The sequence below is a fragment of the Silene latifolia genome, chromosome Y (assembly GCF_048544455.1).
Source record: "Silene latifolia isolate original U9 population chromosome Y, ASM4854445v1, whole genome shotgun sequence".
Classification (NCBI taxonomy): Eukaryota; Viridiplantae; Streptophyta; class Magnoliopsida; order Caryophyllales; family Caryophyllaceae; genus Silene; species Silene latifolia.
This window is the reverse complement of record NC_133538.1, coordinates 32,749,193-32,821,281: the sequence shown is the minus strand read 5'-3', so window position 1 is coordinate 32,821,281 and position 72,089 is coordinate 32,749,193. Positions and strand designations below refer to the sequence as shown.

The following is a 72,089-nucleotide window of genomic DNA, read 5'->3' as shown; positions in this document are numbered from 1 at the left end:
ATCCATATAGCTTCCTTAGCTGCTTCCGAAGCAGCATAGTACTCGAATTCAGTGGTAGAATCTGCTACAACACTCTGTTTGGAACTCTTCTAGCTGACCGCAGCACCATTAAGAGTGAAGACGAAGAAGACGAACCCGGACTGAGATTTTGAATCATCTCGATCCGTTTGGAACCTAGCATCTGCGTAACCGATTGCGCATAGCTTAGTATCGCCTCCATAAGTCAATACCCTATCCTTAGTCCTCCGTAGATACTTGAGGATGTTTTAACAGCTATCCAGTGTGTTTCACCTGGATTCTTTTGGTACCGACTCGTCATACTCAATGCATATGTCACGTCTAGACGTGTGCATATCATGGCATACATAATTGATCCTATTGCAGATGCATAAGGAACACGACTCATGCGCTCAATCCCTTTAGGCATCGTGGGTGCGTCGTGGGTGACTGAGACTTGCTCAACTGCATCCCAGACGTCATTGGAAGGTTCCCCTTCTTGGAGTTGGTCATGCTGAACCTCTCAAGAATCTTATCCAAATAAGACTCCTGACTAAGTGATAACGTCCGTCGTGATCTATCTCGGTAGATACGGATTCCCAATATGCGTTGTGCCTCACCCAGATCTTTCATCTGGAAATGGTTCTTCAACCATCCTTTAACCGAAGATAAGAGAGGAATGTCATTCCCAATCAAGAGTATGTCATCGACATACAATATCAAGAATACAATCTTGCTCCCACTCGACTTGATATATAAGCATGGTTCCTCGACCGGTCGAGTGAAACCGTACTCTTTTATCACCTGGTCGAAACGATGATTCCAACTCCGAGAAGCTTGCTTAAGTCCATAAATGGAACGCTTAAGCTTGCATACTTTCTTAGCATGTTCAGGATCTATGAAACCTTCGGGTTGCACCATGTACAACTCTTCCTCCAAATAACCGTTTAAGAAGGCGGTTTTCACATCCATTTGCCAAATTTCATAATCATGAAAAGCGGCAATCGCTAAGATTATCCGAATGGAACGTAGCATGACTACAGGTGCAAAAATTTCATCATAATGCAATCCGTGCACTTGAGTGAAACCTTTTGCCACTAGTCGTTCCTTATAGGTATCTGGTTGCGCGTCTACAGAATGTTTTATTTTGTAAAGCCATTTGCACTGTAGAGGTTTTGCCTTATTAGGTAAATCAATAAGATCTCATACGTCATTCTCATACATGGAGTCCATCTCGGATTGCATGGCTTCGAGCCATAGCTTTGAGTCGGAACAGGCCATAGCACATTTATAGGTAGCGGGTTCATTACTCTCTAGGAGCAAAACGTCATTCTCCTCGACCATACCAATGTATCTGTCCGGAGGATTAGAGACTCTACCCGACCTCCTAGGTTCCTCAGGAATATTAACCGTATCATCAGTTGGAGGAACAACTTCCTCCATCTGTTCCTCGGTTGTTGGTTCTGGAATCTCCGACAGCTCGAAGGTTCTATTACTTGTCTTGTTCTCGAGAAATTCTTTCTCTAAGAACGTCGCACTAGTCGTAACAAAAACTCGATGTTCGGTAGGCGAATAGAAGTAATGACCAAACGTTCCTTTAGGATAACCAATAAAGTATGTCTTGACCGATCGCGGGCCGAGCTTATCCTCGTGTCTCCACTTGACATAAGCCTCGCAGCCCCAAACCCGAATAAAGGACAAGTTAGGGACCGTTCTGTGGACAGCGGGCCGCCCACGGGGGCGCTTGGTGAAGGTCGAAAAACAAGCGTTTGCATTTTGTAAGGAGTCGCCACCAATTTTTATGGGAAATTGGAACCGTTCGAATACCTCGTGTCATGTCAAGACACAAAGTAGTGACATGAACACTAAGCAATCCTTACCCTTAGCATTCTATGTCTAGAATGACTCTCGTGGATGCCAATGAACACGGGTGCTCACGGAGATCTGGAGTAAGGGGTGAGGGTACGTATTAGGAAGCTCTTTTGATCGAACACCTAATCCCGCCCGCCTCGATAGCGGCCTCTACTAATGATTAGGGAAGTTATTCGTACTTGATATATCGTCGGTTATATGCATGCAATGCAACATCCAAGTTTTAATCCTAGCATGTGAGAATTAACTAAGTCGGTTGACACGTAATTAGCAAACAATTGGGTCGAAGTTGGAATTTAATGTTGATTTACATGTGGAAACATACAAATGATAAAAGAAATACAATAATCATAAATTACAATAATGAAAATTACATTAATTACATCGGATAGGCGATTTATGTCGAAAATACCTTTAAAACGGATAATTTGAGAAAACGAATAAAAGAATAAAAAGAAATAAATTAACGAACAGGAATTAGCGATATTACGGATATTAGTTAGTTAATACGTGGACTAATTAAACTAGGTCAAGGCGAAACGGAGTTGGGACGAAATCATCTGGAACAGCGCAGCAGAGATCGCCCTCGGAAGAGGCGCGGCGATTCTTTGCGTCTGTTCCAAGGGTGAGTTCTGGCCGTGAAGCCGGAACTGCAAATCGTTAATGTTAATTGGAAATTTTATGGATCGATTAAAATATTTACTCGGATGAAAGTGATTAATACTTTTATTACATGTCAATGATGGTCATGAAAGCGATAAACATGGATGAGACGGATGCAAACGGATTATTTACATGAAATTATGATGGAAACATTAATGAGTCCTCTGTTGAAATAAGTCAATTAGGCTAAATATGACGGATATACAACGAATATGCGAATAAGGAGATGAAAATTATATCAATGACGAATTCCAGAAACTCAATATGAACAAATTGAACCTCTAAAACCCGGGTTTGAATTTAATGACGAAAACCCGTAAATATGAATTATAAGGGATTTAAGTCGGATTTGTGATAATTAAAACATACTAATGAATGATGAATTATGATACGATATACATGTGAATATTAAACTATTGTGATGAAGAATTAAAGAAAATAAACGAAACAAATAACAAACACAAGAATTACAGAGATTTTAAGAAGAAGAAAAGAAGCAGAAGCTCATGCGGCCTCACGAAGAGGCGCAGCAGAATCGCGCTCCTTCGAAGAGGCGCAGCGATTCTTTGCGTCTTTTCTTGACGTCTGTCTCATCGGAAATCCGCAAAAACGAGTCTTAAAGCACGATTTTGGAAATCAGTTTTAATGGTGTTTTCGACATAAATCTTACAACGATGATACGATAAATAAAATACAATAAATAAAAGAGGATTATACACCCTCAGACTTACATGTTGACGAAACGAGATGAACTAAGATATCGACTAGTGAATGCTCGATGCAAATGCAAAGAGAGTGCCCTCGTAAGAGGAAAACGATTGATTAATTTAAGTTGATTGAGTGTAGTTGGTCAAATTGGTCGGTCATGCAACGGAGAGGCTGGTACCCGGAAGGATCCGAGCTTACGTGGTCGGAAGTCCAAGCACGTAGGCGCCAATTAGTAAGAACAAAGTCTAGAATGCAAAGGGAGAAGAGAAGGGCGGACACTCGCGTGAGAAATATGAGGAACGAAGGCTCCTATTTATACTAATCACGCGGAGGAATAGGGTTTCGGAGACTCTTTGGAAGTGAATCTCGGAAAGATATGAAAAAAAGATACGTAAGACATGCAAAGAAGGGCCTGGGAAGAGGCGCAGCAGCCCATGCGTCTCTGGAAGAGGCGCAAAGACTGCTGCGTCTATTCCCGGGGAGGTTTCCTCTCAAGAAAGATTTCGCGTTTGAGTTATGGTAGGACGGAAATAATTCGATTATCTTATGAATATTACAGGATATTATTTGCCAAAAGATAGAATTTATGAAATATGGAATAGAAATATCCGGAACATTCCAGAACATTCCGACTCGGGATTTAACAGTTATCAGAAAATGGAGACGGTTTTTGACCCGGACTCCGAATGTACTCTAATTACTGCCAAAACGACCGTATCGGGACGTACATGACAACTAAGAGGTTGACATTTAATATTTGAGCAATCACTTGACGACAATCTTACGAACTGTCACAAATCGTTCCGCGAATCAAACATGCGGCCCAATCATCACCTGGTGGTTTGCGGGAGGTGCAGAAACGAGGTGTCTACACGTTCCCTTCCACATTTCATATGGAGTCTTGTCGACAACTTTAGTCGGACTTCGGTTAAGTATAAGAGCAGCTGACAAAAGAGCAAAACCCCATAATGAATCAGGTACTACCGTGTGACTCATCATGGATCGAACCATATCAAGTAAGGTTCGATTTCTCCGTTCGGACACACCATTTAATTGAGGTGTTCCAGGTGGAGTTAACTACAAAACGATTCCACAGTCTTTAAGGTGTTGATCAAACTCATTTGAAAGATATTCGCCACCCCTAACTGAACGGAGTGCTTTAACCTTTCTACTCAGTTGGTTCTCAACCTTGTTCTGGTATTCCTTGAATTTCTCAAAGGACTCACTTTTATGCTTCATTAAGTAGACATATCCGTATCTACTCAAATTGTCCGTGACAGTGATAAAATATCTATAGCCATCTCTAGCGGTAATTGACATAGGTCCACAAACATCCGTATGGTGAGTCCTAATAGGTCACTAGCGCGCATTCCAACACCTTTGAATGAAATTCGAGTCATTTTGCCAATGAGACATGATTCACACGTGCCATATGTAGAAAAATCGAATGCGGGAATAGTCCCATTATCGATGAGTTTCTTCACGCGTTTTTCATTTATGTGTCCCATTCGACAATGCCATAGATAGGTTTGATCTTTGTCACCAACCTTTAATTTCTTATTATTCACGTGTAATACTTCCGTGGTTTGATCTAAGATGTAAATTCCATTCATGAAAACTGCTTTGTCATAGATCATTTCATTGAAAGAGAAAATACAGCTATTATCCTTTATTAAAAATGAAAAATCGTTTTTATCAAGTACGGAAACTGAAATAATGTTCTTAGACAAACTGGGTACATAATAACAGTTATTTAAAAATAACTCAAAACCACTAGGGAGTTGGATTACGTATGTTCCCTTCGAGACTGCAGCAACTCTAGCTCCATTCCCGACTCGCAGGTCCACATCACCCTTTCCGAGAGGTGTGATGTTTTTTAGGCCCTGCAAATGATTACACAGATGAGAACCACAACCAGTATCAAGTACCCAAGTTCCGAAACTTGCATGGTTAATCTCAATCATATGAATATAAGATGACATACCAACAGGAACGACGCGGCCTGCTTTTATGTCCTCACGGTACACGGGACAGTTCCTCCTCCAATGTCCAGTCTTGTGACAATGGTGGCACTCAATGTCACCGCCCTTGCTCTTTGCCTTGCCTTGTGAGCCACTAGTCTCACCAAGCCCACTCTTACCGTTTCCTGGCTTCTTGAACTTCGGCTTACCTATAGTTAGGTCGCCTGGAGCTTTGCCCTTACCTTTATTCTTGTTGGAAATCGTGAGAACATCCTGCTTCATGCTCCCACTCAATTTCATATCCTTCTCGGTCTGTACGAGAAGTGAGTGTAGCTCATGAGAACTTTTCTTCAAGTCATTCATGTAGTAGTTCGCCCTGAAAAGGGCAAAACCATCATGAAGAGAATGAAGCATTCGGTCAATGACTATGCTCTCACTGATTTTGCAATCAAGTGCCTCCAATTTCTCGACATTCTCAATCATGTTAAGAATGTGTGGGCTGACCGGTTGGCCCTTTTGGAGTTTCGCATCAAAGAAGCGACAGGTATGCTCATAAGTAACGATTCTCGGTGCTTTTGAGAACTCGTTAGTGAGCGTGGTGAAAATCTTGTTTGCACCTTGGGCAATGAAGCGTCTCTGCAAATTAGTTTCCATTGCAAAGATGAGTACGTTCTTTATCGCACCCGCTTCCATGACGAAATCACTATAAGCAAGGGACTCGTTAACTCCTGCATTGGTGCATTGGGGCCTGGGTTTACCGGTATTGGCTCAGTTAAGTACTTGAGCTTACCGTCAGCAATGACAGCATTCCGTAGTGCTGCCTCCCAGTCCGCAAAGTTGGATTCATCATTCTTCAGTCGAGTGAACTGATTCATGTTGTTCATAAAAACTTTAAGCCAGGACTCGCGTCCAAGTGTGGCACTCGGCATTGGGATTTCGTTATTTTCAGCCATTTGTTGTAACAGTATTATCAAAATAAACGTATTCTACACTTTGAAAAGAAGAATAAAAATAATAAGCATATGTATCGTTATGATTTTAAGTCTTAATGCAAAACTGTTATAAGCGAAGACTCAAGCATTTATATAATTGACCTCCCTCAAGAATTATATAAATGATCCCAAGACTCAATTATCTGTAAATTGATAAGCCAACTTTTTGGCTAATTCTACTGTTAGAATTCTTGGTCGATAAATTTCTGTAAATTCTATCTTTAGTCCATCATAATCACGAGAAACTCTTCGGACTATAATGTTGAGATAAACTAAGTCAACACAAACTACTTACCCAACGTAGAAGGGGTCATATTATGCCAACCGACGAAGAAGGGATTCATAGTTGTTTGCCCTTATAAATACTAATCTCAATTTCCGTTTTAGAGGAAAATCCCATTAACTTTATTTTAATTCATTTTAAGTGAACTAATATCTAGCATGCGTGAATGAATAAACTAAGGTGATGGCTTAAACTGAGTGACATCTGTATGTCTATGAAAACTAACATACAATCTATATGAGTCAATTTTCATGCATTTTAGTAGTAGGTGGTTTGATTTAGGCGGAATATGATGCATTAACTATCATGTGAATGAAAAGCAATAGGAATGGAAAACGTAAAAGCAATAAAAAGTCCTAGTGTGGCCTATCTACCAAAATGAACATTAAATACAATTTTGGAATCCATCCTTGGACCCGATAAGTTTGTCTTGATGTTCCATCTTGGTCCATGTAGCGGGAGTGAGCTCCAATCTCCATCTTTAGTCTTCTCAAAAATTACAATTTAAAATTACACGATAAACCTATTTACATTCTAATTTCAAAACCGTAATAAATAAAGAAAACCAAACGGAGATACGAGATCTCAAATTACATTAAAAATTATGTTTCCATCATTACGAAAACATAATTTAACTAAGGCCACACTAGGTATTACAAATTACAACCGATTGTAAAAAAAAAATACGTAAATAAATCCATTCAACGATTCATTCAACAAAAAAAATACATCAACTAAATAAATTAAACATGCAAGACATAATTCCTTAATTATGTAGATTAATTTTACCCAAACCACCTATTTAAATGATCGAATTAAGTGACAATTCCTTAATTACTCACATTAATTTCAATCTTAATTCATATTAAACTTGTAATATGAATTTAATCCATCAATATTTTAAACTTCTTTAAAATAATTAGGTATCTTAAATTGTGAACTTCTTCATAACAATTAATCATACATTATTGATTTAATGTATAATCAATATTGGCCATAACAAAAACAAAAGAAACCTCTTTTTTTAAATTGTCTCGGCAAAAGCAAAAAAAACAAAACAATTTTTTTTTTTAAACTCTCGGTAATTCCTCAATAACCGAAACAAAACAAAAAAGCAGATTTTTTTTTCCAGCCCTCGACATTAGCCAAAGAAAAACCCTAAAACCTTTTTTTTTTCTTTCGGCAAAATGCCCTAACAACAACAAAAAAAAACAGTTTTCTTTTTATTGTACTCGGTTGAATCAAAAACAAAACAGCCCAAAAATTTTTAAGATGAACAAAATCGTTTATAGTTGCTATTAGAACAAGATTAGCATATTAATTAATGAAACATGATTAACCGTATATGCCAAAAACTATATAGCAAAAACAATTTTAACATCATCAACAAGACGATTTCCATTTACATTTTAACTTAATCTTTCATTAAATCAAACATCTACCAATTCTTCATATAATCATTTTAACTGATTAAAACAACAATAAGAAATATCTAAATGGAAATAAATCTGATAAGTGCATATTTTATACATTTTAACCTCTCATATTAGTTTGATTTTATATATCATTTAGCACTTATCAAAGTGTTTTTAAGCTAATATTGTGTTTCTAGTGCAATTGTGTGTTCAAATGTGTTTTGTAGGAAAATGAGCTAAATGAGCTAAAGTACTATAAAATATGCTAGCACTAGAAGCAAGGCTAAGTATGAGAGCAAGATTGGACTAAGTGTTGGAAGTGCATGGATTTTGCATGAAGAAAGTGTTGGATCAAAATGAAAATGAAAGCAAAGTCAATATGCAAGTCAAGCCCAAATTCAAAGTCCAAATTATGGTGGAAAATATTGGATGCTAAGAAAAGCTTTGGATGCTAATATCACATTTAACCATGTGATTAAAGAGGCATTAAGAATTTGCATGGGATTCCTTTTGGCAATTACTCAAGAATTGAAGGAAAATTAAGAGTGTGTTTAGGATGACATTTTGGGATTCCTCTACAAAGTTTACTCCCTTATTTCCTATATAAGAGATGCTGATCTCACACACTACACACCATTCACATATATTTTTTATTCCAAAATTCTCTCTAAATATTAGTAGTTTAGTTTAGTTTAGTTTAGCTTGTATTAGTTTGTTACAACATTTCTATTATCAAGTTCAAGATTTATTCCAAGTTATTTCCATTTGCAATTGTTCTTCTATTTTTATTCAAGGTAATTTTATTTTTATTTTAATTATATTATTTATCATTTCATTTAGCATTAGTTTAGTTTATATTTTCACAATGTTAGAATAATTTACCTTTGTCTAGGGAATAAAGGAAGTCATGCATGATTAAGTAATTTGTAAATGTCAAAATAAGGATAAGTTAATATTGTATAATTGTTTCTATCACATGTTTGCACCATAATGTTTAATCTATGTTTAAAGGCCTTATTCATTGATTAAGTTTGTTCATTCATTCTAAAAGTCGAGAGGCACGGAATTGAATTAGACTAAGCATGTGTAGTAGGACGACCTAGTCATGGACGAGAGTTTCTCTAGGACCCGGTCTATGGTTGACACTAATATCGTAAGGTGGGTGTCTTTAAGCCTAAACATTTATCGTAAAATCAACTTCCTAACTTGACATGAGCATTTACATAATTAGCATGTGTGACCCGACCTCCCTAGACATTTTCTTTATTATTGTTTTATCATCACATCAAACCAAACCAATCAATCAACCGTTAACCTACCGAGGTAAAATTCACTCCATAACAACTAATTAACAACTCTCGTCTCTCTGTGGTTCGACCCCTACGTACTACATTCATTTGTTTTGCTAGGGTATAAATATTATCTTTGCATAGGTGTGCGATAGCCTATCAAATTTTGGCGCCGTTGCCGGGGAGACGGTTTTGTTTGCTAATTAGTTGTTGAATTTTATCTTATTTTATTTTGTCTCGAGGAACACTTGTTCCTTGAGATTCATCTCACCGTTTTCTTGTAGTTTTAGTGCCTATTTTTGTAGGTAATAAAGCTATTGGCCTTTCATAATGAATTATGAATTTGTCCCACAACTCAAAGACGAGCCCTTTCATGACTATCTTGCCCGATTCAATCATTTTTGCGATAGTCTCCTCTCTCTTGGACATGTCCTTGATGGGGATTACATGGTTCAATTCGCACTTAATGGCATGAATTTGGAGACCCGAGAAATAGCTCTAAACTTGAGTAATGGGAGTGTCTACTATATGACGGGGCTAGAACTTTGGGATTTCTTTGATTTCATGGCTAGCCAAAGTCATTTGCGGGAGGTATCACGCCAATTCCATTATTGGCGCATCGAAGAGGAGCTTAAAGTGTTACAGGCTCGTTTGGAAAAAAATTCTCAAGAGAAACCGAGACCACGTGAGCCTATCTTTTCTCATTTTGCCTTTTTACCTCCCCAATGTGAGTCTTTTAAATCTAATGATTTTGACTTATTAGATGACGATGATGATAGTCCGACTTTTTCTTCTAAAAGTCCCCCTAATGTCATTCCAATTGGTAATTTAGAGACTCATGTTGATGACATTGACCTTGTAATCGATAACACACTCACAATGGACGATGCCGGGCTCGAATATAATGAAAAGGATGAGGTTTTACACGAGACCTTAGACCCCTTTGACAATCCTTTCGTGGAGGATGTTAAGGTTGAAGAAGGACTTAGTGATGCTAAAATAGAGGTTAAGTGGGATGAACCCCCCATTTTTGACGAGTCCTACCACTTAGAGTTTTCATACCACCAATTTGAGACCGATTATAATTATAATTTGTGCACTAACGATTATTTTTATGGTCTTAAGCATGATGCTCCTTTTCTTGCTGACGAGTGGAGTACGGTGGTTCTATTTGAAATCTCTCATGAGCAATTTGATAAGATTCATCCTTTTTTGCCTTTGATCTTTCATACTTATATCTTATCAATTGCGTACATATGCTTACATGTTGCTCATGCGCAGATATATGATAGACTTCTAAGGGCATTGACGTGCTTTTTAGAGGACGATGGAGGATCCATTAGCAAAAAAACTAGTTTGTTTTTATTTCACTTTTTACGCAATTTCATGTTTTATTAAAATTAGGAATAAATATTAGACTAATTAGTTATTTTGAGTTGTGATTTGTAGGTGTTTGAAGAGGAGAAGAGGCGTTTTGAAGGATAGCATACTACCCCATGTTGTAACCCCGTTCGGGGTCGTAACATTACGTTTTTTTTCAAAAAAAAAAAAAATTAAAAAAAAAAAGTCAACGGTCAACCCCGATCGGGGTTGACCACCCCGATCGGGGTCGTGACTTTCTTCCTTTTTGCGCGTTTTAATAAAATACGGGATATGCTAAATCTTTTCTATATGCTTCAAAAGCAGAGGACGGTACTCCTTCTCTCCATTTTTCTTCATTTCCCAATCAAATCACCTCCGAAAACCTCTATTAGCATCAAGGACAAAGTACCCACCGGAAATTTGACCCATTTTTTTTTATGAGATGCTAAATGGAGAAATCTCCCAATGTTTATGCTAGCTTGGGGGAGGCTCGTTAGTCTAGTAAGTTTTCTTTGTTTTGCACTTTAGTTTATTTCTCGCAACCCATTAAATATGACCTCTTATCGTTCTTGTTTATGTGCTTTGAACCATTTTTGTGGTTTAGTTGAGTAATTTAATTGTTGGCACATTGAGGACAATGTTATGTTTAGCTTGGGGGGAGATTGCATTTGCACATTAGTTAGTTTGCATTTAGTTAGTATAGATTTAGTGAGAATTTTTGAAAAATTTGTGTGAATTTTTCCTTCTAATTCTTTACTTGTCCTACTTATGCTCTCTTGTTTGTCCCATTTTTGGCTTGATAACTCTTGATTCGCTACTTTTGACGGGATATAGCATGCATGAGGATGTCTTGACATAGTAGGTGGAAGATGGATTTTGGACTAAGTAAGCTTGATCTTGACTTTTGGCAAGCCACAAAATGGTAAGGTAGAGCCTTCTTTAGACCAATGCATCCATATCTGGTCTCTCTTAGGTGAGTGTAGGTCTCCTTATGTTGTGTGTTACATCAAAACGCACAAGTATGGTCTTTATTTCATCTCTTGTTAAGCATGCATTCATTTGTTATAGCATTTTGGAGCCATTCACATGACTATATTCGCCTTTTTGACCCCTTCACAAACATTTATCTTTAGCTACATTATAATTTGCCTACCTTGTTGAGCTAGTAGCTTTGTTTGGTTTTGTTTGGGTGCTCAATTGGGATTTGGTTCAAAGTTTGGAATATCATGTGAGCTTGGTCTTAATGCTCAAGAAAGAAAAGAAGAAAAAGTGATGATGAATTGAAATGGAAAAAATCAAGAAGGAAAAAAAAAAGTTGAGAAAAAGAAATGAAAAAAAAAAGCATGAAAGAAAATGAAAAAAAGAAGAAGTATGAATTAAAAAGGAAAAAAGAGAAGAAGAAGTTGATGTGAGAAATTCTCATACATTATTCATATATTTTGGAGAGTTTACTTATGATTAAATTGCAAATTGGGTTGTAATTGGGATTGAGCACCTTTACATTTTGGTAGTTGCTAGCTTGACTTAGCTCCACATTACCATAACTCATTTGTTCCCCTTTCTTGCCCATGTTTATTTACCTTCTTCTTACCCTTGGCTTCTTTACATGCTTGCATTTGATTGTTTTGTCTTAGAGTTTTGAATTGATTACCATATTAGATTGCGGGCACACTCTCATGAGTCGAGGATTGTTGAGTGATTAATCACAAAATGTCCTTTTACACAAAATTGAGTTATGAGTGGATCGTGAGAGTCCGAAAGTCAAAAGATCATGCAAGAGCCGAAAAGTTTACTTGAAGTCATCCACGCTACGCCGCCATGTAAATCTCATCCATGATTTTGCTTATCCTTATACCCATGTGTTTTCGGGATTTGAATCAATTGCTTGTTAGCTGCTTGGGATTTGCAATGTTGGGATGATCTTGCTTGAGGACAAGCAAGGACTTAGCTTGGGGGAGTTTGATAAGTACATATTTTATACATTTTAACCTCTCATATTAGTTTGATTTTATATATCATTTAGCACTTATCAAAGTGTTTTTAAGCTAATATTGTGTTTCTAGTGCAATTGTGTGTTCAAATGTGTTTTGTAGGAAAATGAGCTAAATGAGCTAAAGTACTATAAAATATGCTAGCACTAGAAGCAAGGCTAAGTATGAGAGCAAGATTGGACTAAGTGTTGGAAGTGCATGGATTTTGCATGAAGAAAGTGTTGGATCAAAATGAAAATGAAAGCAAAGTCAATATGCAAGTCAAGCCCAAATTCAAAGTCCAAATTATGGTGGAAAATATTGAATGCTAAGAAAAGCTTTGGATGCTAATATCACATTTAACCATGTGATTAAAGAGGCATTAAGAATTTGCATGGGATTCCTTTTGGCAATTACTCAAGAATTGAAGGAAAATTAAGAGTGTGTTTAGGATGACATTTTGGGATTCCTCTACAAAGTTTACTCCCTTATTTCCTATATAAGAGATGCTGATCTCACACACTACACACCATTCACATATATTTTTTATTCCAAAATTCTCTCTAAATATTAGTAGTTTAGTTTAGTTTAGTTTAGCTTGTATTAGTTTGTTACAACATTTCTATTATCAAGTTCAAGATTTATTCCAAGTTATTTCCATTTGCAATTGTTCTTCTATTTTTATTCAAGGTAATTTTATTTTTATTTTAATTATATTATTTATCATTTCATTTAGCATTAGTTTAGTTTATATTTTCACAATGTTAGAATAATTTACCTTTGTCTAGGGAATAAAGGAAGTCATGCATGATTAAGTAATTTGTAAATGTCAAAATAAGGATAAGTTAATATTGTATAATTGTTTCTATCACATGTTTGCACCATAATGTTTAATCTATGTTTAAAGGCCTTATTCATTGATTAAGTTTGTTCATTCATTCTAAAAGTCGAGAGGCACGGAATTAAATTAGACTAAGCATGTGTAGTAGGACGACCTAGTCATGGACGAGAGTTTCTCTAGGACCCGGTCTATGGTTGACACTAATATCGTAAGGTGGGTGTCTTTAAGCCTAAACATTTATCGTAAAATCAACTTCCTAACTTGACATGAGCATTTACATAATTAGCATGTGTGACCCGACCTCCCTAGACATTTTCTTTATTATTGTTTTATCATCACATCAAACCAAACCAATCAATCAACCGTTAACCTACCGAGGTAAAATTCACTCCATAACAACTAATTAACAACTCTCGTCTCTCTGTGGTTCGACCCCTACGTACTACATTCATTTGTTTTGCTAGGGTATAAATATTATCTTTGCATAGGTGTGCGATAGCCTATCAAAATCACCAAAAAAAACAAAAGCAAACGGCAAAAAAATGAACCCTACGGCCCAAAAAAATTTTGACAGCCGAAACCTCCCTTTTTTTTTCTCGAAAATTTGTTTAAATCAATTATGATAATCATCAAAATAATTTTGTGGCCTTGGCTCTGATACCACTTGTGGGAAATATCGGTATACTTCCATTAACATAATAAGGATTATAACGAAATTATTAAAATGAAAACTAGTCATAAAAGAAATTTGCATAAACAAAATAGAGAGATTATAAAATCAACCTTCGGTCCTAGCGAAATCGGCCTAAGAATAATATCGCAATGATATTCACCTATCAGTTGCCCCCAAAATGATATGAGATATGCCCTTTTCTTCTTGCTAGAATCGATCCCCTTTTACTTGAAGAGGAACCCTAATTTCTAAAATAAAATTTAGGGTTTTTGTTTTGATGAGAGTTTTGTGAAAAGAAAAACAAGTAAAAAAATAATCCTCCTTTCACTCTTATTATAACCGAAAATATGGAGTGAAAATAGGGAAGATTTTTTTTCTTTTTTTCCTTCTCTAATTCGGCCAAAATGGGAGTGAAATGGGAAGATTTATTTCTTCCTTTTTTATTTCCCTTTGACCGAAAATTCACCAACAATAAGGAGAAAAATATCTTCTTATTTTTGGTTGGTTTTTTAAATGTACAAATGTGTATTAATTATAAATTGTCATTAATGTCCTCCTGTATTAATAAGTCCACACACTTAACACCGGTACGGAATCATTTATTATGACAATATCGTATAATATATACATTAACTATAAATATCGCATATTTATAATTTGCTAATTAAATATAATTGATTACATTTAATTACGAATTAACATCTTAATTCGTTTAAGCTAACATTATATACATTTATTAAATATAACCTATTATATTTAATTTACGAATTGACAATTAATTCGTCTCAGCTAATATTATTTAATCGGCATTAAATAATCGTCTCATCAACACGTTGACTAACTGTTTAGTCAAATACTTGAACTAACCTTTTAGTCATATAAGGCATCAATGTGATTACATTTCCATAATCACATTTCTCAAACACATCCTTTAGGTGTGACTTTTAGGGACCAGTTGATTACCGCCATCAGTATGATGATAACGTCAAACTTTCTAGCAAGCCAAGCGTTATTAGGTAATCGTTAATCAACTGATAAAATACGAAGTATACCCTTGTGAACCTATAAGAGATTTATAAATGTTATCACACTAATTTGTGGAGGACACAAGCTCCAACAGCTTGTATATTGCTCTCCACCAATACATGTTCATGCTTTCATCTGCTTAATATTTTCGCTTTTTGTGAACTGTTGCATTCATTTTGCTTTTGTTTGTCCACAAATACAGAAACTTCTGACTTTATATCTCTGTAGTTTCTAGGGTACAGAAGGCTCTGGCAATATGAAATCGGGGAACTTACTTTTTTCTGGCAGAAATAGACAGGGAAATGGAAAGGCTCCATCTTTGGTTGATCTGTGTGTTCAAACCGCAATTGATAATGTTAAATACATTGGTGATGTTGGCGACACAGATTCACATCTTCTTGAGCGCATTTTACCCCATTGTACAGTGGAGGAGTTGATGCATATTGAAAATGCTAACATTGTAAGATGCATCATTCCTGTATGGCCCGTGTAATTGATTGTCCTTGAAATTTCAGTTAGTTTTAATCTTGTTATATGTTCCACGTGTAGGAGAGGGATCTAAGTCCAATTACTGATAGACTCTGGAAGAAATACTACGAGGTAAAATTTGGTGCAAAGAATGTAGAAATAGTTGTGGACAGGATGGCAAAGGAAAGAGTGTCATATAAATGGAGGCAACTGTATCAGGTAATCCTCACTTGTGTAAATGTTCACATATCTTTCACATTTTTGCTTTCTTCTTTTGGAATGGAGTAAAGCTTGTGCCCTTTAATCCATGTTTGAATAAACGTACAATGCCATTAACTTGATTACCATTCAAGATCTGAAGTCATGCTATTATTTTGCAGGCAAAGTTAAAGGAGCAGAATGAGATCCAGAAGCAATCATTAGAGCGACTGGCACAATCATTCAAGAATGAAAATGCCCGTAATTCCATTTTGCACCGAGTTTGTGTCTCCTCCTTAATGTAATTGCCATTTAGACAGGACTTCTTAGATACTGAATTTTTGTACACGTCAATTGTAGGAAAGCAAAGTCGGCAAATCCAGTTTATTGCAAAGGCTCCACCCTCTTCTAAGAAACGGAGTTTTTGTGGACGTAGTTTTGTTGTTATTCAGTGGTTTTAATGAAATATCTTTTCAAAATAATGGTAAAGAAATTGCCGTTTTGGTTCGGAATCATAAGTATGTCAAAATGGCGTGTTTGCATGTGAAATTACAAAAAAAAAAAAAAAAAAAAAAAAATAATACTGCGGATGGCTTGTCTTTGACAATTGTTTATTTATTAAACACGCTATTGTGAATGGCGTGTCTTTTTCCAATTCTACGTGGACACCATTTTGACCATTGTTGTTAAACTCCCGATCCGGATCGTAGGATCTTACGATTCTACGATCCAAAAAGTGGTGACCGATCCCGATCCTAGGTAGGATCTTACGATTCAACTTGTGTAAAATTTTATCAAAATAGAATCTTAACCCGATTTTACGATCCTACGATTATACACCGATCCTACACTATTAACATTTCAATTTTTTCAGTTACTAAAATTTTATATATGACTTTTAAGATAAAAATTTACAATAAATCAGAATAATTAGTAGGCACATGCTAAGATAATAGCGTTTTGCGATTTATACACGATATTTTAACATATTTTGATAACATAAATATATTATTTAGTTAATTTGTAGGATCGTACGATTCTACAATCCGATCCTACCTATTCGATCTTAGGAAGCTCATAGATCCAAAGTAGGATCTTGATCCTAACAACATTGATTTTGACAAATACTTTCAATTCCGAACCAAAACAACAATTTTTTAGTTTTAAGCATTATTTCCAAAATAAGATTCGGTTTTAATCACATCACCTTTCCATGCTTATATTTTCACTATTTGAAATGATGTTACTTTCAGCGTTTGGAGCCTCAAGCACTTCCTCCAATTTGAAGAGCAACATAATGAGAAAGGCAAAAGTTGAATACAGGTATTCATTACATTTTTCATATATGGCTGCTACTTGACAGTAAAGTTGATTGAAATTGTGCATATGGGATAATGGATTTGTTCCTATCAAGATATGCAGGAGTTTACTGCTTCCTATTGCAGCCATAGCTAGGATTAGTGTTTCTTCTCCTGTTACTCTGTTAGTACTCCTTGGCTGCTTGAACTTGCAGTGGAGCAAGGAAAAAAAAAAAACAATCCCGTGGTTTCTAAATATCATGTAGTGAAGAAAAAAGGTTCTCTGAGGTGTTGTGAAGCACCACTTGGTCAATTTGTGCACAATTTTCAGTATGGGTCAGTTGGAAACAACTTCTCTATGTTTTGAGGGGTATGGATACGTATATATAATTATATAGCCTTCCCTACCTCGCGATGGATGGGAGCCTTATAAGGCTTCGGGATAATGTTGTTGGTTAAGCTTGAGTAAATACTTTGTATGGACAATATTGAGCATTAGGATTTGACATATTTTTCCGCCTTCGAAAGGATGATTCATGTCAGCCGACCCCAAATCATTTTGGGATTAAGGCTCTGATGTTGTTGTTGTTGTTGTTGTTATGCCTAACTGGTAGCGCGGAGATGAGAAATAGAGCCGCTGTAAAGAAACCTACTGTACACATTCAGCGAACTGTCATGAGGCCCCAAATATCACGAGACAAGGGAGCTGTTCCATATTTAAGGCGTACCAAGTAAGCGTACAGATGTTGGAACTTCTCCTATTTGTTTACTGATGGAGTTGCTTAGTTGAATGCTCTCTGGCAACCAAGCAAGTTCGCTGAAGTGATGTCTTCAATCCATATGGCGAACTGCCATATTTGCGTTGCTTAATTGAGTTTGTATTTTTAGCCTCTCTTTTGTGATTTCTTCTTTTTCCCTCTTTATGTTTTTGTACATCCATATAACATATTCAACTTCAAGGCACTATATTTGTTGTATGTGCAATATAATCCAACCTTCTTTAGTTCTTTACCCATCTGAATGATGATTATTTGAATTGTTTTCTCATGTGTTCTTTCAGTAGTAGCATTCCTACGAGGATGGATCCTCTCCATTACCCCTTCTCTCCATTTCCTTCCATTTCCTCTAATACAACAATATAAAATTATTATTCCCTCTACGCCTCTTCAAAACAGCGAACCGTTAGATTGTTCCAAAATAAAATCTGGACCTTTAAAAGGCACTGGAAGGTACTGGAGAGGGTGGAGTACTGGAGAGAATTTTTTGCGCATTCCTACGCTCTACTAGCATCCATGAAGTACAAGCATTGACGGAATTGTCGGATTACAAAAAATTGAACATGTACAGTGTATACGTATGATTATTAACAATACAGTTTGCGGGCTGGTACTCTTATTACTGTGGCAGACACGACCAAAAGTGATGTTTCACATTTATCTCCTATGGCCTTTAACAAGCCTATTGATCGTGATCTGCCTGTTGCGGAAGCTACTTCAAGCTTATCTTGGGAGCTCATCAATAATGAGGCTTTATGCGGTCCTTGTAGTTCTAATTCAAATCAACCTCCATGTTTCATTTTCACATCATCGAAGTCAAAGGTTGCTAAAGTGTTTCATGCTAGAAGACAATTAACAAGAATTCAAAGTCGAAGAAAAGAATCTCCAAGACGCAATGTTTATATCTACCCAGGTAAATTTCCACGTTCACGTGACGTGAGTGTGTCTTGTTGCAGGTACTTTCCTAAGGCTCAATTTCCGAAGAAAAGGAAAGAGATGACATCCTCAATGTGCTACTCCAACAACTCTTTGAAGAAACCTCGTGCTTTATTTTTCCCCACCCCTAGTTTAAGTTTAAGTTCTTGTATCAATAATGTAGGATTGGCACCGGACCTATCGAGTCCTAGGTGCTCTATGTAAAACACTTTCTTTACTGCTGTCAAAAAAAACAAAAAAAAAAAAAAAAAAAAAAGCACTCTTTTAGACGAATAATTGCGAGCAATAATCTCAATGTTTATTTCATACTAGTTGGAAAACCCGTGCGATGCACGGGACTCTCAATAGGATTATCTATAAAAATATATTCTTAAGTTGATAAAAAAAAGTCCAACTATGTTGAATCGTTGATGGAAAAAAATTAGTGGTTGGTGTATGTAGTTGTCTAGTTGATCAGCGATAAAATTATCAGTAATTTTAGCATAAAAGTTTTGCCCTTCAGTAGTATAACATCAAGTGATTATTTATAGTATGCAGTTAGCTTTTTCATTGTTACAGCACATCCGATTTTTAATTAAATACAAAACGCTATGTATATAAACATGCCGCAACTCACCATAATGAATCCTTAATACTAGAGACATGCCTTTTTTGAGTTTTGCAATTTATTTTCATCTACAACAACTACATAATACTAAATGATGTTATGTAAAACAAGTATCATAATTATATATATTAAGATTCCCTGCCATATTTCTACGGCGTTTGCAAATTTATTTGGAACAATGAAAATATTAATATTTTTTTGTTAATTAGAAGCAAAAGCAAAATCCTAAATCCTCCCCTTTGCTGCCGCCGTTCTCCTCTTTCCTCCCACCGCCACCCATCACCCCCCCCCCCCCTACCATGTCGATTCAAGACCTTTCTCCGGTGACCCGTCTCCTCTCTTCCGATTAACCCTCTTCCCCTTTCTTACCCACACCCGGTTCTGAATCGTACGGGTCTGTCTGTTCCTCTCGGTCTGCGTGGTGTATGTGGGTTGTTCGGGTCTTATCGGACGAGTTTGTTCAGGTGGCGTGGCAGGGTGGTGCTTGAATCTGGCGGTGTTGTGGGTTGGTAGGGAGGCGGTGGCTTCCGTTTTTTTTCCTGTGTTCCGCTTTGTTTCCTTTATGTTTTTGTTTAGTTTCCGCTTTCGTTTTTGTTTCGTCTCTCTTTCCGAGGGCTCTGTCCCCGTCTATCGGTGGTGTCCTTCTCTCAGTTTGAGAGCTTTCGTTTTCTGGTTTGTTTGCAGTTTTCTAATAAGTCAGCAGAAGATTAGCGTTGTTATAGATCGTTATATGGTTTTACATATTTTGTCCGATTTGTAGCTACAATCAATCACGTCAGAAGAAATGGATACTCGTCAAGGAAGATTCGGAGGCCCTCTTATGGATGAAAGCCTTTTGCGGCGAATCGATGATAGAGACTCTGTTGTAGTGTTTCATTCTTTGAACAAGAATTTATTTCCTATGGTTGTAATCGATTTGTATCCGATTGAGTTTGGCATATGTTGTAGATGTCGTATGACTTTTTATTAATGATAATGATCTTTTCTCAAAAAAAAAATAATTATATATATTTAGTGTGTTCAGAGAAAATATTAGCTCTCTTGCAACATAATTTTACCTTGACTATCTACAATTAAGAGTATTTGGTCCTTATAAACTTCTTGGAAAATCAAATCCAAACCGAATTCCAATAGAATTAGTAGTCTCTAAACAACAATAAAAAATCAATCAATCAATCAATCAATACATATATATAAAGCAGGAACTTTTTGAGCGATATTAGAGAGTCCAACTTTTTAAGAAATCCTAACAAGAGTTGATTTCGAAACAAACTAAATAAATAAAATTATCCTAACAAAATTATATTTCTTAGTATTTAAAACAAATTTTTGTGAGGGGAACTGATGATTAATCACTTCTCATCTAAATCAACTCACAAAATTTTTATTGCTCTCATTTTCAGCATGGTTTGACTTTTTGTTAAATTTAATAGTTTTCTGTTACCAGACCATGGTAACATAAATCAACGTTTCAGCGTTGCCGTAAAATACTTACTTGGTAACTCAACGATTTTAAATGATGTCATAAAACTAATAAATGATGTCGCCCTGTGCATTCTATGTAATAGAATCACAGATATTTTTAATTGTTGTTTAGAGACTAATAATTCTAAGGACATGCTAAATTCCGCACACAATTTACTAAATCCCGCACATTTTTTCGCCTTATTTCGAATATACCTCTCCCATTTCTCACACCCACTAAGAGAGGGACAAATCAAAAACCGAAAAAATAAAAAAATTTCCAAATCCATAGACCACCACCCCTCACCTGGAAACTTACCGACGTCGGCTACAAAAGGTTGATGGCGATGGTGACTGATGACATTCGTGAGTGTCTCCGGTAAAGATAATCGCTCGCTATTTCCGTTCGTGGTCTGATTTTGCAATTGTAAAATGTCACATCATGGTTTGGCAGAATAGTCAAACTTGTTTTCCTTGGCACTTGATTTGTTCACTAAAATTTGTTAAACTCCCAATTATTCATGTTCTAATTGTTCATAATTAATTAGGTTTGTAAATTGTAATCCAAAATAAATTTAAACCCTAATTGTAAAAAAGCTCCTCCTTTTCTGAAATAGAACATTAATTAAATCGATTAGAAAATGGGTTTATTAATAAAATTGTTGATGAAACTGAGAAATTACATGTAATCTCTATGAATTACGATCCATAATTGTTGAACTATTAACGAATTGGTTAAATTTTGAGAGATATAGAAGAGAGAACTATTTTCAATTCCTTTTTAAGATGAAGGGTAGTTAAGGAATTTAGGAGCAAAATGTGTGGGATAAAGTAATTTTATATGCGGGATTTAGCAAGTACGTAATTCTATTGGAATTAAGTTTGGATTTGATGTTGCGAGAAGTTTATAAGGAGCAAATACTCTTAATTGTAAATATATAATCAAGGTAAAATTATGTTTAAGAGATCTAACATTTTCTTTGAACACAATATATATAATTATGATAATTGTTGTTTTACGTAACATCATTCAGTTTTACGTAGTTGTTGTAGGTTAAAATAATTTACAAGACTCATAAAGGTTTGTCTCCGTTATTAAGGATTCATTTTGGTGAGCTACACCATGTTTACAAAGAGACCGTCTTTTATTGAATTAAAAACAGTTATGCCGGCAACAATGAAAAAGTAAAGTACATATTATAAATAAATCACTTGATGTTATAAGTACTATTGAATGTCAATTTTTTACGGTTAAAGCACTAATAATTCATCAATCAACTATGCCAACCATGAATTTTTTTTTTCATCAATGATTCAACACAGTTAGACTTTTTTGGATGCCTTATGCTTGAGTCTTGTTGCCTCTTTGCCATTTTAGCTTGTTCTCATGGATTATGATACTGTTGGTTAGCTGGAATTTGGATTATTATCGATATTGGAGATATTGTTGGATTGTCAGCTGAATATGCTCTTGCGTAGCCTTTCATATGCTAGGGTGTGTATGATCATTTGTGTGTGCAAGTTTGGACTCTTTGCCCCTCTAATGGTTAATTGGGTGTCCCACTTGTCTTGTGTGGCGTGGGCTAAAGTATTCAAGCTGGGACTAGGTCCTAGGTGAGTATTTCGACCTTCGTCATAGATAGGCCATTATAGTCTTTGACGAGTATATGTTCACCGCTTAATAGCCTTTGTGTCTCAGATTGGTGGGTTTATATCCAAGTTAGGATATGACCTCCTGACGTACTCTTAGAAGTATGTGGCCAGCTTAAGTACTAGCCAACCCTTTGGTGGACTCCTTAGGGGTACTCATGTGTTGATATCATGGGTCTTGGATGCGGTAGTTTTCCGCATGTCGCTAGGTCTGCGCAGGTTTAGGACTAGGGTGTTTACCTTACCTCGTGGTATAGACTCGAGTTACAGAGTGACTATTGACCTTCCTAAGAACTTATGCCTGTCTCTAGATATATTGTCCTTTCTTGTTTGATGATTCTATGAATCATAGAAGGTGAGATGCAAGTCGGCTATGGTTGATAGAGTTTGGATTCCTGGATGTTATGTGATTCACATGATAGTGTAGTATGAGTCGGTCTAGTATTCACATGCTAGGACTATGTGTTGTTATATTGTTGTTCACATGAGAAGCATGATTCTCTAGCATCTATATGCTAAGGCTATGTGTTATTCATATTCATATTCTTATGTTTACATGTTATATTAATTATGACATTTCGTGGCTGGGAGAACTCGGAGTTACTCCCCACTGACTGTGGCTTTCGTATTTGTATAAAATACGATTGACAGGTAGGTGATGCATTTATGGGGTACATGGACGAGCTAGCGAGCAAAGTAACCTTGGGACCTAGATTGGCTTTATTTTATTATGACCCTTAAACACTTTTTATGTTATATAATTTTTAGGGACATATGTCTCCCTTTTTCATATTTGGGTTGTATAACTTTGTTTCGCGACTTTAGCGATGTTTTATTTATGAGATTTATTTTAGACCTTGCATGTTTGACACCTTCCCATTTGGATATTTTTATAACAGGTTCAGGTTTCGTTTTCGGTTTTAAAAATTACAGGTTTTTAACCAAATGAACCTATTACAAACATATCCATGCAATTTTTATCTAGAATTATGTGTTTACTTTTCCGCAATGAATGAGGGTGTCACATATGCAGGTAGTTTATATATGAATTTGTAGTAGATAAAATTCTGAACGGATTTTTATTTATGTGAAGTTGTCAAATAGTGTAGGTTAAAATTGTTTTCAACCTTTAACATAATAGAATATTCAATAGTTTTATCACTTATTTGCTACATAATGAAAACTCTATCTCAGACCCTTGTAGATAGATCTAAATGAACTAAAAGAAAGAAAGAAAAACAATTATTCATTTGATTTAAATTAGTAAAATATATACATACATCGAAAGGTCAATATTCCTTGAAAAACTTCGAATCCTGCATAATCTTTGATCATCTATCTCAAAATTTTCCCCATACATACATAAAAATCTAAGTAAATATAAATTTAAAGTATAAAAATATGACTAAATATAATTATACTTAATATGTAAAACTAACACTAAAATACAAGATACATGGTTGAGTAAATTGAAAAAAAAAAAAACTTTGTAGTGCGCAAATTTTAATTAGGTTTGATTAAAACATAATGTGCATTCTTTTGATTAAATTAATTAATGGGCATAACATATGTACACCCTTGAGCCTTGAGTAAGTAATAGTTTAAATTATTAAGACTCTTGCAAACTTACTCTTATTCGAAATCTAGGCTAATGCGTGAGTTTAGAACTGATCATCAATTCATCATATGAATAATAATATGAGTTACTTCATTGTTACACAAATTTATCCAAACCACTAAATTTTACTTCAGTTATTCTCGGCTTCGTTCCTCTACCTAATGATCTACACATTCTTATACAGAGTAAATGAATGAACAAAATAGTAATATATATAGATCAGTGAATTCTTTTATATGTATTTATCACTTGAATGTATATGGAGGCATGTATAATTTAATTATATACACTACAATGATTATTTTGTGATTATATTTTGATGGAACCGTAATTTATACTTCGTGTAACTACATACTCATCATCTTAACATAGCACTTTAATCAAATAATTCATTATTTATCCGCCATAAGTGGGGGAAAAATAAAAACGATAATTTGAACTATTATAAAGTACAAACGTATGAGACCATAGGCGGGGGGAAAATAAAAACGATAACTTGAACTATTATAAATCTTTGTTATCTATTTGATAATTTTAATCTACTCATATTATGATAATTTTATTAAAATATATTTGATCTACTTATATTAGGAAAATTTTATTAAACTTTGTTTTAAATATTAAGAAATCTACTTTTATTAGGATCTACTTTTCTTAGGATAATCAATACATATATATAAAGCATGAATTTTTTGAGTGATATTAGAGAGTCCAACTTTTTAAGAATTTCTAACAAGAGTAGATTTCGAAATAAATTTTAGACTATCTATATGAATTTATCAAATGTATGAGACCATGGGGGGGGGGGGGGGGGGGGGGGGGAATAAAAACGATAACTTGAACTATTATACATCTTTGTTATCTATTTGATAATTTTAATCTACTTATATTAGGATAATTTTATTAAAATATATTTGATCTACATATATTAGGATAATTTTATTAAACTTTTTTTTAAATATTAAAAAATCTACTTTTATTAGGATCTACTTTTCTTAGGATAATTTATTTATTAAATTTGTTTCGAAATCTACTCTTGTTAGAAATTCTTAAAAAGTTGGACTCTCTAATATCACTCAAAAAATTCTTATATATATGTATTGATTGATTATAATTTCTACTTGCAAACAGATTTAGAAAGTGAACTATAGAAGACACTCCAAAGTCTGGGCTAATACGAGCTATTTCTTCTTTCTTCACTCGTTATGTTTTTGTAGATCGAAGGAGAGCCAAGTTGAACAACAAAACCTTGAGATTACCCCTCCAACGTCCGGTGAGCGCATCCATTGACCCCATATTCCACCAAAAACATACATTTGTAGTCCTTTTGACGCCTGTATACGCGGATTTGTACCTCACATAGAAATTCAACTTGCCTACATTGTATGCTATTATCATCACATCATGCAACATTAAGCCAACACTGCCTTACCTCTACATGGCCAGAAAATATTGACACTGGACTCGCAAACACAGAAACAAAGGAGCTGGATACACTCACCAGAGGTGATACTTCTACTCTAAACTCTAGCAGGCTGTAACGATCCGCCTTAATATGACGATTTCTCCCAAAACCGTGCTGAAAATTGAGTTCAGTGGACTAGATTTCTCCAGAACATGCTAGAAGCTCCTAGAAGAATCCGGAATGTTCTAGAAGAATCTAGGTCCTTCAAGAATTATCTAGGACATCCTAGATAAATCATGTACATACTAGATTAATCTAGAGTCATCATGTAAATATAGGAAACTTGGGTATATTCTAGAAGAATCTAGAATAGTCCCGAGACTTCTAGGACGCCTTAAGGTTCAGATGGCTCCTTAGGAGTTCTATAAATAGGAGGGCATGACTTCATTTGCCATCCATCCAAAAAACATTCACACAAACTCACTTTGTAAACATTCTTGTAATCTTCAAGCTTTCTTAATAAAAGCAATCTTTTCCCAACACCAAGTGTTGTTAGCCTTCTTGTTCTAAGTTCCTACTTCGCTTGTTAAGTGTCTAAGGAATAGCCTAGCACATCTTGAGGGTCTTGCTTGACTTGGCTTGCAACGGGATCGCAAGTCGAGTAGCACACGAGTTTGATTCAAGGGGTAAAGTAGTCATCTCGTGACACGTGGTATCAGAGCAGATTCGCCTGCTAGGACCATAGAGACAAAGATGTCGTCGGGTGATTCAAGTGTTGTTGCGAACGTGCTGGCTAGTGGGAAGCCAACCAACACTCAAGAAGGGAAAAAGGAGTCCACTGCTACACGTCTGGCTCATTTGGAGCTAGCCATCGGGGATTACCTAGACTTATTGTCCACCTTGGAGGTCAACGTGGGTACCCTCTAAGAACAAGTTAAGGTGTTGGAGCAAGGTGAGGAAGACCTCAAAGGGGAGGTCCAAGGAGCGGTAAACGAGCTAGCAGGCTCGTTGCGCGAGGACTTACTACGCTTGGTTCGTGAAGAAGTAGCCAAGCAGGTCCAGGCATTAAATGATAAGATGGATGAGTTCAAGGCAGAACTTGTCGTATGCCGAGCTGCTGTTGTAGGAGGTGCCACAATGCGTGAGGCACCGAAGATTAAAGTACCCGAGCCGCCAAAGTTCAATGGCAAGAGGGATGCCAAGGAGCTAGGCAACTTCCTATGGAGTGTGGAGCGCTATTTCAGCGCCCTACAAATCCAAGACGTTGCAGCAAAGATCACCACCGCCACCATGTATTTATCAGACGTTGCCATCCTTTGGTGGAGGAGACGAGAGGCGGATGAGAAGAAGGGAACCTTCCATATTAGTACATGGGAGGAATTCAAGGCCGACTTCAAGAAACAATTCTACCCCGATAATGTCGAGGAGATAGCTTTGAAGAAACTTCGGGCTTTGAAGCATACCGGGTCAATTCGTGAGTACATCAACCAATACTCATCACTCTTGTTGGAAATCGAGGACATACCCGAGAACTTATCCTTCCTCTACTTTATGGATGGGTTACAAAGATGGGCTGAACAGGGACTTAAGCGACGCAATGTAAAGACGTTGGCCGAAGCAATAGCCGTCGCGGAGTCCTTGTATGAAATAAGGAGCGAGCCAAGGAAGGAGAGACACATAAACAAAGGCGGAAACAAGGAAAAATGTGGGGGAGCAACGCGTCAAAGTAGCAGCTCGAGCACGGGGAAGTTTAACAGGGACAAAGACAAGGGTAAAACCAAGTCTTTCTCAGATCAAGACGAAGAGTCGTGATTGCTTCTTGTGTGGAGGGCCACACTTTGTTCGGGAATGCCCACAACGACAAAAGTTGAATGCCATGGTGTCGGCATTTGATGAAAAGTCCGGGTCCGATGATGAATCTAAGATGGGGTATCTTCCCCTGCTTAACAAGATCGCGAAGGAGTCTAAGGCCACAGGTAAGCCCACAAAACTCGAAGTTTATCCTCGTTCAAATGGCCTATTGTTTGTAGAGGCGGTCGTTAATGGGAAGTGCACCAAGTCATTGTTCGATTGTGGTGCCACCCACAACTTCGTGACTAAGGCCGAAGCCACGAGGTTGGGGTTAAAATATCATAAGGAGATAGGGTCGATGAAAGCGGTAAACTGTTCATCGATGCCTATTCATGGAGTGGCCCGAGGCGTTTCCCTTCGTTTAGGTGAATGGGAGGGGAAAGCCGACTTCACGGTAGTGACTATGGATGACTTTGCAATGGTACTTGGTCTTGAATTTATCGACTCTGTAAGGCCCATAGTGTTCGAGGAAGATGGGTCATTAACGATAAAAAGCCAAGGTCATGCCCGAGCAGTACCCGTCACACGGGAGGAGGTTGAAGCAAAGGCGTTGTCTGCACTCCAACTTAAGAAGGGTCTTAAGCGTCACGAGGTGACATATCTAGTGGCATTAGCCGGGAATGAAGCATCAATGCCAACCGAGGTACCAAGGGAGGTGCAAAAAGTCTTGAAGGAGTATCAAGACGTTATGCCGCCTGAATTACCAAATAGACTTCCACCTAGAAGGGAGGTGGATCATGGGATCGGGTTGGAGCCAGGAGCTAAGCCGCCAGCCATGGGTCCTTATCGCATGGCACCACCAGAATTAGAAGAGTTAAGAAGGCAACTCAAGGAGCTCTTGGATGCCGGGTTCATTAGGCCGTCAAAGGCCCCTTTTGGTGCTCCGGTTTTGTTCCAAAAGAAACATGATGGGTCACTATGGATGTGTATCGACTATCGAGCTCTTAACAAGGTGACCGTTAAGAATAAATACTCAATCCCATTAGTAGCTGATCTTTTTTATCGTCTCGGAAAGGCAAGATACTTCTCTAAACTCGATCTTCGTTCGGGGTATTGGCAAGTGAGGATTGCCGATGGGGATGAACCAAAGACTACTTGTGTGACTCGTTATGGGTCATATGAGTTCTTAGTAATGCCCTTCGGCTTTACCAATGCCCCAGCCACATTTTGTACTTTAATGAACAAGATATTCTACCCGTTCCTCGACAAGTTCGTGGTGGCATATCTAGACGACATTGTGGTGTATAGCGACACCTTGCAGGACCATGTGGAGCATCTTCAACAAGTATTCGAAGTCTTGCGAGAGAATGAATTATATGTAAAGCTAGAGAAGTGCTCATTTGTACAAGATGAGGTGTCTTTCTTAGGACACCAGGTTCGGGATGGGTCCATTATGATGGAGCATGACAAGGTCAAGGCGATCAGTGAATGGGAGGTGCCCAAAAATGTGTCTGAACTACGATCCTTCATTGGCCTAGCAAACTATTACCGGCGATTCATCCAAAGCTACTCGGCCATGGCGGCGCCCTTGACCGACCTGTTAAAGAAAAAGGTCTCATGGAGATGGGACGAGAAATGCAATCATGCCTTTGAGGAGCTTAAAAAGGCAATAACGAAGGAACCACTGTTAGCCTTGCCAAACTATGAGGAGCCTTTTGAAGTCCATTTTGATGCATCCGACTATGCCATTGGCGGAGTGCTCGTTCAAGATGGACACTCCGTGGCATTCGAGTCTCGCAAGCTCAATGATATCGAACGACGATACCCAGTGCATGACAAGGAGATGCCCGCTATCATTCATTGTTTACGGATATGGAGGCATTACTTGCTCGGGAGTCGGTTCGTGATAAGGACTGACAATGTTGCCACAAGCTACTTCCAAAATCAAAAGAAGCTCACTCCCAAGCAGGCAAGGTGGCAAGACTTCCTGGCCGAATTTGACTACGTCATGGAGTACAAGCTAGGCAAGACCAACACAGTTGCTGATGCATTAAGCCGTAAGGCTGCACTAGCGAACATCAGTGGAGTTGCTAGCAATCTGATTGGTCGAGTCAAGGAGGGACTTGATAAAGATCCCTTAGCCACGAACTTGATGACATTGGCTAAGGAGGGCAAGACTCGGAGGTTTTGGGTTTAAAATGATGATCTCTATACCCTGGGACATCGGGTCTATGCACCAAAATGGGGAAGCTTGCGAAGGGAAGTCATGAAGGAGTGTCATGACTCGATGTGGGCGGATCATCCAGGGATCCAGAGGACTATCGCCCTCATAGAACAATCATTCTATTGGCCTCAAATGCGGGATGATGTTAAAGCCTATGTGAAGACATGCCTTGTGTGCCAACAAGACAAGATTGAACAACAAGTTCCATCGGGTCTCTTACAACCCTTACCGATTCCGGACAAGCCATAGGAGAGCATTTCCATGGACTTCATCTCGGTTTTACCCAAGTCTGATAGGTGTGGCTCGATCTTGGTGGTTGTTGATCGATTCTCCAAGTTTGGGACGTTCATACCAGCGACAAAGGATTGTACAGGCGAGGAAGCGGCAAGGTTGTTCTTTAAGAACGTTGTGAAGTATTGGGGACTACCGAAGAGCATCGTAAGTGACCGAGATCCGCTTCACAGCGCGTTTTTGGACTGAGTTGTTCAAATTAATGGGGTCGAGTCTACATTTCTCTACAAGCTTCCATCCTTAAACCGATGGGCAGGCCGAGAAAGTCAATGCCTTACTCGAACTTTATCTTAGACATTTTGTAAGTGCCAATCAAAAGAATTGGGCTAAGTTGATGGATGTTGCTCAATTCTCTTATAATCTTCAAAGGTCGGAGTCTACTCGTCAAAGTCTATTCGAGATTGTCACAGGACACCAACCTTTGACACCAAAAGCCATAGCGTTTGGATATTCGGGCCAAAGTCCAGCAGCATTCCGCGTGGCAAGGGGATGGCATGAGCAACTCGATAGCAGACAAGCGTCGTCGAGACTTGGAGTTCCAAATAGGTGACTTAGTCATGGTAAAGCTACTCCCGTAACAGTTTAAAGTGTTTAGGCAAGTACACGAGGGATTAGTGCGGAAATATGAGGGACCATTTCCCGTCATCAAGAAAATCGGAAGGGTCTCATACAAGGTCGAGTTGCCACCTAAGCTGAGGATTCACCTTGTGTTCCATGTTAGCATGTTGAAGCCATACCATGGGGACGCGGAGGATCCGAGTCGTGGGGAGTAACGAAGAGCTCCCACCGCGGTAGTGACTTCCTTTAAAAGGGAGGTTGAGCAAGTTCTGTCCGACCGAGTCATTAGAAAACGAGGAGTCTCAAGGACTAGAGAGTTCTTAATCCGATGGAAGGGGCGACCTGAAAGCGAGGCGTCATGGGAGAGAGAAGAAGATATTTGGCAATTCAAAGATGCGATAAGGCGTTTCGACGAGCAACCGTGACGAGGTCGTCAACGCCTTTGGTGGGGGGAGAATGTAACGATCCACCTTAATATGACGATTTCACCCAAAACCGTGCTGAAAATTGAGTTCAGTGGACTAGATTTCTCCGGAACATGCTAGAAGCTCCTAGAAGAATCCGGAATGTTCTAGAAGAATCGAGGTCCTTCAAGAATTGTCTAGGACATCCTAGATAAATCGTGTACATACTAGATTAATCTAGAGTCATCATGTAAATATAGGAAACTTGGGTATATTCTAGAAGAGTCTAGAATAGTCCCGAGACTTCTAGGACACTTTAAGGTTCTAGATGGCTCCTTAGGAGTTCTATAAATAGGAGGGCATAACTTCATTTGCCATCCATCCAAAAAACATTCACACAAACTCACTTTGTAAACATTCTTGTAATCTTCAAGCTATCTTAATAAAAGCAATCTTTTCCCAACACCAAGTGTTGTTAACCTTCTTGTTCTAAGTTCCTACTTCGCTTGTTAAGTGTCTAAGGCATAGCCTAGCACATCTTGAGGGTCTTGCTTGACTTGGCTTGCAACGGGATCGCAAGTCGAGTAGCACACGAGTTTGATTCAAGGGGTAAAGTAGTCATCTCGTGACAAGGTGCTAGTAGCGGTAACTGAGACATAGGAGTACAATACTAACAGGGGAGCGGAATACAAAAACATAAACTAATCATACTTGCAATGTGAGAAAGGCATATAAATTGTTCACTTATCTTTGTGCAATAAAGCATTCCAACATTGATGAATTTAGTTATCACTTAAGCTCAAAGCCGGAGTCCACGAAACCCCAAATGTGTAAATGGAACCTTTGAAAAAGGACTCTATGGCACCCGGCAAAGCAATTTCTCATCCGTCATCAGACAAGTGGAAATGAAAATCAAAATTCCAAGCTCATTAGATAGCATTCTTTTCAAACCACATATCAACAAATTTAGAAGCCAAGAGAGAGTAGGCAAATCGGTAAACGAGAAACCAATATACTAATATACCAAAACACTGAGAACTGAGCAAAATTATTACCGATTGTCCTACTCACACGCCTCCTAGTATTGCAGTTTAAAAGTCATGGTGCAAAATACAACGGTTCAAGGTCATTAGACCATCTACTCGGCTTTTTGCCTGCGCAACAAGCAGGGCCGGCCTTTAGCATGTACGGGCCGCGCGTCCGCACAGGGCCCCCGAAATTTTGGGGCCCAATAGCGCATGACAAAGTGTAGATAAAAATTGATGCGACTTAATATCAACGTATAGTGGCCCAGTGTTTACTTAGCGCTCCATTAGTTCTTCTAAATGTGCCTGAACACCCAGGTTTCAAATCCCCATGTCTACAATTTTGACAATTGAATATGATGTTGGTTTAATTTAATTTCGATTTTTTTTGCTACATTCCTTATTACTTTCTTTTAAAAAAAAAAAAAATTCTTATAACCAAAATTTGTCTAGAAATACATAAAAATAGAATATCAACATTATTTTTGTTACCTTTTATATTCTTTGTGAGAAATATTTTATGAAAAATAAAAAATGATTGATGCAAAGGAATTACAAGCGAAATCGACTTTTAACGTTCTAGTTCTTTCTAAAAAAAACCTTATGATTTAGCATATTAGAGTGTAACTAGTAATAACGTAAGTAAAGTTGTACTGGGCCCATTTTTTCAATTTCGCACAGGGCCTCCGAAATCTCGGAGACGGCCCTGGCAACAAGACATGACTCAAAGACAGAAATCAAAATGGAAGTAGCTATGCCTTCCAAAATAGTTGTCTTAAAGTCTTAAACAACATGGAGGATCCAAATCCCACAATAAACAATGGCATTTTAAGCATGAAATCGGGATCCAAAACCATGGAAGACGCACCAAATCATCATCAAGAGATAGTAAATAGTAAAATACGACAATATCATTACCCAAGTGCCTCAAGGGCTCCCTCAAATTGCGAGGTAAGGAGGGGTTAAATGTAAACAACTCTATCCCTATGCAGATAGCACAAACATGCAGTTTCAGATGACCATAAATGAAAATTACATCGAGAATAGCATCTAATGATTGCTCTACTTCACAAATAAAAGAATCGCAACCAGTTTAATGAGTCTATTGCTTTATCCATCATAATCCAAAACTAAAGAATAATGATCTTTACCTTCATTTGAAATGGAAAAGTCAAAGAGTAGTTTTATTACAATTGAAAATCCAAACAATGGCATGAGTGAAACAAGCATTTACGGAAAAAAGACAGCAATAGTAGACAAAATGAAGAAGGGAAACAAGATTTTTTTTTCCAAACAATGAAAAAACAGCTTAAGATCTGAAGGAAGACAAAGTGCAGAAAGGTATAAGAGGTAGGGAGATAGAGAAAAAAGAAAGGGGAGAGAAACAGGAGAAGAAAGAAATGAACACATCATGTGAGGTAGACGAGAAGGATGTAAATTATGAGGCACACCAGGCAATAAAGCTAAAAACGGTGCAACTAAAAAAGACATCTATTCACTGAGCAAATATAATCTAAATTATCACATGCACTAGAACAATACCGAATTCATGGTTCTTTAATGAAAATAAAAACAGCGCCACCAGACATCCAAAAAAACTGGGAGGCTGAGGCAAAGCCAGGGATGTGACTCAATTATGTACAAAGAGAGGATAAGCCAACATACTATGAGATAGCATTGCCGGTCACAACCTAAACTCTGATTTTTCCAGAATCCAGACTCAGAAACTGAAGCTCACGCAGGTTAAAGTAGTGCTCATAAATTCAGCAAGACGCAGGCAGCAGCGGCGACATAAGGAGGCATAGTGGACAATAGAGTGAAGGATTAAATGGGAAAGAAAACAAATAGAAGGATTTGCCATATAAGTTGAACAAAGACTATCAAGGGGTATAGCTTATCAGAGAAGAGCTTGCTGGTATCCAAACGCAGAAGTTTGGAACCCTTTAAATGCTCAAAACAAGAACATCCCAGGTGTTTCTCGGTCCTCTATAATTTCTTAAATGTCAAGCATTAACAGTAACAATCATCAATAATCATTGCAATGAAAGTTTAGTGCAAGAACTTACAAAACTTGCAAGTTTTACTCTGAACTTATCTTCTCTAATGCTAGGATGCGCTACATTGAACAAAGTATTACCTCTGGAACTAAACTCAGCAAGAAATTCTAAGTTCTTTGCCCTATCAATAAAACAGAATGAAGGAACAAAATGACAGAGACGAAATGCTTGTTTTACATTTCCTGTTTTCTAAATAGTACAAACAGCAATATTTGACAAGCAGGAGTGAAAAACCAGGAGCTACGTTCTGAATCAACAACTGAGAAATCATGCAAGTTTTTGTGAAAAATAAATGTTCAAGTGCATGCATTCCTTTTATCATGATCTATTGATCTGTAGCTAACTAGCTAAACTATACAAGTTCATAATACGAGAAGAGGTAGACAATTTTACCAAGACAGTGCAGATTTATGTTGTTTCACTAACAAACTCTCCCGTCGGAACATTTAAAGCCAGTAAGCCACACATGGTTGCCCTATGTTTAAGGACTAAGGGCATGGTGTCTAAAGGGCAAAAACTTAAACGCAATATCATTTGAAACAAAAAAAAAAACTGGGAGGAAAAGAAATGTTAGGAACAAAAAAAACTTCAACGCAATATCATTTGAAACAAAAAAACTAGCAGTACTTGTCATTTGAAACAAAAAAAATGGTAAAAAAATGGTCATTAATAATTTAATATAATGGGATGACTGAAGAACAAAAATGTTAGGAATACCACTAATTTATAAAACCATTACAAGATTATCACAAAAATGGAAGGAAAAGAAACACATGCTGATGAATGTAAAAGTGAAATTTTATCCCTCTGAAGTTAAATTCACGATATTCAACAACGCAGAACTCATTACTTTTTGCTAAGCCTATGAAATCATTTTTCAGAACCCGCTAAAAATAAAGCGAGCATGTATGTAATCTGTTTTCAACAAGTTAATCCCTTTTCACTGTCTACAATACTGTCGTGCAAAGTATCACTGAACCAACTCCTTAGTGTTTTTTTCCGTCATCTAGATTGGTATCTTCCTTGACATATTCCAATCTCCCATCTCATCCATAGATGGATGTCGCCCCAAAGGTAAGTTCAAATTGTCTTGTCTTTTCTGCTAATATAATTTCAATATAGTTAAAAGCATCCAATTGACACTACGAAACTTGAAGGTGAACTTAAAGTTAGGGGCTACCTCTTCGAGCTTTTTTCTTAGATTTCTAGGTTGGCTGTCTTTCTTGTCTTTCTTAAGGTTAATAAAGCCAAGACGTTTCCAAATCTTGTTGAAGAAGTTGAAACTTTCAAGATCACCATTTCTAATACTTGCTTCTAGCTAAATTCAAATATTTATTAGACGTCAATAAAGGGTACAGAAAAGCGAGGCAGTAAACATAGAATGCAAGATGATGAATGTGTTGGATCATGAAACTGCTAGTGAAGCAAATCTAGAGAAATGTGACAATGATGACTTGGCTGACCTGTATATGAATGATGCAAAGAACAATGCTTGCAATAGGCAGCCAATTCTCATCTGGAGACAGCGCGAAATTAGTCCTGTAAGATGAGAAACAGTTTTTCTTAAAATTAACCAGTAAGAAGTAGCAAGTGTGCACTATGTAGAAACAAAGAAATGTGTAAGACGACTACAAGGACTTGCATCGATTTTAGGTCAGCATATTAGATGCATTGGAGCTACGGTTATACGGTACAAGAGTGGAATACATGAGTGATGATCACAAATTAAAGAAAGGAAGAAACCTGATGTAAGGGGCGAGGTATACAAGTGCATAAACAGCATAGCGACGCTTGCCGGTGTCCATGAAAGCAAACACCCAGCTCTATCAAAGCAAACACCCATTTTAATCCCCAGCAAAAAAAAATGATATTCAAGGAGCAGTAAAAGTTAGGTAAGAGCGGGTTCATACCAACCAAATGAATTAAGGGATGACACTGTTGATGGTCATGACAGCGAATCTGGCCTCCGTGGAGCTCACAGCAGACTCGTCATCATCAGCAGTATCCTCAACATCAGCGGCGGGATGGTTGAAAAAATAGGTATTCAACATAGAAGCGCCAATAGCGATGGTAATGGAAGCGTCCGGGTTAAGCTCCACCCTGCATAATCGTCTTCCTCTTTGGGCGTGACTTCCTGATGTGGATTTGACATTTGAGAGAGACAAGGACAGCAGAATAGGAGAGGAACGAAGTACTAAAAAAGGAAGATGAATAGGGGTAGTGACATTGATATTCAGAGGAATCATCTTTCCTTTGTTCTTGTCTCTAAATCTGTTGGTAAAAAATCAGAGAGCAAATACTTCTCAGAACCGAACCCAGGATTTTTCTATATTTCTATATCGTAGCAAAATGAGTTCATTATTTTAAAATGGGGAGTCTTAAAATGACATTTTGGGTATTCGAGTTGAGAACACCCTAATAAAAAAAAATAAAAAAAAATAAAAAACAGAAAAATGATTTTCGTTTTGCGCCAAATTCGTAGGGATAAAACCGTAATTTGCAAATTTATTATATTAATAACATAAAATATAAAAGATAATAATTAAAACTAAACTAAATCTAATATCTCCTATCTAATAGACAACAATAATCATAACAAACACATATCTTCATCTCTTCTTGATCATCGATAGTTGTATGCATGTCAAACTAAGCTAGGTATACGTTTACCAATTATCAAAAAAAAAAAAAATTGTACTGTCAAACCTGAAGCAACAAAATACGTTACGGAAATTTCCTCCACCGGATCGATAATTATTAAGGTACGTTCAAGTGTTGAATGAAAGATGAAATATAATTTTTTCATTGAATTTGTTGTGTATAATTGTACAAACGAAAGATGAAATTTGCTCGATCATATTTTTACTACTCTGTAGATTCAATTGATTGTTTAACATGCTTCTATTTTACTTTGGTTTATGAGATTGATTCCGTTAAACATAAACATCAAATTATTTTCGCTGATGCTCGACGGTATTAAACATACACATTTTTTTTTTTTTGGTGTAAGGTAAGGTATATTGATCTCAAAAAAATAGATACACAGTGCCAAAAATGTTACAACCAGTGCCTATATTTTGCAAAAAACTGTGTAAAGACGACATTTTAATAGTCAAATTCGCCAACCACCTACAGTCACTTGGCTTCATAGTGCTTGCATTCATCCTCATTAATCTGGCTTTGATCTCCCTCCTAAGTTTTTGGATAATGACTTCAGGCCGAGTAATCACCTGATGCATCCGTGCATCATTTCTAGCTTTCCACAGTGCATACATCAGAGCAACATGACATGCTCCAATATAATTCCTCACTAGCTTTGATTTTCCCCTTCCATTTCTATACCAATCAACCAGGTCCTTACTGCACATTAATCAGACCTTGCAAAATCTGCAGACACTTCCCACTAAAGACACAGTCACATAGCAAATGATCATGAGTTTTGTGTCTTTGCCATACATAAATCACAGTTACCATCAATCTGTAAACCCATAGCAATCAGTCTATCCTTTTGTGAGCAGCCTGTGATGCATCCAAGCCCAAAAAATAAACGAATGCTTAGGGACATTGAGTCTATTCCAGCAAACATACCTCCATGATACTTCGGGAGCAGTCTGCCTTAGCCAATTGCATCCATCAACAACAGTATACTCAGCATCAGAATTCTCAACCTTTCTAGAACCCCTACACCCACATCCCTTTCTTAATTCTCTTGTTTTCTTCCTTTTTTTCGTCCTCTTTTCTTTCTATTATAAACTCTACATATATACAGAAATCACAATATATCTCTACTCTCAAACTATCTCCATTTCCTCAGGAAAAAATCTTGCATGAAAATCTTTCCATTATGATACTAGAATCTCAACAAAAGTGCATATATTCTTCCATAATTTTCTAAGAACTATTATTATTATTATTTTTGTTTAGAAAAATCATGTATTTTTTCTAGTGAGGAATATGATAAATAAAAACAGCCAAATTGCTTATGCTCTCATAGTGAACAGTGACAACCATGAGCTTCATCAACCAGACGCTTAAAGTCTTTGAGTGCAGTAATGATCTGGCCGACGGCAGAGAAGTTAGTAACCTGAACCCATAATTTGATACAGCTGGTCAGAAAAAGACTAGAAAATGAATAGAAAATATCAACATTGTAAAATTTGTCAAATGTACGCTTTGCTAGCACACCGAAAAGAAACTTGAATTCTACTAATACAAGACATTTTCATGGTTATTAGTACCCACTTCCCATTATACTAAAGAGTACTTCTACATTGGCAGTGACAAAATATTGAAATAAGGAGTTATGTGCATGTATGCAAAGTGCTACCCACATGATATCAAAAAATCGAACACACAACAAGGTCAGAAGAGTAAAAGAAGCAAAAAACTATGCAACGCTTAATGTACCATGTTCTCTATATTCATTCAAACTCTTTCACAATTTAAACGTCTGCGTCAGCAAAGTTCCCTTAACATTTACATGAGGGGTCTCTTGCAAAATTATCAGCAATCACACAAACAGATGGCAATGCAGAGTAAACGAAGCACGTTAAATGGAGAGCTTCTAATGGGTTTATCAGTTATGAGTCTTAGGATTACATTAAAACAATAAACTAGAGAGCTAATCCAAGTGAAAAACTCACTCTATAACCAGCGGTGAAGTAATCCTTGTGCTCAACAACCCCAAATAATTGGATTGCATTGTACCCCAAATCTTTTATGTAAGGAAGGATCTGCAATTTTGAACCGGAAACCAAAGAGTTGAGCATAGAATCTCATCTACATCGTCTTAAGAGTAACAAAGAGAGTGAAAGTTGCCTCTACCTTCTCAGAAAACTCAAGAAAAGAGGAAACTTTGGGATCTGACCCACTAATTCCAATGTGGCATTCGTATATGCGCAAGGACTTCGGGGCCTTTGGGGAATTATTCTTCCATTTATGTGCAAACTCAGGGGATGGATCCCAATGAACAACATAGGATTGATTTCCTCCCCCCTCTATTTGAGTGTCCAACAAAATAATAGTAATCAGCAGTTGAAGTTATCATCCATAAGTAAATCACTGGATGATAGTTAAGACAGACAGAGAGTAATGAGAACTGAAAATGGATGACTATAAAGTTGCTCTGAAGCTTCATACCTCTATGTATTAAATGGATACTAACAACAAAAATCATATAGTGCTTTTTACAAAAGCACCATATCATAGCACAAGGCGGAACATGAAGTCTCAAATGAAAAACAAGAATAACAACCAGAAAACACCAGGACAGGTCATTTAAATGTTGTCATAGATGCTAACTATGAAAATACAAGTCAATTTATCAATCTTCCTGCTAAAGGTGTATTGTATCACATACTTTTGGTTTTAGTGACAGTACTTAGCTGCAGAAACAACAATTCCTGTATAAACTTGTAGTTTCTTCCTAACAAGTAATTGTCGAGCACATGCCAACACTTACTTCTAAAATCCAAATAATGAGGTCCAATAAGTTGGTATCTCTTATAAAGCGGTTTTACACAAACTCTTGCGTAAGGCGGCCTTAACACAAAAATTTACTATTAATTAGAAGAAATGGGGCAGATATCAGTACCAGGATGATCCTGTGACAAATGATGTGATATCCTGGGGAGATGAAGGAACAACGTTTGTTGTATGGAATTATATGTATATGTGTGAAGCAATATTTGATTTACTCTTTAAAAATCCATACCTTCAGTAGTTATAATAAAAGGACAAGGAATTGGTACGGACAGCCAACAAAGCACTGGGTTTATTCTTATAACCAGTATAAATGACAAACGTGCTAGTACCTTATTAAAATTGATGAATGTTGATAATACTATTAAGTTATTAATTTTTCTTTTCTTTTGATAATGCAAGTTATGGACTCTCAAAGTTATTCAAATATTAACGAGACGCAAGATAAAGTAAATGATGAAGCAACTCATTGGGAAGGACAAGATGGAGAAATTAATTTTGAAACCATTGACTTATTAGATGATGAAGAAGCTATCCCAGAAGATTATTTGGCTAGTTTAGAAGAAAACATGAGTGATGACGGTGAAGAAAACAGTCCGAGCAACACTGAAGATGAATTCGATGGTGATAATAATGATCATTCAGTTATTGAAAATGTGGAAGCACCACAAGATGGCATGGAATTTGAAACAGTAGAAGAGTTAAAAAAACACCTCCGTAATTATGCTAAGCAATGTGGTTTTTCAATTCGACAGAGAAATGTGAAGCCGTCACCGAAAACAAAGTTACCACCTAAGCATATTTTATGGGTTTGTAACAAGGATGGAAAACAAGTGAACAGGTCGCAAAATAAAATTAAACCTAGACCATCTCAAATGATCGGGTGCAACGCGAAATTCAATGCCAAGGAGTTTGAGGGTCGGTGGAGATATACGAAGGTAGAACTGGGTCATAATCATGACCTTAACCCCGAGGATGTGAGATATTTGCGAGCTTATAGAAAATTGCCAAAAGAAGTAGAGAGGAGAGTTTTGATAAATGATGAGGCTGGCATAAGGCCATCTCGATCCTATTTGGCAGAGGCTGTGAAATTGGCCGGGCCAGATTCCATCGCTATGTATCACTACTTTATGAAGTCCATGAAGGAGTCAGATAATTTTTTTTTCATGTTAGATTTGGAACGTGACGGCCGTCTTCGCAATATAATGTGGGTGGATGCTAGGAGTAGAGCGGCTTACAAAGATTTTTGTGATGCCGTTGGACTTGATACCACATATCTGAATAACAAGTACGAGATGCCATTCGCTCCTTTTATAGGGATAAAACACCATGGTCAAACTATACTTTTAGGTTGTGCACTACTATCTAGAGAGGATACAGAGTCTTTTAGGTGGCTTCTCAGAACTTGGGTAGATTGCATGGGTGTGGCACCTAGAGCCATTATCACTGATCAGAGTATCCCTATAACGAAAGCTGTTGAGTTGGAAATGCCAAATACTAGGCATAGGTGGTGTCTTTGGCATATTATGGAAAAACAACACAAAAAATTGAAGAATTACAAGGACTTTGAGAAGATTAAAGCTGCAATGGCAAATTGCGTCTATGATTCAATGAGTGTTGGTGAGTTCGAAGTAGGTTGGAAAAATTTTGTGGATGAATTTGGATTGGCTAAAAATGCTTGGTTGTACACTTTATATAAAGAGTAAGACGCGGGTTCCAGCTTTTGTGAATGATTGTTTTTGGGCCGGTATGTCTACTACTCAAAGAAATGAAGGCGTTAATGCTTTTTTCAAGCATTACGTTAATAGCAAGACATCGTTGAAACAATTTGTGCTCAAGTACGATCTTGCTCTCGGTTCAAAGTGTGACAAGGAGAGGCTTTTGGATCATCAGTCAAAATACACCAGTTACAAAATTGTAACCAAATTTGCCGCCGAAAGAGTTTTCCAACCGATTTACACGCACTACGCATTTCAAAGGGTGATGGAAGAGGTAAGAGGTTGCTTGTATACCACTCCTAGTATCTTTGCGGATGAGGAAGACTATAGTGAGTACAAGGTGGAGGATACTCGTGAATTTGGGGACTTAGCCATAGAGAAGAGAGTTGAGTACATGGTCAGGTTAGACAAGAGGACTAATCATGTTCAGTGTAGTTGCAAGTTATTTGAAATGCGTGGTATCATGTGTAGGCATACGGTAAAAATTCTTTACGATTGTGGTGTCCAACAAATTCCAGATTTATATATTGTTAGACGATGGAGGAAGGATATTGATAGACCATACACTAGGGTGAAAGTGCCTTACTATAATCCTGTAAAAAGTGAGATTGTAGCTAGGTATGAGAAAATGCAGGATGAGTTTGAAAAGGTTGCCATCAAAGCTATGAATACTGAGGAAGAATTTGGTATTGTGATGAATGGTATTACCCTTCTTAACCAGAATCTTACAAGGAGCAAAGAAATTTCTGGTAAGGAAGCTATGTCATCCGAGCAAGTCAACGAAAATGAAGAATCACAAGATGTCATATTTGTGTTCGATAATTCAGAAGGAACTCAAACTAAAGTTGCCTTACAAGATCCAAGCCAGGTGAAATCTGTTGGAAGGCCACGAATTCGAGTCAGGGGAAGGCAGAAAAATGTACCCAAGAAAACCACTTCCAGACGGACAAACAATAACCATGATGCAGGAGAGGTAAGTCTTCACAGGCTGTCATCTTTGTTATTTGCTTACAATGTCCTTAATGCAAGTCTACTTCATTCCTTGATGTACATTAATAGCTACTGGATGTAAACAATAGTTGCTCAATATATTTGTTTATTCGCATAGGGAAGCAAATCAAAGAGGAAAAAAGTTAGTGACACCGTAAATTTACGTGATGAAGTTGATCCGGAAGCGGATGCCTTGTATTTGTCTCAAATAGAGATGACCACTGATTATTATCATCAAACAGGCGACCTGTTTAATAATACGGTTCATGCTGGTGGATATACGAGATGATGGTATATTATCGAGTCTCAAGTATTAAATTTCTTATTGAATTCTTGTGCAACTTATCATTTTTGCCTTTTTTGTTGATATGTTTGCAGCAATATTTTGAACAGATGGGACAATCAAATAATCAGCTGACTGAAGGTGGGAGATTAAATATGAACAAGCCAGGGACGAATGAGAAACCTTTAAACGATTTTGAATGAAGTTTACATCTTAGATTACAGTTAGCTTATCTTATTATATTCTTCTTGCAAGCATTTGTCCGCAATTTAAGGTTTCTTGAATTGGTTAAGGTGGTTGTTTCGGTTTGATTTCTAAGTATGAGTTTGATTCGTTGTACTTCGTCGCCTGTGAGAGTATACATATTTATATTCAAATTATTTTTTCATTACATACACTGGTTGAAGCATTCTGCCAGATTGAAGCATTCTGCCAGAGATAGTTTTGAATGAATTATCGAGATGAAATTAAGGTATTAAAGTATTTACAGACGCATTTGAAACGAATTAGTGATTTGGGAGGTAATTTCGCCAGAATTTCTCCCAAAATAATATCCTTCCCTAAACTTCACACTGATCACCAACCTTGTTCAAAAGTTTTATAGGTTTTACGGGAATAATTAAAGTTCAGTATATCCAAAGCAACTGCCACCGATACGAGCCGAAACCGAAATCAAATTGAACCATGATATTCCAGTAAGGTGTCAATTGAACAATAACACAGGTGAACAGAGGTGCAAATTGAATCCCAAAATAATTAAAAGCAACAATTAAACTTGAATTAGAAAAGAATTAAGAAAATACCTGATATCACTCAATGGAGACTGAGGAGGAAGGACTCTAAGCTGAGGAAGGGACTGATTACTGATGAGCTCAGATGCAGATGGCGTGTTAACATCAGATTCCCCATGGAAACTAAGGTTAAAAGCATGATATATCGTATGATTGTTGGCATCAATTGATTGAAGATCGCTACCAACAGAAAAAGAGGGATAAATCTAGGTTTTGGTTGTTTTGTCGATGATTGCCTTCTCTTGGTTTTGTTGTAAGCATAAAGTTTGGATAAGGTTGGCCTTTCTTTTTTGTTGATGGTAAGAGTAGGCCTTAATAATACTTACATATTGTATTGCTTTTACATATTTGACCTTAATAATACTTACAGTATACCAAAAAAAAAAAGATGACAGTGCAAGTGAAAAGGCTTCAATTCAGAAGTGACCTGTCATCAAAGAAGGATGCACAACTCACAAACCAGAGGTCTTTTTCAAGTGATTCTTTTTTTATATAAAACCTTTCATCATTAGCTTTCATTTGATATAACTTGAGCATTTTTATTTGGTCTAAGCTAAGAGATATGTGGTCTGCAAGAAGTTGCTGCTGCATTAGAGAATGATGAATTAGGTCGATATCATTTTTGTGGCTCATTTTGTTTGCTCCATATCTAGAGTTTTACCCGGTGAAAATTTATGTTCTTTATATGAATAAATTCTTGAAGAAGTCTACTTTCCCATGGCTTTGAAATCACAAAGATTCATTGAGTAAATTGGTCACAATAGAGCTTCAAAGGCTGTCACAACTAATGCAATGCTGAACATTCAGTTCTGACCCGTCAGTACTAAAATGCTCATATCTCCTAAACCAGGCTACATATTGGTGTGATTCTTTTTGTAGGAGGTATTTAACTCGTTTATCTTTCATTTGAGGTATGTTGGGAACATTAGTTCAACCTGATAAAAAATATATGCATCCTCAAAGTTCCTCCTGGAACATGGCTGAATGCTGATTATTTTAGGACTGACCTGCTAGTACTCAAGCTATCATATTTCAAGATTCAGGCAATGTTTTCGAGTGATTCTTCTTTGAGGTAAAAGTTAACTCATTTAGCTTTCATTTGGTACCTATGGGGAATTCTAGTTCATCCTAAGGAGAGAGATATAGAATCTGCAAAATAAGTCTGATGACATGAGAATTCCTGGAAGTTCTGATGCAAGTTCAATGTGTTCAAATTTTATTATTAACGAAATTCATAAGCATTATGCTAAGCATCTAACAAATACAGAAAAATAAAAATGAATCGAGTCCTTAAATCCAGCCTAATGCTTTAACAATCATCTAAATTTTAACCTAAAACAATGTCAAAAATTTATTCTCCGGTAAGATCAATGAACTCGATTCCGTCATCATTGGCCAGGTCAATGACCTCGATTCCGTCATCATTGGTCAGGTCGATAATCTCGACCGCTTTCACTTTCTTCTTCCTAGGCTTCTCGATCGTAAGATCAATAATATCTGGTTCACCTTTTGTAAGATCAATGCACTCGACTTCCTTAACCATTCTTTTCTTCTTCTTCTTATTGTCTTCATTTCCCGACAAGGGTGCGTATACACGTTGTCGAAATGCCGTCGATAATTTCCTTGCATCTCTAGCAACTTCATTGTGCAGCCTTTTGGATCCTATTACACAAAACAAAAAATAATCATGGAGTATTATAATTATGCATATATAAATATAAACTTGAACAATCGATCGCCATGCTTATACCTCCGTATATATTGTCGCGTTGTTTCTTGTTGGAAAAAGTGATGGTGCCTTGTTTCTTGTTGGGAAACTTAGTGGCCTTCCTAGTAGAAGTAGTCATGGTAGATATGAGTAATGATGGATTGAACTTTGAATATTATGAATGCAAAAACCAGTGTATATATAGAAGTAGATAGTTGCTACATGCTACATGTATCTAGGTTACATGATTTTGGCGCCAAATACTTCTTGTTACCGCAAAAAACGTGAAGAGTGATAGAGTCTCACTCAAAAACATAACATTCAACGGATAAGATTCAACTGATAAGATTCAACAGATAATTAACTTTGGCGCCAAAATAAAGGTCGGGTCGAATAGGTCGAGTCGAGTTTCGAGCCTAAAATAAAGGGTCGTTTCGGGTTCAAGTTCTTTCGGGTCACATGTCAAGATTTAGTGGTCTTTGACCCTAAAAAACATGTCGGTAATAATAATAATAATAATAATAATAATAATAATAATAATAATAATAATAATAATAATAATAATAATAATAATAATAATAATAATAAAATGTAAATTATAATTTAGTTTAACATAGTTCAATTCAGTTTAACGTTATTATTTAATTGAATTAGGTTTAGGTTGAAGGGGTTCGTGACCCGTCCTAAGCCCTCAAACTCGCTTCTCTGTAACCGAGAAATTTAACGTTAGCCCGCTCATGTCCGGCCCAACGCACTTGTCCACCTTTACTATTTACTTGTTATACGAGCACGAACTCGACACAACCCTATTAGTTTGCCTTGTCTATGTGTAGGCATGTAGCTCATCAATTTAGCTAAACTCAATTTAGGCCCTGTTCTTTCTGGCTTTTTTAGAGTCGAATCGAATCGAATGAAATGAGAGAATGAATCGAATCGAAATGAATCGAATCGAATGGAGTGAATCAATCAATCGAATCGAATAGAGTGAGATGGATGAATCAATCTGAATAGAGTTGAGTGAATCAATCAATAAAGTCAATTGAATTTAATCAATCAAATAATAATAATAATAATAATAATAATAATAATAATAATAATAATAATAATAATAATAATAATAGTAATTATAATAAATAAATTATTATTAACATTATTATTAACAATATTATTAATTATAATAATAATAAAGAATAAAAAATAATAATATTAAAAAAATAGTATTATTGATAACAAAATTAATAATAACTATTAAATTTAAGATGAGTAAATTTGAAATGAAATGAGCCGAATCGAATCGAATCGAATCGAATCGAATGGAGTGAGCGAATCGAATGGAATGGAGTCGAATCAATCGAATCGAATCGAATGGAGCGAGTGAATCGAATCGAGTTAAATCGAATCAGAATAGAGCTGAGTTGAACTGAAATGGGGTGAAAATAAGCCAGAAAGAACAGGGCCTTAGTCTAATTCAATTAAATTTAGTTAGTTAAGAACAACTTAGTTCAACACACTTCAAAAGTGAAAGTTTAACTTAACTTAGCTCAATTCAATTTAGTATGTTTTTGTTTAACTCAATTTAGTATAGCTCAACTTTACTTATTTCAGCTTAGTTCACTAAAATTTATAAATTATCGTTATATATTTTAAACAAAGATACACTAGAATATATTTGAACATATACTTTTGTCATCAATATAAAGTATAAAATAAAAAATTGTCAAAATGAAAGTTTAGCATATGATATTTGCTTCTTTAGGCCCTGTTCTTTTGAACTTAATTTCAGTTCATATAAGTTCTATTCAGTTCAGTTCAGCTCTGTTAAGTTCAGTTCAGCTCAATTCAATTCAGTTCAGTTCAGTTCAGTTTCAACATTTATAATACTATTCTTATTTTATATTCTTACTGTTATCATATTATTATATTAATCTATTTAATATTTTTTATTATTATATTAATTTATATTTTTTATATTTATTATATTACTATTGTTTTTATTATTTTTTTTCTAATTATTTTGTTTATATTTAATATATTTATTTATTATTATATTATTATGATTAATGGCAATATAGGTAGTATAAATTATTAATATTTATTAATATTTATTATTAATATTTATTAATATATTCATTTTGATTAATATTATTAATAACATATTTATTTTTATTTTTATTTTTATTTTTATTATATTACATATATTTTTATTATTTATATTAATTTTTAAAATTATTTATAATATTTATATTATATTATACTTATCGTATTTCTTTTTTTAGTTATTATACTTAATATATTGTATTATTTAATATTATATTATTAGTAATAATGTTCTCGTTTGTATTGCTAATATATTATTGTTACCAATCGTTGGTTGGCGCAGTGGTAGCATGGAGCTGCGCTTGGTAGGGAGGTCTGCGGATCGATCCCCCACAACTGCGATTGGGAGGGTTTAAATACCGTAATCTTTGGACACGCCCCGAAATCTGGATTAGTCGGCCCAATGTGGTTCGGATTACCGGATGGTTTAGACAAAAAAAAAACTAATATATTATTGTTATTATTACTGTATTTATTATATTGCTATTTTTTATATATATATTATTAGATTATTATTATATTATATCAATATATTAATAATAATAATAATGAATAATATTGTTATAATATTTAGTATTACTATTGGTATTAATTTTATTATTATTATTATTATTATTATTATTATTATTATTATTATTATTATTATTATTATTATTATTATTATTATTATTATTATTATTATTATTATTATTATTATTATTATTATTATTATTATTATTATTATTATTATTATTACCTTTTTTTTTAATTTCAATTCAGTTTAGTTCAGTTGAGTTCATATCAAATCAGATCAGTTCACCTACTTTATTTTTGAGTGTCTTAATGAATTGTTTAACTTTCTATTTTGGGAATGTTTTTAATGAACAATTTGAAGATACGTGGACAATTTCGTCCACTTGTTATCTAATAATTGTCCCCTTACAAAGGCATACAAATGATCGAGACGGAGGGAGTAATATGTAAACAAATGACCACACAAAGAGTGTATAAGATAAAGTATGCTTTAAATCTTTTGTTTTTTGTCTCCTATAAAACAATAAGTCACTCTAATATGAATATCGGTTTCAATTACTTAAATACGTAAACCCATATTAATATCCAAAATTTAACAAAAATATTTTTTTAAAAGAACAAAATAATAAGTTAACAAGTCTCGAACTTCCAAGTACTCCCTACTGACTAGTCAGTAGTCACTACCTAACATAAGTCAATACCACAATGACATGTGTTTTATGTGCTCTTAATTGAATCATCTATTGCTAAGTTTAAGTTAAGTCATGGTCTTGCCAAAGACAAGGAAAGATCACTAATTATGCACGTGATAATGAACATGTATTCCCAGTAGCGGACCTATGATTTATATACCACAGGGGTACATTTGTTTTTAATAATTATTTTTCAGATAAAAACATTTATTTTAGAATTGTTTACGTAAAATAACATTAAAGAGTAAAACAAATAGAAAAAAAAATTAAATAAACGAACTTATTGACAAATAATATTTCTAAAAAGTGGAATACTAGTCTAAGATATAACCTTTTTTTAAAACTTTCTAACAATTAACATTAGTTGTTCAATGGTTTAGAGTTTTATATATTGCTAAGAGGTCTAAGGATCAAATCTTCTTTCAAACATTTTTTTACTCTAAATAAGTAAATAAATGGAGCTTGTCTGAAAAAGCAAATAAATCTTGATAAAAATCAAAAATTGCTGCAAACTGGATTCGAACCGCCGACCATTCAATCACAAGGAGAGACAACTACCAACTGAACAAGAAGACAATGCTCCTTATGGAAGATTATATTAGATATTTATTTCTATATTGATTACAGGGGCACGTTCCCCGCCCCCACCTAGGTCCGCACCGTGAGTATTCCATGTACGCAAATAACGCTTAATCGGTTATGAATATTATTATTTTTTTTTTGGAAGGGATTTTTTTTTAATTTATTATTATTATCTTAAATTAACTAACTAATGTTAGTTTCCTAAACTACCCTTTACCACCAATAAGTTTAAAATTTGAATGTTGATGGAGGGAACACAAAATACATGAGTAAGTTACAATAATACCCCGGGTGTCGCTCACTTTGAGTAACACCCGGTGTCGCCAAATCATTTTCCTTTAAAAATTACGAAAAAAAGCCCCATACAAAATAAACATAGCATGGAAACAAGCTACACAAAAGAATATATAGATACTTATTAGGAGATTGGGCCTATACTAGGCCCGGCTACCATTAGGGTTGGCCATATTAGATTTAGGGTTTCATTAATTTGGGAGGTATTATAAATACCTCACCATATCGATGTAACTGATCAACACAAATCAATAATACAATTACCTTTATGAAATACTCCCTTCTATAATCTTAACATGCTATCAGAGTCTCGTTCTTGAGGTCTCTAAATACGCTTCCGCTATCTTGCCGGTGGGTGAAAATTTATGGCACTCACCGGCGGGATTTTCTTCTGTTATTGATTGTTTACACCAATAATACGTTTTTTTTTTTTAAAAAAAAAAAATCCCCCTCTTTTGTTATTGTTGACGGCAAGACAATAAACTTTCTTATGATTTAATGTCATGATGAGTTCATCAAGCCATCTTATCATAAACCCGCCGTTTGTGCATCAGTATACTCTCGTACAAAAGACATGCGTGAGTATTATTGATTAGTGAAAAAAAATCTTATTTCTTCTTTGATATTAATTTAATGTCTTCACTCTTTTCAAGGTGGTATCTAAATTGATTTATTTGGAGTTCGAAAAGCTTAACGTTCTCCAGATCTTGAAATTGACGGATAATTTTCCGTTTTATTGATATTTGTCCGGTTCGATTAGGGTTCCTGCAAATTAACTCATACTTTGGACAAGTTCGAAAAGCTTAACGTTCTTGTTCGAAGAAAATTTTCTAGCGAGTCTTATACTCGTTTATCTTACCAACCAACCTTGCGGAGATGAAGAATTAATGAAATTGAAAAAGACGAAGATTGAAGATTTCATTTTTTATGTTCTTTTTTTTCTTTGTATTTCTCCAATCGTAAAGTTCGTACTACGTACTGCCTTTACGATTGCGGGAGGGTATTAGGAGATTGGGCCTATACTAGGCCCGGCTACCATTAGGGTTGGCCATATTAGATTTAGAGTTTCATTAATTTGGGAGGTATTATAAATACCTCACCCTATCGATGTAACTGATCAACACAAATCAATAATACAATTACCTTTATGAAATACTCCCTTCTATAATCTTACCAATACTAAAAACAACTGAGGTGCAAAAAGTATAAACAAGCATTAGTACATTCAGATCAAAGATCTTGTTTGTTATTGCAACTTCACTCTGATCCGAGTTTCATAAACATCAGATTTAGGTGGAATTGAGCTTCAGTATTACTCAGATATGTGCTCATCCAGGACACTATAAAACAATGGATCCCAGTTCAACTATACAAAGACAATTTCGACGTGTTTAGAAGTCATAGAGCACATTCGACCCTTCGTAATTACTCAATTTATAGACGAAGGAGGGATGACACGAGTCTAAACCCGATTGTGAACATTTTCAATCAATGACCTTTCTTAATGAACAATAAGAATCCCTAAATTCAATGTTGTTCACACATAGAGACGAGTCAATTTATTAGGGCTTGTTTGGATATAGGGATTTGGAGGGAAAAGAAAGGGAGGGTAAGTAGAGGATTTAAAATCCATTGTTTGGATAGAAAATAAGGGTGGAGGCAAATGGAAGGGGAGAGATTTGAAAAGATCAATTTTCCCTAAGGCAAATCAAAATCCCTTCACAATAGGCAAGATTTGGAGGGAAAATGTATCCAAACACCAGCACCCCATTCCATCTCCCCCTCCCTTCCCTCCATTTATCTTCCCCCCCTCCCCCTCAACGAGTCCCCTCCCTTTTCCTCCTATTTTGGTATCCAAACAAGCCATAAAACAAAAAAACCCATAAAACAGTATTAAAGTCTAAACACATAAAGCCTAGATGTTACTCCATAGTCTATACCAAAGTAGCACTAAATAAAGTGCAACAACTTTCAATCCCCGCCTTGAAAACGTGTTAGAAATTTCAATATGCACGAATACGGATTGACAATAATAACACCGCACCGAATCGACTCCGCTTTCCTAATAGAATAATTCGACCATTAACAGTGCCTGAGTATAATCGAACTTTCTACTGAGATAAGACGGTGCTTCTGATTTACACAAAAACAGAGACGTAATATAAAAGTATTTTGTTGTAGGATGTTATGTTGTTCGTTCTTTATGATGCAAAAGAAGATTTTTCTATTCACTTTTTCTTCTTTTCCCTTTGTGTATTTATAAATGACAAAGAAACTGGAAAGCAGGGGGTTGGGAGATGCATTTATGAAGAGTCACAACTCTTCAGAAATTCCGGTTTCAATTAATTAAAACCCGAGTAATTTAATTACTACCAACCTCCCTCATAGTTATTCGAATCGAAAACTATACCGTAATTCCGTAAATAATTATGCGAGCGTACACTCCGTACTTCCCGAACTCACATTATATTATTTAGAAATTACCCATCTATGAACCAATCTTAATTACGCTAAATGAACCGGTAATTACTCTTAAATCACCAACATTCCTCCCCCATTTAAGCGTAATTCAAGAATTTAAATAACCTAACAAACATACCAATTTATGCATAAATGAAAATGTCACGAAGATTGAATTTTCACATAGAAAAATTACACATTCCAAATATTCGAGTATCGGGGTGTGACTAAGCATTGAACCCTTTCTACCATTTTGAATACATGAAGATAACTCACACATAAACTAATTTACTTCTAAAAATTACATAAACCGACACTTAATTACAAGCCTAGTGTCCCATATCTATTCATGAACATATCGGGAGTCAAACCCATACTCCCTTGAAGCGGCCGTACTTCATGTTCATATAGGTTGATTCTTTTCATCGTGTCCTTGCAAACACACTTTTTCAAAAGATCAACCTTACAACATGCAAGTCTAAGCACACATCTCGGGATATAAATTATTGTGTGCTTCAATCTCTTAACAATAGGCCTTCCACATTGAATTCAGCCTCTAACGTTGTATTAGAGGGGAATTGGGTATCCTATCGCCAAGGATCTTATACGAGTTTTAGACCCATCCCGTCAACCGACTTCATAACTAAGTCCATAATTGACCCTTTATGCAAAGTGATCAACTAAAACTGAGATCTCACAAAAGACAACCAAGATTATCCCCATTTATGATAGTCCATAGACCGTGTTATAGCAAACACCCTGGTGCACCGATATTCACTATCAAAATTCAAGGATGAAATTGGTCTAATACTTTTAAGTAATACCGTAGATTAATTAATTTCCTTAGCTACTTAGCCTTAACCGGCTATGCTAACACTACGCGTACCAACTCCAATGTCAAACTCATAATGCAAATTCGCTTCTTGGAAGTCCATATACTCATGATACTTTCCAAAGTAAAATACACTACCACTAGTAGAAAATCACCTTCTACATTTGGTACTTCAATTTGCAAAATACTATTCCTTTAAAACCGAAAGAAAATTAACATAGGACAAACCATAATTCATGGTTTACTTTATACATTGTCACACTTGCTTAATCCCTTGCCAAAGATGAGTACTAGCTATACTAGTATACTTACTCAACTTGTTAAACCGCAATAATTAAGCCCTTGTGAAAATTCGAGTCATGACTCTACTTTCACTATTGAATAAAACCGTCATACTCAACTCTTAGGAGTATTCACACTTGATCCTAATACCAAGGATCATATTACCACCCACATGTCCTTCATAGAAGAACACGATGATAGAATCACCTTTTATAAGGTAAATCATCTTTGGGCTATTGCCAAAGACCAACATGTCAATAATCTTACAACAAATGACTACTCGTCAAATAACTGTACATTCAATGCTATTGATGTACCTCTTACACGGTTAAACCTCCATGACGCCATAATCTCACCATGGTTATCACAAACCATCATTATCGAGATTATATGGTAAAATTAATTTATCAGCATACTTTAAATACATTACACAAGACATTAATACGTTAAACACTCATTATTAGATAGTTAGCACACTAGCAACAATAATAAATAACCGATTAAATATCCATTGCTCAAACCGTCATATTTCATAAAACAATTCCGTTTCCTTAGAAAACATGATGTATGAGTCCACTGCATTAAAAACTTGGTCATGAAAACCAATTATAACTGCCATCATTCCAAGAAAACCAAGAATCATGCAACTTGATCATCGACACAATAAAAAGCGATGCAAATTTGATTCGAAAGGAGTATATAATCATCAATAATCAAACATGTCATTTGCATTATTACCCAAACTATGAGCATTACATTCATAAACTAAACATCGTCAAACATGATCATGTCATGATTGCCATTAACAAAGTCCATACTATCAAATCACGAGATTTAGTTCGTGTAAATTCAGAGCGCCGGGATTATTTGTCAAACATGATTAACAAATGACAAATTAAGACCAACTCAAAATACTTGAAATGCATCATCAAACACATATGTTATGGTTGTGATCATCAACAAAAGCATTGTATTTCAATGGTGTAATTAAATATATAATACACACCAAAGACCATGCAACATGACAAAGTCATTCATGACAGCAATTTAGCATTGAGATTAGAATCATTAGATGTTAAACAATGCATAAAAGAAACTTGAAAGCAATACTCATCTGTTTCTCATGTCATTCCACGTTACCCATCAACAGTAACAAAACCTTGTATTGTTGGGGTTGTTTGAAGTTCTGTTGCCCACATTTGCTTAGTGATACAAATCATCGTTACTTATCATCCATTAATCCAACCGTTAATGCAAAGTCACCAAATAAATCCATGAACCCCAACTTGCAAAGGTCCTTGATTTTTCAACGGTGATATCGTCTCGTGCGTATCAATTCCGTCATTATCACAAACGAAAAATACTCTTTAAGAATATTTTCTTCATTGTCATTTCCTTAACATTCGTCATCTTGAAAGATTTCGATAATAATTCTATTAGATTGTTAGAAATTTCAATATGCACGAATAAGGATTGACAATAATAACACCGCACCGAATCGACTCCGCTTTCCTAATAGAATAATTCGACCCTTAACAGTGCCTGGGTATCATCGAACTTTCTACTGAGATAAGACGGTGCCTCTGATTTTTTTTGGCACACAAAAACAGAGACGTAATATAGAAGTGTTTTGTTGTAGGATGTTATGTTGTTCGTTCTTTATGATGCAAAAGAAGATTTTTCTATTCACTTTTTCTTCTTTTCCCTTTGTCTATTTATAAATGACAAAGAAACTGGAAAGCAGGGGGTTGGGAGATGCATTTATGAAGAGTCACAACTCTTCAGAAATTCCGGTTTCAATTAATTAAAACCCGAGTAATTTAATTACTACCAACCTCCCTCATAGTTATTCGAACCGAAAACTATACCGTAATTCCGTAAATAATTATGCGAGCGTACACTCCGTACTTCCCGAACTCACATTATATTATTTAGAAATTACCCATCTATGAACCAATCTTAATTACGCTAAATGAACCGGTAATTACTCTTAAATCACCAACAAAACGATCAATTTATTCCGGTTGACGGTTACAGTTGCCAGAAAAAGAATGAATACTATTGGTACAACTGTACAAGGACAAGGTTCGGATAATCAAAATTTCATGAAAGGTTGCTAAACAATTAACAGGCTCGTCTTAATTACGAAAAAAACATAAAGGGCACGTAAAGTGAAGCAATATAGAAATTGTATGCTAATGAATCAATAATGAAAATCCTAAAACCTAAACATGATCAATACTGAGTACAAAGTAGTGAAGAAGTAGTACCTTGATAGAGTAGTTTCAGGAATTTAATCGAGAAACCCTAAAATACAAATAGGAAACCCTAGAATTTAGAAGGGAATAGAATTAGGTATTTTATTGAAGATTTGTTGAGGAATGTTTACAGAGAGAATTAAAGAGGAAGATTTGAGAGAAAAAATGAGTTCATACAAATGATCAAAAAGCTAACTAATGAAATGTATCTGTAACTATTTATAACAGGTAGTGTCTTCTAACAGAATTCCAGCCCAATTCCTTGTATCCTCTTAACAGCCTGTAACAACCTGTCAACACTTTTGCTGAGCTGGCTCAACTGAATTCACTAGTTGCTTACTCTTATGATTAGAATCATAACAATTCATCCCCCTTAATGAACAGCTTGTCCTCAAGCTGGAGTTGGATCTAACTGAAAATCTGGAAACCTTCTTCTCATGTCCTCATAAAGCTCCCAGGTGGCATCGGCAGTAGAGGAGTTAGACCATTGCACCAGTACATAAACCACGTCCATATGAAGGAAAAGTAGATCTATATACTTACATATTCATATATGATTTAATTTAATTTGTCATAAAATTAAATATGGATTTTATGCATGCAAACAAAAGAGCAAAATAGAGGAGAAATCATGTTCTTACATTGGATGTTTCGGTTTTATGGGCACAAAAGAAATCTCCTTTTCTTTTGTTCTTGAGCTTTCCTTTAATGGAAGAACCAAGATCCAAGTGTAGGATCTCTCCTTAGGATTTATACCCAAAGCTTTCTCTTAATTAAGATTAATATTATAAGAACTAGTACAATATTAATCTAGTAGAAAATAACCCAAAAATATTATAATACACTTAATATTTCGGTTTATAGAGAGAAGAAGAAGAGGATTATTTTTCTCTCTAGAATTCTAATTTTGGATGATGTGTTTGAATGAATGAATCCCTCAATAATAATATTGAGTATATGGCAAAAAGGAGAGGAAAAACAATTGTTTTTCCTCCTCTAAAAACCGGGTGGAGTAGGGGGGTGGAGGGAGCCAATACATGCAAGAATTGTTCTTTACAATGAGCATTAGGGTTGCATGGCTAGGAATGTAGGTAATCATTGTGTTTTCCATTATCTTAATCAAACACAATATTAGCTTAATCACCCCCTTAATTTCGGTACACTTGATAATATGGGATCCATATTATTTTTGTCAATTTGTCAATATGTAACATGTCACATGTAGCATAAATTTGTTGTGTATTTTTAACATATTAAAAATCAACATACTATTAAAATACGTCACATACAAAATTGACTTAGTAATTTCATAATTACATGTACCAAAATATTTTTCCATTTATAAATCACAACTGATTGTATTTATAATAATTCATTCAATTTTCGATTGTTTCTTTAAACAATAATTTCATCCGAGTAATGATACAATTCAATTACTCAGACCGTATCTCATTTAATCACATTTCAATATGATACGTAAATTTTACTTCCAAAATCGTCCGTCAATTTTCAAATAATTTAATTAACTCGTAACGTTATACGATTAATTAAATAATCAATTAAGAGTGTTGCCCTATAGGTATGACCTAGGGGTCAATCGATCACCACCGTCGCCGACGACAAGAATGTCAAACTCTAGTCACCAATCATTACCGATATATGTTGACCGGTTGACAAGAATAATATTACTTCCCAATTGTATTCTTTATAATGAGATTTAAACATGTGATCATCATGATCAACAGTCGTGATCGCATTATTGTCGGAGGACACATATTCCAACAATCTCCCACTTGTCCTCGACAAGTGTGCGTCACCAATTCTCTTGTCCTATTACTATCTCCCACTCAATGCAAGGTGTCTTTCAGGTCGTACTTGCAAGTGATCATATCGAGAGTGGTTTCCTCGATCTGGAGAATAACTGATTGACCGGACTTATCTATCATAGATACTTTCCGAGCGTGGCCACGCATTTCCAGTTCATTACTCCTCGAGTGGCCCTGAGATATTGTTATAACCCTGACTAGGGGTGGACAATTCCTATCGCACTCATTCCCTTCGACTAGCCACAACCATCATAACCCAAAATATGCCCATTTGACCCCATTTACGAAGGTCGTAGTAACATAAATCAAAGTCAATCTGAAACTGTGCCACCTTAGGCGAATAGTCTTTAGTCAAAAGAATCGACTCATTTAAATACTATAGTAGCTCTCGCCACGACCAGGCTATATAAATTTGCCAGAACTCTATAAGCGGTCATTAGGCCCGACAAAAAGTTCCTAATATCCGCCTATGTGATCGACTAGTCATCTCACATGACTCTATGGCACTTGAACTTGCCATCAATCGCATCACACTCTAGTCACTTCGAGACGTCACCTCATACAAGTAACTATGGGCAAATACAATGTTAATCCGTATTCACTTTAACGGGGTTCAATTGTCTCCACAACCTGTTTGGATATAACAATGTACAAGGTGAGTTAATAATAACTCAAACGACAAATGTCGACATCACACTCGGGTAGTCAATATCATATTACAACCTTGTGATGTATATCGTAAGTGTAAACACTTATTGATTGCAATAGAAGTTTAACATGCCATGTGTCCATATGTTCAAACTTCTTACACTTGCATTTTCTTTTACATTCATGTCCTCTTTCATAGCATGAATCTTACCAAGTACACATCAAGGTTCCCGACCTTGGTTTTGGTTCTTTAACTTGAAAGAACTTTCTTATCGATTATCACATAACGAACGAATTTGTGATGAATGATATAACTTGTACTGATCAAGTACTCCATCCACACACGATGCACTAGGTACATGTTTTGTAGACTCTTGTAACAATTTGTCAAGATTATTAGCCTAGCACTTCTCCCAAGTCCTAGCTTAACTAGGAAAGATTATTTTTTGAATAACCTCTTATTCAACTAAGCATCTTTCTCAAAACTTCTTATTTCTCTTTCTAGGCTTGAAAGATTTGGGATTCTCATAAATCCTTATATGTGTTCGGATTTTCTATAATATGTGCAACCTCTTGACACACAATAGAGCATTCCGTCAAACACTGAAATCGCTCATCGGAGTCTACTCGAGAATTCATGACGTTTCTATTATGGCTTAACAATCAATCATCATGCTCTTATGCATATGATTCAGAATTGGACATGTACATGATTATTCTAATGGCGGAAACATTAGTTACTAATAATCATGAGATCAACCGATCTTAGGTTCAATGAACGACCATGACTCGCTAATGGCAATTCCATTTTCATTTACATGAATAACCTATGTGAATGTTGATACGATGTGTATCTCTTAATACTAATCCAACATCCCTTGATGTAATTGGATTCATCATAGTCCATTTTCATCCAGAATTGAAAACTCAAAAGCTTCTTAATGAAAGAAGGTATTAGCTCGTCATTCTTTAATGAGTGATGAGTTGTAAACATTCAAAGGATGATAGCTCCCACTAGATTCCATGTCTTCACATGAGAATTTCCTAACTCCCACTCAATTCTACATATTTCAAAATTGACTTCTCAATCGAAACTTTTCAAGAATTGAAACATAAATTGCATTGCCAAGTTATTAGGATAAAACCATATATGTTCCCATCATATCCTTTCAAAATACCTATTTTGAAGTGGTCTCATCTTAACCTTACGGAAAGAGATTTTAAATCTCCAATACACTCATGTCATAATGATGTGTAGCAATGTCATTATTCGAATATAAATAATATCTAGAACACGTCCTTCGAAATACCCTTTCGGAAGGAGGTTTAACCATTTCATAATGAGGTTAAGCAATGACATTTGCGTGGCTAAAACTTTGGCCATTGAAGATATCGGTATATCAAATTTTGCAACTCGATCATAACTAGTATGTAACTTTGATTCATTTAGGCTCTTAAGTAAATCTCAAGATTGAAACTATAGGTCAAAATTTATCATATAGAACTTAGTCAAAAACTTGTTAAGACTTTACATTAGTCATTTTTTCTTCCAAAACTTTCTTTTGGTCTCCTCGTGTAGTTATCATAAGAATATATTTTTTTTCGATTACTTCACTTGGTCTCTTTAGTCATATAGAATTTACTTGAGACCATAGATCTCATCTATTCGGTATACTATGTAAATAGATATACCTTCATTCAAATCATTCTCTCTTGGGTAGATCTTCATTTACACAAGTACACAATTTTATCTTGCCTTGTGTGTTGTGTCCTCATTTTTCTCCCACTCTATCTTTAGAATAAATACACTATAGATTTAAAGATAGCATATGAGACACAAATTAATGATGTTGAAGTATAAGGAGAACTATCTCATAGTTAGACTAATAGTTATTGATTTTATATGTGTACTTGGTGATTGACATTCCTTTAAGAGAGTTCATAGACCCAAAATCGCTTTATAAATGATCATACACAAGCCTTAAGCATGTGGACATATAATGAAACTCGTCATTATATTTGTCTATTAGATCACTTTAAGTGAATAATCTTATGTTTCAAAGTGCAAGCATTTAAAGATGAATTTTAGAACATAAAAGGATAAATGATAAAACGGGTGACTTGGGTTGCAAACCAAGTCACCATTATCCAAAATACAAACCATTATCCAAAATACCTTTCCATGTCGAACACGGAAACTTAAAGTTCTAAAAATCCAAAACATAATTTAAAATAAGACAATGAAAAGCAAAACTCCATAAAAGCTATCCATAGCTTCTCCATGGTTTCTCATGCTTGCTTTTCCTTTCCCTTGTCTTTGCTTGGTGGTGGCCCTATTTACAATAAAAAGGGAGATACATTATCACAACTTTGCATCATAATACCATAGTTGAATTAGAAACATAAAAGAAGGATAGTCATTTACCTACTGGAGTAATCTTTCCAGCCTTAATATCACCAAGGTATTTGGAATAATTTCTTTTCCAATGTCCCATATCATTACAATAATGGCATTTATCAAGAGGACCCTTCTTGATTTTTGAAGTGCTAGCTTCACAAGTCTTAGCTTTGGTGAATGTGGGAGCTTGCTTCTTGCCCTTTCTCCCATTCTTCTTGAACTTCCCCTTACTCTTAGTGCTTATGTTAAGCACATCCTTTGGTGGGTTCACACTTAACCCCATGTCCCTCTCGGCTTGCACAAGTAACTTGTGCAACTCTTCAAGAGACACATCCTTGTCTTGCATGTTAAAATTCACCCGGAATTGAACATACGTTTTGACTTTGGACAAGGAGTGTAGAATCCTATCTACAATGAGTTCTTTGGGGATTTCAACCTTTTGAATTTTCAAGGTCTCGACAAGCTCCATAAGTTTGAGCACATGAGGGCTAACCTTTTGGCCCTCTTTGAAGTCGAGATCAAAGAATGCCGCGGCCGCCTCATATTGGACGATTCGCGGAGCTTGTGAAAACATTGTCACAAGTTTGGAGTAAATCTCATTAGCATTGCCCATTTTAAAGGCTCTCCTTTGGAGGTCCGCCTCCATCGCAAATATCAAGACATTTTTCATTGCGGCGGACTCCTTTTGGTAAGCCTCATATGCTTCCCTAGTGGCGGCCATTGACCTAGTAGTAGGTTCGGGTGGAGAGGCCTCGGTAAGGTAACGAAGCTTGTCGTCACCTTCGGCGGCTAATTTGAGTTGGGCATCCCAATCGGAGAAATTTGACCCATTCTTTTCAAGTTTACATCGATCCATAAAGGATCGGAGCCAAGATGAACTAGCGAGAGGTGTGGCGTTTGGAGTTGGTGTTGCCATTTGTTATGAGAAAAGAAGTGGTCTACAAAACAAAATATAAGGAGTAAAACAAATGTCGTTTTAATAATAATACTCGTAAAAATGTATGATTTAAACAAGTTTTATGCATTTTTCTAGTGACCTCTACCCAACTAGATAAATGATTCCAAGACCCAAATTCATATTAACTTAGGCACGGGGTAGCCGATGAAATCTTTATCAATATAACTCGGTGGATTAACCTTTTAATCGATTCTACTTTTAGAACTCTTGGTCGATAAACTTACTCTAATGTTTATCTATAGCCCAAAACATATCAACAAGGGCACCGGGTAGCCGATGAAACCCTTATCAATTACTTTTGTTGAGTTCAATCCAAATTTCGAATAAATGTGTCCATTATCCAAACCCACATCAACTTAGGCACGGGGTAGCCGATGAAACCCTTATCAACATGAATTCGATGGATTATACATTTATCACCCACTTCCCCTACGTAACAAGGTTTGTACCCCGGGGTAGCCGAGTGCACTCCCTCGCGAAATAGGTTTTCATGGTTTCTACTATTTGGTAAGGCTATGTCTCAATTAATTGTTTTAGCGAGAGGTCATGTCAATTTATTATCTATCACGTTTTAAGTGAACTAAAGCGGTGAACTACGATAATGTTAATTGACACGGTCGATAAACTCGATGAAATAAGGATGCATGTTTTAGTTATGGCGATTTAGCGATGCATGTGACATAAAATAAAATGCAAGCATAAAAATAAATAAATAAATCCTAGTATGGCCTTTCCTAAAATAGAAAAACTATTTAACTATTACATATTCGGAAATCAACTCCATTGGTCCCTTGAACTTTGGTTGTGGCACGCATCTCGAGGTAACGCCGTCTTTTATGTATCGTCATTCTTGAAGAAATCCGTCTTTGGGAACTCCGGAATGAATAAAATTACATAATAAATTACATAATTTCCTATTATACATTTGTAACTAAAATAAAATAAATCTATTAAATTACAAAACGGTGATACGAGATCACAATAAAATTACAACCGAATCGATATTCCCATACATTTCGGGAAATACCAATTAAAATCTAAGGCCATACTAAGTAAAATTACATAATTCAAAATTACATAAATTAAAATTATGACAATCATAAAGAAAAATGCAGCATTATAATATGTATGAACATGCTCAATTTTATGCTAAATCGCCTTTAATTAGCCAATATCGTATATTACTTGGTTTTTACGGATTTGCGTGATTTCAACATTTTACAATCACAAAAATACATAAATTCATATTTATGCATAAGTTAATTACCCTAACCTTTTAGGACTCAAAATTTAGTCTTCACTAATAATTTGACCATAATTAACTCATATTTATAAAATTGTTCATTAATGGACTAAAAATTACAAAAATAAGCTATAAACTTCAAATAAATCACAAAATTTCAAATAAATTCAAAATTTGAAATTTAAACTCATGAATATTCTGGACAAATACCATAACACTCATAATGTTCAAAATCTTAGGTTAAAAATTTCGAAATTTTTCCGGAAAAACAATGTTGCAGTTTATCGATTTTAACTAAAATAATCATAAAAAACATGGAAAAATTATATTCATTAACTTTTCAATTTTAGATCTGAAAAAGATAATAAAATGCAACATTAGACGTTTTTCCTAAGTCATAGATTATGTTTTATTAATTTTTCACTAATAATGTCACTATTTATGCTATTTTTCTTCAAAAATCCATAAATCATGCAAAAAGACTTATTTATAGCCAATTATTTTACACACATCTTGTAAAATTGCATGTGACAACATATTAAATTTCTATGACCATATTCGAAATTTAACTCATATTAAGCTATTTTTCACTTAAATCCGAATTTAATAATGAAAAATCCATTTTTCGAGCATAACAAGTCCAAAAATTATGAAAATTTTGCAGGTTATCTCAAAATAATATATATGACAACATATCCAAAAATCAATGGAAAATTCGAAGTATAGCTAATTTTAGACCGAAAATGACATTTTTACTCATAAAATCATATTTAAATGCCATTATTGTATAATATGAACAATAAAAATCCGTAAAATTAACCAAAATATCCTAAAACATTTTAGGACCAGAAATATTAACATGCATGAATTAATTTTGTGATATATCATAATAACACAAATTTTACAAGTTTTATATGTTATTCTTATAACTCGGAAAAACTTTTAACCGATTTGCATGCAAACAACCGTGGCTCTGATACCAATTGAAGGAAAAGTAGATCTATATACTTACATATTCATATATGATTTAATTTAATTTGTCATAAAATTAAATATGGATTTTATGCATGCAAACAAAAGAGCAAAATAGAGGAGAAATCATGTTCTTACATTGGATGTTTCGGTTTTATGGGCACAAAAGAAATCTCCTTTTCTTTTGTTCTTGAGCTTTCCTTTAATGAAAGAACCAAGATCCAAGTGTAGGATCTCTCCTTAGGATTTATACCCAAAGCTTTCTCTTAATTAAGATTAATATTATAAGAACTAGTACAATATTAATCTAGTAGAAAATAACCCAAAAATATTATAATACACTTAATATTTTGGTTTATAGAGAGAAGAAGAAGAGGATTATTTTTCTCTCTAGAATTCTAATTTTGGATGATGTGTTTGAATGAATGAATCCCTCAATAATAATATTGAGTATATGGCAAAAAGGAGAGGAAAAACAATTGTTTTTCCTCCTCTAAAAACCGGGTGGAGTAGGGGGGTGGAGGGAGCCAATACATGCAAGAATTATTCTTTACAATGAGCATTAGGGTTGCATGGCTAGGAATGTAGGTAATCATTGTGTTTTCCATTATCTTAATCAAACACAATATTAGCTTAATCACCCCCTTAATTTCGGTACACTTGATAATATGGGATCCATATTATTTTTGTCAATTTGTCAATATGTAACATGTCACATGTAGCATAAATTTGTTGTGTATTTTTAACATATTAAAAATCAACGTACTATTAAAATACGTCACATACAAAATTGACTTAGTAATTTCATAATTACTTGTACCAAAATATTTTTCCATTTATAAATCACAACTGATTGTATTTATAATAATTCATTCAATTTTCGATTGTTTCTTTAAACAATAATTTCATCCGAGTAATGATACAATTCAATTACTCAGACCGTATCTCATTTAATCACATTTCAATATGATACGTAAATTTTACTTCCAAAATCGTCCGTCAATTTTCAAATAATTTAATTAACTCGTAACGTTATACGATTAATTAAATAATCAATTAAGAGTGTTGCCCTATAGGTATGACCTAGGGGTCAATCGATCACCACCGTCGACGACAATAATGTCAAACTCTAGTCACCAATCATTACCGATATATGTTGACCAGTTGACAGTAACAATATTACTTCCCAATTGTATTCTTTATAATGAGATTTAAACATGTGATCATCATGATCAACAGTCGTGATCGCATTATTGTCGGAGGACACATATTCCAACACCATATTCCCTTTTTTTGCTAATTTTCTGTCCAGTATTGCTATAGGTTAAGCTCTTATTTGTTGTGAGTCATCCATATCAGGTATAGAGCTCACTGTTGGTGCTGGACCTTCATTTTTTCTCAGAAGAGAGATGTGAAAAGTGTGATGAATTTTAGCTTGAACAGGCAGCTGTAACTTGTATGAAACTTGTCCCACCTTGGCAACTACTGGAATAGGCCCATAGTATCTAGGAGATAACTTAGCACAAGTCCTCTGTACTACAGAATGTTGTCTATAAGGCTGCAATTTGACATATGCCAAATCGCCAACTATTAGTTCCTTGTCTACTCTATTCTTATCAGCTTGTTTCTTCATTCGATCTTATGCTCTTTTGAGATGAAATTTGAGCATCTTAATACATTATTCTCCTGTATCTAGGCTTCTATTAACAACTTCCACCCTACTATCACCCAACACATATGGAATGTGTGCTGCCGGGGACTGTCCATAAACAATCTCATAAGGAATTTTTTGAGCAGCTGACTGAAAAGTGGTATTATACCACCATTCTGCTAAGGGAATCCATGTAGCCCATGTCTTGGGTTGTTCTCCAGTCATACACCTCAAATAATTCTCCGGGCATCTATTAAGGACCTCTGTTTGTCCATCTGTTTGTGGATGGTAAGTTGATGACATCAGTAAGTCCACTTGTTGCAATCTAAACAATTCTTGCCAAAAGTTGCTCATAAAATTTTTGTCTCTATCACTCACAATGGATCTTGGCATCCCATGTAACCTAAAAATTTGATCCAAGAACACTTGTGCCACAGCGGTAGCAGTAAATGGGTGGCTGAGCAACAAGAAGTGTGCATATTTGTTCAATCTATCCACCACTACTAAAATAGTGTCTTTACCTTGGGACCTAGGCAATCCTTCAATAAAATCCATTGAAATATCAACCTAAATTGCCTTAGGTATTGGTAATGGTTAAAGTAGCCCTGCTGGTTGTTGTAAAACAGGTTTGCACCTTTGGCATACTCCACATTGTCTCACATAATTCCTGATTTCCCTCTGCATATGCTTCCAGTAGAAAAGACTTTTGAGTCTCTTGATTGTGGCTTGCACCCCAGAATGTCCCCCCAAAGGAGTATCATGCATTAAAGCAATAATTTTCTTCCTTAACTCCTTATTTGCACCTACAACCAGCCTTCCTTTCTTCCTCAATTCGTTATCCACCCAAGTATACTTGTTTTGAACCACCCCATCTTTCAACTGTTGGATTAAGGCATTCAAATGTGGGTCATGTTCCCTGCTCACATGTATCATCTCAATCAAATCAGTGTGTATATGAGATACCAACATAGACATTAACTGTTCACCAATTATTCTAGACGGGGCATCAGCAGCACTATTTTAAACTCCCTTCCTATATTTGATCTCATAATCCAACCCCAAGAGTTTGGGTAAGCATTTACTCTGGAAAGAAGTAGTGATCTTTTGTTCCAGTAAGTATTTCAAACTAAAGTGGTCAGTTTTAATAACAAAGTGCCTCCCAATTAAGTAAGGTCTCCATTTTTCTACAGCAAATATAACAGCTAGGAGTTCTTTTTCATAAGTGGAGAAGGATTTAGCTTTTGAAGAAAAGGCTTTACTGATATAGGCAATAGGGTGTCCCTCTTGAGACAACAAAGCTCACATACCTTCACCACAAGCATCTGTTTCTACTGTGAACTCTTTGGTGAAATCAGGCAAAGCCAAGACAGGTGCACTGATCATTGCCTGCTTCAGGCTTAAGAAAGCTTTTGATGCTTCAGGGGTCCATGTGAAAGCATTCTTCTTAAGCAAGTTTGTGAGGGTGTTACTTATAATTCCATACCATCTTATAAACTTTCTATAGTATCCAGTAAGCCCTAAAAATCCCCTTAGGCTTTTCACAGTACTAGCTGGCCATTTAGTCATGGCCTCTATTTTAGAAGGATCAGTGTCTACCCCTCTGAAATCAAATGGCCCAAGTATTCCACCTCATGGGTACCAAAGATGCATTTAGTCATTTTAGCAAATAAAGTGTTCTCTCTCAACATCTAAAATGCTGCCCTCATATGGTTGAGATGCTCTTCGAGATTCTTACTATAGATGAGGATATCATCAAAGAATACAAGAATGAATTTCCTAAGATAAGGCTTGAAAATTGTGTTCATGAGGTGTTGAAATGTGGAAGGAGCATTAGTGAGGCCAAAAGGCATCACTAAAAACTCATAATGCCCTTCATGAGTTCTAAAAGCAGCTTTTTCAACATCCAAGGGGTACATTATGATCTGCCAATAGCCAGACCTGAGATCTATTTTTGAGAAAATTGTTGACCTATGTAACTCATCCAGTAACTCCTCAATGACAGGAATAGGAAACTTGTCCTTAACAGTGTTTTTATTTAACTCCCTATAGTCCACACACAACCTCCAAGTTCCATCTTTCTTCTTAACAAGTACAACGGGTGAAGAATAAGGGCTCTGACTTGGCCTAACCACTCCACTACCCAGCATTTCCAACACAATTTTCTCAATGACATCCTTTTGAACTACAGGATACCTATAAGGTCTCACATTAATTGGGGGTATACCCTCTTTTAAATGTATTTTGTGGTCATACATTCTATGTGGAGGTAAAGATGTTGGTTCCTTAAAAATATCCACAAGTTCATGCAACAATTTCTGAATTTCAAGGTGAGAACCCATATCTTGCTCCTGTACCTCAGTAGCGTTAGGCAGAGAGTATGCCTTTATAGCAAAACATTGAGCTGTTGTTTTTGAAGTTAGTTTACATAAAGTATTTTGCATTTGCTTTCCCTCTATCCACTGCAATGTAGTACTTGCCTTTGCTTCTCTTAATACATGTTTTCTCCCTAGAAACTTGAATTCCATCCTCAGCTGGTTGAAGTCCCATAACACTGGACCCAATGAAGTTAACCACTGTATTCCAAGCACCATTTCACACCCACCCAAAGGCACCAACATGACATCATTGCAAAATTCAGCTCCTTGCAGCTTCCATTTAAACTCTTGGCACATTGAGTTACTTACAATGGTCTCTCCATTAGCAACTGAGACTACCAATGGTAAAGTAGTCTTCACCTTACATCCTAGCTTCTTGGCTGTATTGATGTCCAAGAAGTTATGGGTACTTCCTGAATCTATTAGAATGTGAAGAGGATTGCCCCTTACTTGTCCAGTGACCCTCATGGTCTGGTAGGTGGTATTGCCAGTAATGGCATTAAGAGAAATCAAAGGAGGTAATGTTTTTGAACTTTAAAATTCTTGGAATGCATACCCAGCCTCCTACTGAGCACCAATAATCTCCTTATCCTCCCCCTGGCTCTTCCTCCAAGATTGTTATAATTTCAATACTATGCAACTGTGCTGTACACCTATGAGTTGGTGACCACTTCTTATTACATGTGAAACACAAGTTTTTAGCCCTTCTCTCAGCCACTTCTTTCTCACTTAATCTGGCTGAAGACACTTTCTGACTAGCAGGTGTTTTGTGACTTGCAGACAAGGAAGAAGATGCAAATTTTGGTGGATATGGTGTCCCAAAAAGAGGTCGTGAGCTAGGTTTCTTCAAAACTGGTTTAGATTTCTTCAAGAAAGAAGTCACATTAGCCTCTTGCAGCTTTGCTAAAGCAAATACATCCATCAACGTTTATGGTTTATGCATTCTAACCGTATTCTGGATATCAAGATCTAGCCCCTTCAAAAAATAGCTTAAAGCCTGTTTTTCAGTTAAATTTGTTCTGTTTAACAACCCATCAAATTGTTCTTGGTATTGTTCGACTGTTTCTCTTCGTCTTAAATTCATGATTTCAGCCATTGAATCATCAAAGGAGTTAGTTCCAAATCTGGCCACTACAACAGCTTTATACTCAATCCAACTAGGCCAATTCCTGAACTCCCTAGTTTTCATTAAAGATTGGTGCCAAAGTAAAGCTTTACCCTCTAAATAAATGGAAACCATTTTAACTTTGATGTTTTCAGAACTAGAATCAACCTCAAAAAATTGTTCACATTTGTAAATCCAACCAAGAACATTATCACCATTGAATTTAGGAAATTCAACCTTCAAAACTCGACAGAAATTAGAATTAGGGTTTACAAAATTGCCAGAATTAGGGATTGCAAAATTTTCATAATTTGAAGCCCTAGTGTGACTAGAATTCCCAGAATTCTTCTGCAGATTGACAACCCTAGTGCTCATTGCAACCAATTGACCTAAAACTTGTTCAATTCTTGTGTTCATGCGATCAATCTTGTCCTTCAACCCCTGTTGCTGCAATTGAATTGCTGCATTCAAGTCTGCCTTGTCTTGATTGTGAATCCGAACCAATTCCCCCAAATTCGCTTCAATGTTGACTATTGCTTCTTCCAAATGCTTCACCTTGTCCTCCATTGATTGCGAAGTTTTGTCGACAGAGTTATCAGAGTTTTTCGAGTTTCGTGGCGCCATTTTTGATCAAGAGAATCCAGGAAGGATCTCTGAAACCACTGATAGAGTAGTTTCAAGAATTTAATCGAGAAACCCTAAAATACAAATAGGAAACCCTAGAATTTAGAAGGGAATCGAATTAGGTATTTTATTGAAGATTTGTTGAGGAATGTTTATAGAGAGAATTACCGAGGAAGATTTGAGAGAAAAAATGAGTTCATAGAAATGATCGAAAAGCTAACTAATGAGATGTATCTGTAACTATTTATAATAGGTAGTGCCTTCTAACAGAATTCCCGCCCAATTCCTTGTATCCTCTTAACAGCTTGTAACAACCCGTCAACACTTTTGCTGAGCTGGCTCAACTGAATTCACTAGTTGGTTACTCTTATGATCAGAATCATAACATACCTGTAAGAATAGAAGAAGTGAAGAAGTTGTGGGTTTAGTTTAAGAAGAAGTGGGAAGAGAAAGGGATTGAGGAAGGTTTGTTGGTTAGTAATAAAATAGAGAGACTGCTTGCTTAACTCAACTCCATGGCTAAACAACTCAATACTCTATGACTCCAACTTTGGTTTGGACTTCTCTTTCCTTCTTTTTTCACATCCGGGCCCATTACTCACTTGTATCTAGGGGTGTTCAGAATAAACCGAACTGTAATAACTGAACCAAACACCGTGTATTTTTAAGGTTCGGTTAACCGAACCGTTTCGACAAAGCGGTTCGCTGAACCGAACCGTTGACTTTATTATGGAAAAGGTTCGGTTATGGTATGCAATTTTAGAAAATCGGTTAACCGCGAACCGAACGTTTCACAAAAAAGTAAGCAAAAAAGTAAAATATTATATAAAGAAGTGTTCTTTCGTTTAATTTTCTTAGTGTATCCAAATTAAAAATTTCTTAAATTGATTAATACTAAAGTTTACCTAATTAACTTTATTGCTGAAAATAATATATCATGAAAACTTAATTAAACTACCAGAAAAATTAACGAAAACTGAAAAAAAAGTATATTTAGAACGATTATCGGTTAAGCGGTAACCGAACCGCTAATAACCGTTTAAAGTGGTTAACTGAACCGTTTCTAACCATTAGAAACGGTGCGGTTTAGGTTCGCAGTTTTGTCGAACCGAATTAAATTAGCGGTTCGGTGAACACCGAACCGCGAATGAACACCCCTACTTGTATCTAGTGCTAACAAACGATGACCTGACCAAAAAACCTGCACGAATGACTTTTTACTAATACTAAATCAACTAGTGTAGTTCTCGTGCTCAAACACGTCATTTTTTAGATTTAAAGAGACGTTTTTAATTAAATTATTTGCATATATGAACTGTATTTTTAATTAAATGTTATAATCTACTAAATATAATATTAATAAGAGTTAGAAAAAAAGTTTACTACCATCAAAAGTGACAGGCTAATCGTATACCTACCAAAAATAAACCCGAGGGGTCTCTAACTAATTCAGCTAGGGAAGTCATGGTCGAATCCACAGGGAGGCTATGTTGCTTCTACTCGCTAAACTAAGTTTGTCTAAGTCACTGTATTGGGGGTCTGATTTTGTCACTAAACTAAAACTAACTAAAGCAGGAAGAGATTTAAGAGTCTAACTATAAAGAGAAGGGAATTAGGATTGTTGGTTCATCAATGAATGTCAGATGGTCACAGTTTAGGTCACAGATCAGTCGCGTGTACCAATCTAAAAGGCAATGAATACGTCCTTTCGGTCCTCTATTCGCCCTAATAAAATAATACTAACTTAACTTTCGCCCTCATTAGAGTATTCTAAAGAATGTAGCGGGTCTCACTCCTTCCAATCTTTCGATCTAGGTCGGGGTTTGCCAAAAATAACTAGAACAATTATGCGCATTAACCGTCTAATTATCATTAAATGCTACTTGTAACAACAAAGATATGATAGCAACAAAAGATTTGTAAACCTAATTAGCAACTAACAACAGTTCATTGAATCCCCTAAATCCTAGCGGGAGAACTATTAGCTAAACATGACGATAATAGCGAAACTAATACTAACAAAAGCAATAATAGATAATAACATGATAAAAGATGAAGAGAATTGAAATAATAAGAACTAAAGTAAACAAGGAGAATAAAGGAGTAGAGGAATAAGAGAAGCAAAAGGAAAGAATTAATACTAGAAACTAAATTAAATAAAGTAGAGAAAAGGAGTTACATAATTTTGATCTGGAAAAATAGAGAGGAAGAACTACATAATAAAAGTTTTAAGTTGTAGAAAAGTGATGAAAGGAGTCTAGGGAAGAGATCCCAATTAATGACCTGATTATCTCTTTATATAGTAGAGATATTATTATAAGATAAGCTAAAATAAGGTAAACTAGAGTCTCGACTAAAATAGAGCTGCGTCCGACTTAGTAGGCTCTCGATCGAATAGTAAGGAGGTCGATCGAGAGGTTTGGTGGTCGAAAGTGGTCGATCGAGAAGTAATATGGTCGATCCAGTAGAGTAGTTGGTCGATCGAAAGGCTAGAGTGGCCAATCGAGAGGAATTGTGTTCGATCGAACTCAGCGCGTACTTCCTGCTTTGCGCACTAAACTTCAAATGGCCGCCATTTCTTCGTTACTTGGGCAAATCAGGAGTTTTCGGTGGTGTTGGAAAGCTAAGAGGATGATATTTAATCTCCAATTAGAATAACCTGGATATCAGTTGTAAAACTCGAGATATGGCTCCTCAAAGTAGGCACTATTAATTTGAAGCTCTTCCTTTGCTCGCCTAGCTACCTTACTTCTACGCGCATCACAATTAGTAGTTTCTAAGCTCTGACTCAACTCATCTCCTAAATGCATGCATAGGGACATGTTCTAAGCTTGATTACGCTTCCCTTTGGTTCATTCCTGCAAATAGGACAAGAGAAACCAAAGTAGACAATTCGGGGGACATTTGTAGCTAAACACTACTAAATATGCATAGAAATGCGTGCAATTACGGTACAAAAAGTCTATATAAAATGCACACATCAAACTTCCCCAAACCAAACCTTTGCTTGTCCCCAAGCAAACTAAATGCAACTAACTAATGGAACGGAATATAAAACTCAGAGCTAGCTACAAATCGTCCACCTAAACCATTTTAATGCAATGAAATCAACACTATAGCAAAATTGTCAATGCAAACGAGTTATGGAGGTGTTCGTAAAAACAGATGAACCGTCGACCTTGCAAGACCTTCAAAATTGGACTCTCACGGGTCACTCTTCTCTCAACAAAGCAAAGGGTAAGCATATATATGTAAGAGAGAAAGAAAGATAGTCGCTCACCTAAACTACGACCTACATAAACATGCATGCAATCTAATATAATAGACAATTCTAGCTACCGTACACATACACTCCATCCAATCAAGTCCTATCTCAGGCCGAGTGCTTACAAAATAAGGGAAGTGAGGTAATGGGTAAGAAGGGGTAAAACAATTTGGGATATGTAGAGGTAAAGCGTCAAGCTAGCAACTAAACAATAATAATAT

General features: G+C 35.8%; 2 protein-coding genes, 1 long non-coding RNA gene and 1 pseudogene across 3 annotated transcripts in view; 2 read left to right on the top strand and 2 right to left on the bottom strand.

Moving 5' to 3' along the window:
- The window catches only part of LOC141627816 (uncharacterized), a 19,906-nt gene extending 3,727 nt beyond the window's left edge, over positions 1-16,179 (top strand). Inside the window, exons 2-5 of the mRNA XM_074441032.1 lie at positions 15,281-15,512; positions 15,602-15,739; positions 15,901-15,979; positions 16,079-16,179. Of these exons, the coding sequence (XP_074297133.1) occupies positions 15,309-15,512; positions 15,602-15,739; positions 15,901-15,979; positions 16,079-16,179 (522 nt within the window). The 5' untranslated portion in view covers positions 15,281-15,308. The remainder of the gene's footprint in view (positions 1-15,280; positions 15,513-15,601; positions 15,740-15,900; positions 15,980-16,078) is intronic.
- An 18,549-nt stretch (positions 16,180-34,728) lies between these two features.
- Positions 34,729-36,135, bottom strand: LOC141634141 (uncharacterized; annotated as a pseudogene).
- Positions 36,136-37,893: 1,758 nt separating this feature from the next.
- Positions 37,894-38,788, bottom strand: LOC141633281 (uncharacterized). The gene is made up of 3 exons (XR_012538066.1): positions 38,647-38,788; positions 38,466-38,555; positions 37,894-37,906 (listed from the first exon to the last, which is right to left on the bottom strand). It is a non-coding gene; the product is annotated as an uncharacterized LOC141633281 (long non-coding RNA).
- Positions 38,789-39,698: 910 nt separating this feature from the next.
- On the top strand, positions 39,699-42,300 carry LOC141634217 (protein FAR1-RELATED SEQUENCE 6-like). Its single transcript, XM_074446463.1, has 3 exons — positions 39,699-41,005; positions 41,112-41,994; positions 42,130-42,300. Exons 1-3 carry the CDS (start codon positions 39,699-39,701, stop codon positions 42,298-42,300), a joined length of 2,361 nt encoding a protein of 786 aa, XP_074302564.1.
- Positions 42,301-72,089: the final 29,789 nt, after the last annotated feature.

Bases quoted from the DNA above. Each gene is read 5' to 3' on its own strand.
- LOC141634217 (XM_074446463.1), top strand. From the start codon at position 39,699: ATGCAAGTTATGGACTCTCAAAGTTATTCAAATATTAACGAGACGCAA. The intron at 41,006-41,111 runs GTAAGACGCGGG...TTACGTTAATAG, and splicing joins TTGTACACTTTATATAAAGA to CAAGACATCGTTGAAACAAT. The intron at 41,995-42,129 runs GTAAGTCTTCAC...TTATTCGCATAG, and splicing joins ATAACCATGATGCAGGAGAG to GGAAGCAAATCAAAGAGGAA.